Genomic DNA, 70,900 nt, shown 5'->3' on the forward strand with positions numbered 1-70,900 from the left:
TGGGGCAGGCTCTGGGGAAATTTCATCTTGAGGACCTTTAGTTCCTTAAAATTCAACTTTTATCCTTTTTTATTAGTAATAATTGATCCCCCCCCCCCCAGAATATGCTGGTTGTGAGGGCTGATTTTTTTTTTTTTTTTTATCTTTTGTCTTCTGAACTTGGACATACCAGAAAAAAAAAGTGAGAATCTCTGCGCTATGCTAACTATTTGAGAAACATATCTCACAACTTCATTTGAAAGCCTTCCTGCAACTGCGCAGGTATCTGTTAGCAAACAAGTCTGAATGTGCCTCTCCAGTGTGTCAGTGTTCATATCTTCCTGTGTCATGGCTTGAATTTTATAAGTAGTCACATTCCAGTGTGGGAAACCACAGGTACGAGATAAGCCGAAGAGAAAGGTAAGGAGAAATGAGATGAGAAAGACAGAGAGAGGTGAGGAAAGGAGAAGAGCGCCCCAATAAGGAGACGATGGGGGTCCAACACTGCTGTTTGCTGCTTTTGCTTGTCGGCTGCCATGAATGGATTACAGGTAGATTCTAAATACTGTCTGAATAAGAGGTCTTAGAACTGCACCTAAAATAAGCAGGGCTGTTTGTAGTCACATGTGCATATGTGAGCGTCAGTCTGCCTGAGTGTCTGTGTGTGTATGAAATGGCTGTGTTTTGGTGGACTGGTCTGTCCTGGGCGAGACATGTCTCGACCTGCCCCCTCAGGAATGCTGTACAGAAGTGTGCTCTTGCAAAGTGTTATCAGCAGTGGAGAAAAATGTTTTGCTCACTTAGTCTTGCTTATTGGAGTGCATTATAGTGTATTTATGCGGGAGTCACTCATGATGGGCAACTAGAAATGGCTGCAAGCTACAGGGAATTATAATTTTCTTCCCTCAAGGGTTTCTTCAGTTAGCCAGAAAACACTCAGTAGATGGCAGATTAGTTTTAGGCAGACAGACAGTTAAAATTGTTGTGATTATGCCAAGATGATATTGTCTGGAAAGATTATTTAGGATAAATTTGGGTTTATTGCTGGATTTATTTTTCCCCTTGGAGCATGAATGTGCTTAGCAAAGTTTGTGTCATTATAATCTTGATCTGAAGTCATGTTGAAGTCCAACAAGTTATGTATATTCAAAATGTTTAATATTTCTTTGCTTTAACAATGAAACTAATTAAAAAAAACTTCCAAAAAGAAGAAAGATATTTTTGAGAATTTAGAAGCAGCTACTTTTGATGCTCTCATTCAAGAGGGGTAGCCCCACATATCTGATTTGGCAAATTTTTACACCAGATGCTTCCTGGCACATCCTCCAAGGAATATGTATCTACGTGTCTTGGATTGGATCTTGTTTTGTCATTGAACTGTGGATGTTTTCCTTACTATGCCCATGTGTAAACCACTGCACTATAAAGCTACTAATAGAATGAATAGCAGACTTGGATTCATGTCTAATTTTAAAGTAACTTTTTACAAACCCAATGCTTACTGAGAGAGTGAATGTTGACACTTAGTGACAATCACATTTCTGGTTTAAGTTTACATTAATAAAGCACAGCAACATTTATTTCAAAACCTTAGCATCTTAGAATGGCCCTAGATAACAAGGCATCTAAAACCAAGGAAAACATCATGACAACTCCAAAACAACTCCCCTGCTGTTTAACCTCCTACAGCTGCAAAAACAACTTGCTGGAAAACAACACAGAGTTTAAAAAAACGAATATGTCTCCTGTAATAAACAAGGATTTTGTTAAAATAGGAATGTGTCATCTGCATCAGGATTGACTTTGTGGTGTAGCGTGCCAAATATAAATCACTCTGTAAAGGCTGCTTACAGTCATGACCAAGCTTTGGCAGTGGTGCAAATTTGGTACCTTCAGATTTTGTTCATCTGATCTTTTTGACCATGTTTCTATTATATTTCGAACCACAATGGGATATCAGCTTCTGGACTGTTATCTTTATTTATGGCATACTATTCCTGCCTTATCAGTGCTTGAAGCTGGTCAAGTGTTTCTGTTTGATCCCCTGCTTTATAAGGACCGACCAAAGGTTCTCAGTCGGATAAGGTTTAATGAGCTTCTCAGTTGGCTAGCATGGAGGCGTTGTGCTTCTAGCATTGGTGCCTCACAACAAGAAGGTTTGGGGTTCAAATACACCATCTGGGTAAGACTTTTCTGTGTGGATTCTCTCTGAGTACTCTGGCTTTTTCCCACAGTCCAAATGCATGCGGTTTAATTGGTTATCCTAAATTGCCTGTAGGTGCGAATGGTTGTCTGTCTCTGTGTTGGCCTTGCAACAGACTTGAGACCCCACTATGACCACTAATTAGATAAATTGAAACGGGTGACTGGAACTTCTCAGCAATAGGAACATAATGTTAATTTGATTTATTGTAAGCCTTTAGTTATCACTTTTGCTTTGTGAAATGGTGCTCTATCATTTTGAAAACGGTACAGATTATCACCAAATTGTTCCTGGATCACTAAAAGAAGTTGGTCTTTGTGTGTTCAGCCCTTAAAAACTGGGTGGTCAAGCAGATGCCCACAAACTGTAATCAACTACAAGTGCGGATAAGGCAGGAATAGATCACTATCAATCAGGATCTGGCTCAGATGCTGATATCCAGCATGCCATAGAGAATTGCAGTCATTATGAAAAAGAGGAGCCAGCAGTTCCAAAACATTTCGTCATGATTTTCTATCTATTTCAAAGAATAACACAAGCTGTTAAAATCAGAGTAACCTGAAAATTAGAAACAAAAATACTTTCAAAATGTTGCTTTTCCTCAGTAATAGGAACATCTTCCTTTCCAACAGGTGCTGTGGGTAGCATGAGTCCTTACATAAAGTATTACGAGGGCTTGTCTTACGACAGGGAAGATCTTCATAGGAAGCACTTGAGAGCCAAGAGAGCCACACAGTCTCAGGACTATACACTGCATTTGAATTTTACTGCTTTTCACAGGTAAATTCATATTTCTGTCTGGGCAACTGGTTGAAAATGTCTGTCTATATGCAACTCTTTGGTTAAACTAATAGGAAATACCTGGCTGTGCAAACTCTTTGTTGTTGCTCCTAAACCTGTAACACATGTCAGACATTAGTCACTCATTAGTCCATATATCTCAGGAGATTATAGATCTGCATACTTCCCACAACACTACAAAGCTTTGACCACATCTGTAAGCTGTTTGTGTTTTTCTTCCCTTCAGGATTTTCCACCTGCTTTTGAGGCAAAACAGTGCAGTATTTTCTAAAGACTTTACATTGGTCAGTGAAAATGATTCGACGTATGTTGATCTTTCCCACATCTACTCAGGAATATTAGAAGGTAGGTATCACAGAGATGTCTTGTCATCCTGCAGACTCCAAACAATTTGTCTACATTTGCAAAAAAAAGAAAAGAAAAAAAAAGCAAAGATCTATTTAACCAATTTCACTACAATCAAAATTTAACCTGGGCTATATCTGGAAAGTTCCACCTGAAGAAACATCTTTAGTAATAGCTCCACATTGATTAGGCCAAATTAAACCGTGCTGGGCACAAGGATAAAAGATCCTCTGCAGAATTTCAAAAGTCCTCATTCAAGTCTCAAGTTTCAAGGTTTATTTTCATATGCAATGGAAAGAAACAGGTTTCCCTGTACAATGAAATTCTTTCTTTGCTGTCCACAGATGGCAAACAGAATAGATAAATAAAGTGAATGATAATTTAGAAACCATTATGAAGAACTACGCAATGTACAACAAAAGACATACAACAGAATATGCAAAAATATAAAATTATTTAAAAATAATAATCTGAGCTGCAAAAGGCTGATTTCTCTCTTACCCCATACCTCACCTTGTGTGTGCAGTTGCTGCCCCCTGTATTCAGGTTTCTGTCAGTATCAAATATAATCTCACCTCTCTCTAATCCCCGTCTCTCCTGCCCTGGTCATGCAGGTGAACCTGCCTCCGCCTGCCATGGCTCTGTGTTACAGGGACAGTTTGAGGGAACTATCCATACAGAAAATGGGACTTATCACATAGAGCCATCTGACAGATACACCAGCAGTCCAACAGACCACCACTCGATAATCTACCGTGAGGACGACATGGGTAAGACTGCTTCGACTTCAATGAAAAGGTTGTCCTGCACTCAAACTTCTAGTGCCTCTGGAGTAAGGGTCCCAGTAATGCTCACTGTGCAGGATATTTGTGCATTTGCAATCCAAATGATACACCATGACCTGAATTTCCTGGCCTTTGGCATAAACATATCAATAGCTTGATTAACGGCCCTTTTGGCAGTTTTACAGCAACACATCTTTCCCACTATTTTTCATCCTCAGTGCTCCTCTCTTGTGTAGTATCTGCAGCCTGTAGTTCTCAAGCTAATGTTACTAGAGGTCAGTGTAGTACCCGGGGACCTTATAATGTAACAGAACAGCTCTTTAAGAGGGGGTGTAGGGGCCCTCACTGCCTGGGCACTGGCCAAAGAAAAGACAAACCGAAGATGGTGTGACTCTTGAAACAGGAGGGGTAGGTGAGGCTTGGGCCTAAATCAGAAGGAAGAGGAGTGAGAGAAGGAGGTAGGTTTCTAAAATAAGGAGAAGAAGAAAGAAAAGCAGTATGTGGTGACTTCTTCGGGGTTTGAGGGTTTTGGAGACAATTTCTACAACAACAGATTAAGATGAACTTGGGTTTGGCTTAGGATCATATGATCTATGGGGGGTACATCAGACAACTGTCAAAGAGTATATGAATCAATGTGGATGCCAAAATGTGATTCCCTTGCTGAAGGTGCACATTTGCAATAGTATCTGAATTTTTCCAAGAAAACTTTTTACTGGAAACATAATTCACATTATGCAAGAAACCCCGTCTCCCCCCACCGTTTCTCCAGAAGTCTGCACAGACTCCGCGGCTGCCTTTCCTCCCTAATCCTCCTGCCGTTTCTTCAGCGTCTTTCAAAGCTGTAGCCAAACTTTGCATGCGATAGCATCGCAGCTGTTAACATCCTGCTCTTTCATTCACAAGGCCAGCATATCTGCAGGAAGCTGTGAAAGATTTTGCAGATGATAAATAAACAATCAATGCTTCTAAACAAAGTGGTAAATTAGACCACGAGATGGGTGACATAATGCGTCTGCTCTTGTGTATATTTCCACTTCCCGTGGGTGTCGTGTGGAGGCAACAAGGGACACATGAGGAACTTTCAGTCCCCCATGGGATACTGGATGCCATAACATGTTTCAAATCTGGGGAACAGGTCAAGCCAAGAGCGGACATATTGCAGCAAATCATCATAGTGCAGTGTGGTAACATTAAGTAACATATGAACAATGTGCGAAGTCATTTTGTGTTCACTGTAGGAACCCTTCAGCTAATCTTCCGCCCGTAGATGATGGTCAGTATTGTCCTGGTCATTTAAAAATGTGAATAAAAACTCAAATTATAAGTATCTATTTTGGCTAATGCAATCATTCCGTTAAAGGTCATTAAACTACATGCAAAAATTTAAAATGCATAGACACACCTTAGGGACATACCCACGTACTAAACACTAAGTTATGCATGTAAAAAAGGCAATAATAAACAAATTTGTTTAATTTCAGGGCTGCATAAATAAAGATAGAGGAAACTGGTTGCCCCCTAGATGTTTAAAAAACAATTATGTTGCAAAAATGCAGTTTATAACTGTCAGTGTAACAAATTAACAATACCAAAAAGGAAGGAAAATTTTTAGTTTTACATTTTTATATTTAGATTTTTTTAAGTTTACCTAAACATATCATTGACTTTCCATTGTGAATATGAGAATTTACTTTTTAAAAAATTCTATTTATTATGAATCTTTTTAGCCATCTAAGCCATCTTAAGTACTCTGGAAGTACATACAGTGTTTCAGGGAATGTGTACTCATTGCCCCTGAGATCGTGCATAGGGAGTAACCTGCAGTTACTTCCTACTGCTAGGGAGTAGCCTAGGAATGATGGGTAATTATTAACCTCAAATTCCTTTTGGTTAAATGAAAAGTAATAAATATCCACATTTATTATAACTTTTAATGTTTAACTGCTGGGTCCTTAATTGCTCCTCCAAACTGAAAGTGCCTTTACAATCAGGAAGTAGTCGTTGCCCACAATATATGTCCTCTTCAGAACATCTACTGAGGATTTATTTTACATTTTGTAATCTTCCAATGACATAAATGGACCATCAAACATCTACTTTTTTGTATTTACTGATCTATTACATGCAAGTTTGGAGAATTTGAGAAATAACTCTCACCCCGGCTGAACTCCTGATATTCCAGCAATACAAGAAAGTCATTAAACATTTGAGTCGGTGCTAAAGTCGCTTCAGTTGTTGCATGTAGGTGATGCTCTGGATGGAAAATGCTGATGTAAGAGTTTTTAGCTCTTGAAAATGATAGTTGTCCTTTTTGGCATGTAGCACAAAAAGGGAGGTATTTTGTCTGAGCTTTGTTCTCACTGCTTAAAATCCTCTGTTTGGTTCAGGTGAGGGTGCTTCCTAATCCGAGCTTCCAGGAGGCAAGTCTCACATTGGGTAAATCTGCACAACAGGACCCCACACAGACTTTGCATTTTGCTGTTTTAATACAATTTAATCTGTTCCAACGTGGCTAGACACTTGAGTCTCTGCTGATTAATTCAGAAAGGTTCAGTACATTTGTGAAAATGGCTGAAGATGCATCAAAATGTTGTTACATTATTTCAAACAAATACTCAGCAAGTGTCATTCATAGTGGGAAGTACCTTTAGCTGTATTTAAGTTTCATAAATTGCATAAATAGAGAAGACGTGGGTTGATGAGAAATATCTGAAGTAGGATCGCCAAGCAACTTCCCAGTTAGTGTGCAAATGACATCATTGGGCAAACTGTGACTCCACTGAATAACTGTTAGATCAAAGATCTAATTTTGGCAACGACCATGTGTTCATGAGTAATGTACACCCGCTGGAAACAGTTTATCTGATACGACTGTATCACAGATGATGCTTGTGACACTTATACTTTTTTTAAATTAATATTTTGACAACAATAAAAGCGAGTACAATAAGAGACAGAGGCTATGGGATAAAAGAAAGAGAGGTCTAATGTCCAAAATGGGCCTGGGAAGGACAAACGACCTGCCCACTGTGTACAGCTGGGATAGGCTCCAGCCCCCCAGAAAATAGAAGGGGGGTCCAATAAGCTCATCTGGCCCCTAAAACAGTAACTTTAGGCCAAAAACAGAGCTCTCCTATGCACACATATTTTATTCATTTCCAACCTCAGTGCCTGTGTTGGACCTGCTCCCAAACAATCCAAATCTCTTCACCACAATGCAACAATTTATGCACAGGAAGAGCATCCATTAAAGATTTAACTGTTCTGTGATTGTGTGGCAGGATTGTAATTTTGGCTTTGTGTGTAAATAATGTAACTGTTACACTAAAAAGCTGGAATAAGACTTTGACTCTGGATTGGATTTTCTACATTTTTCTTCACGGTAGAAGTGGCTTCCAGCAGCTGTTGGAAATGAGGGTCTTGGCTGAAATGTGACACTGATTTTTTTTTTTCATCTGGGAAAATCCTTTTCTGTTTGCCCTGACTGTACAAGAGGCCATTCCAATTAAATCCATTTAGTTGCTGTCTTTGGTTTCCAGTTGAAAAAGGGTGTTTATTTCTTAACAAATATTATAAAGAAGAAACTATTTGCTTGCAAGTTTGACTACACAAAGATTTGTCTTCTGCTGTGAGACTCTTCAACAGACTAAGGAAGAGAACATGGACATGTGGTCTGGAAATAATTCAGTCTGTGGGTAGTCGACACCCAGCATTTAGGCCTCCGCATCTATATCCACCCCCACTCGTGCCATGTATAGGATGAATTACGGGTTTCTGATTGGCTGAAGGACTTTGGTATAATGGTGTGATCCAATCATGTGTTCTCTCACTGTAGGTTCATGCCTGAGTGTCTCTCACACACAAACTTTGCATTACCCCTTAAAGTCACTTATCATCATGTCATGTGACTCTACTGTAACTGTGGATTTCAATAATATTTGGTCAACATTAATGCAGAGTGGATTACATTACTTTCCATTTGCACTGGTTTCCTGACTATAAACCTTGTACTCTTTCAGTGTGAGCACCTTTTGACTTCTTGCACTTTTGTGAAATTCTGCAGCTTTTTCAATGCAACATGATGCGCCAAAACATGCAAAACCCATCATTATTGCATCAGATTGAATGAGACAGCCTTCCCAGAGGTGTTGCAAATCACAGACAATGTTTTAATGAAATCAGAGCAGCAGTTATAACATCATTTCCACATGTGGCTCCATTGCTCTCACTCCAGACCAGTGTGCTGGTTTCCAAATGCAGGTCTATTTATATATTGTGTGAGGGTGCTTCTGCCCGTGATTGCTGCACGAATGGTCGCTCACAAGGACCCAATCCCCAGCTTTTGTTATCGTTAGCAAATTCAAGAGTGGAACCGCATGACTGATCTGCATCATGTGATGTGATTTTCGTGCAAGTTTCCAGTTTGAGGGCCTTTCACTTGATATTTTAAATATTCTGTTGCTCTTTGTTCTAATTGCTGATATTAACTTCCATTTGGAAATGACTAAAAATAAATAAAATGAAGTACAGCAGGAACAGGTCTAAAAGAGAGAATTTCAAAATTTCCCAGCAAAATCCAGAAACAGCTGTAGATTTTTTCTTATTAGAGGAGTAAAGTCTTTATTGTGACCTCATGCAACTATTTAGTAGAGAATAAGGATCGCACAGGTACAGGGTTGGGGTTAGTTCTAGCAATCAGTACAGGCAGGATGTTTTTCTGTGCAGTCCAGTTCTTACATACCTATATTCAGTATTTGTTCACTGATCATTGCCCCTAGAGAAACAAACATGCAGAGCAAGTTATTTAACATTATCATGTCAGCACAAATATTTTCCAAAGATCACACTTTACATTACATCATGTGTTTATTTTGATCTTTCTCAATGTCTCTTTTGTTCCAATAAATTTGAATAGTTGCAGGTGGAGCAAGCCTTTGATCTCTGCTCAGTTATTTAGTATGGCTGAAGGGAAAGCAACGTGAATAAACGTGCTCAAGGACAAGCGTCACTCATTGGCTTGGCAATCTGCAACTTTCTGTGTATCTGGCTAAAGGCGAGGTAGAAGAACAGTGCAGATTCAGTATTTTTGTGACTGTAAATATCTGTGTTTGTTACTAGCTCTGTCATACATGACGTCTGCCCCCGATGGATTCTGTGCTGCAAAAACTCTAAACGTCCTCGCCCAAAACCTCAGATCCAGTCAGGTATGATCATCCAGACATAAACTGAATGAGGGATCTACTGTATCCACTTTCCTTCCGTTTCCTTCTTTGTAATCTTTATTTATAGCCAATCCTATAACTGTTTTTGGAAGAAATTCACTCATGTGTCTGATTCATCTTTTATAACTGACCATTCATTCACTTTTATTGGGCCTCGTGAGTCACCGAGTAAGTTACTGTTTATAACTCCAGAAGGCTGTTATCACACCGCCGGTAGCGCGGTGACCAGCAGGGAGCTGAGCGGCCGCCTCACAGGCGACCTTGGCTGTAAAATGATAAAAACAGCTGTTATAAACATCTGCTGTATCAATTAATCTAATATTCCCCATGGGCACGTGGAAAATTGTTAACCTATGACCAAGTGGGTGGTGCTCTCAAAGTCTATTGTCAACAGTGGATGTTGGGACATTGGTATGAATCCATTTTTAACAACATACCTCCTGTCAGAGATCACTTCCACTGTTTGGTCATGAGATGTTCCCAACAGATGTTTTTCCCATTTAAGCATCCAAGTTGTGTTCCTGCCACTACCTGTCCCCGCTCCCACTAGGTCATGAGTACGAGCTCTGTGTCAACATTTACTTTGAGAAAGTCTCACTTTCATCTGCTTTCACTTTCTTAAACTCGTGTATGTGCAGTTTTTGCCACTTCATGACATCTTTCTCCCTAAATCAGATCTGTAATTTCAGTACATTCTGTTGAATATTTGCTATGGAGAATAACAAATTCAAATCGGTCTCCCATCGGTTTTTCTTTTGCATCACGTCCTTGCATTTTTATCCACAGGAGGCACCAGTGAGCCGGGCGAGGAGAACTCTGGATGAGTCAAAGACCACCTGCCTCCTCCACGTTCGTGCAGACTACCTCTACTACAAAAGATTCAAGTCTGTCGAAGCGGTTGTGGCTCAGGTGAGAAGTTCAAAACTGCTTTATTTGCCACTTAAGAAGTTTGGCTTCAGATATTCAGGATTGCTGCAAAGGTTAGAAATATTCACAAAAAGCTAAATAGAAACATGTAACAAAAAAAAATAAACAGAGCTAAGAATAGTTAAGTTTCTTTGTGCTTTTTTGACATCACAAACAAAAGATCCCCTGCCTTTAGGGCCACAGGGCGCTCGTTTAAGAGCACAGTGTTTCTCTATTGGGACATCCTGCAGGAGCATCAAATCACAGCACATTTCCCCTCCTGTTGGCAGAACTCTCCACGCTTTGTTTACACACTCTTAACTGCATTCGGTGTCCTGGATTTTGGGTACACGGGTCACTTAGTGTCATTCGTCGATAGTAAAACCTTATCCTAATGAAACAAGTGCAATCATTAGTCAGACTTTAAATTATCATTCAAGCCTCTTGTTTTAAAATACAGGCAGACAAAAAAACTGTATACTAAATCTATGGTTGTTTACTGCTTATCATCCTTTTTGTAACTGTACCAGCTAGTAGTTCAGTACATGGTGTCAGGCTTTACCTGCTATCATATTATTTAAATATTAAAGCAGCATTATGCTGGGCTAAGGTTGGATTTTGGTCACGACTTAAACTTTTGTCTGATTTTGTATCAACCAACATCAAAGGATTGAGTGGACAACAATTTGTGCTGCATTATTTACCTTTGAGATAGTCAACAATAAAAGTGTTTGCTACCTTGATGCCGAACGAAGATGCAAATACCAGGCCCCGCTCTGACGCACACAGCAGCCGTGGCGCAATGCACTGCAGGGACATTATGTTGCACTGGCTGCAAACATGGCTAAATGAGGCTCTGTGTCAGGTGCAAAGACCTGCACCAGAATTGTTATCATTTTTCTAAATAGTTTCTTCAGTATGTTCTTTAAAACATATAACTGACAACTATAAAACTGCCATGCTGAGAACAAGGTGAAGTTTAGATGTTAAATGCATGGTAAATGGTGAACTGTCCATGCTTACCTTGCTTTATCTTGCCTTCCCTTTTTCACCAGCTCTTTGAAAACTGAAGCCAAGCAGATAATAACTATGGCTGGCTCTGCCTACCCAAACACGGTCTTTCACATCAGAATCAAAGTTTTAGAAAATCATTGATAAAAATTTGATGAATGGTAAACAGACTGGTTCTTCTATAGTGCTTTTCTGGTCTACCTGAGAACTCAAAGCGCTTTATGCTTTGACATAGGTGAATTTTCTCCAAGCACGACATCCCAGTACACTTCAGATCCAGCCACACCCTCAGACAAAACTGGTTTATCCCAAGGACAAGATTGTAAAACGCAAGCTAACTATGTAGTGCAGTGCGGCGAGGAGTGCTCAGACCTCTACACTGGAGAAACCAAACAGACACTCCATAAACCAGGGGTCCCCAATCTCAGTCCACGAGGGCCAGTGTCCCTGCAGGTATTAGATGTGTCCTTGATCCATCACAGCTGATTTAAATGGATAAATTACATGTCTTGAAGTTCTCCAGAGGCCTGGTAATGAACTAATCATGTGATTCAGGTGTGTTGACCCAGGGTGAGATCTAAAACCTGCAGGGACACCGGCCCTCGTGGACTGGGATTGGGGACCCCTGCCATAAACACAAGGCACAACATGGAAGAGCCACCTCGACAGGACAAGATTCAGCTGTGCATCTGCATCTAAAGGTCAAAGGTCACTCTTTGGAGGATGCCAAAGTTCACATTTTGGACAGAGAAGACAGATGGTTTGAAAGAGGAGTAAGAGAAGCCATCTATATCTGCTGTGAACCACCATCTTTGAACAGAGGCAGTGGCTTACAACTCCAACTGTCTGCCACCTACAGTGCAGTTTTGAGATCCCTTCCCAGGCACCTCAGCACCCACTTCACATCTTGCGTCAGATGATCTCAAAGGATCACTTGAAAGGGTGGGGCAAGGTCACACAATGGTTTTACCTGAAACCTCTGCTGATAATGACTCACACCCTTTTTCACACTTTGGCTCATGTGGTTAGGCACATGATCAATAGTGGGTCAATGACACACTGAAGGGACAACTCCCACTACGGATTAAATACCTGGCACTCTCCATTTGGTTTTAGAACTGAAGAAGCTTCTCTGACCAGAGGTGAAACAAGTCCAGTCACTTTCTTCCCAAGCTCCTTAGACTTCCATGACCTGGATGACTGAGAACCTGCACAGACATATTTATGTATCATTCATCCATTCACACCCATTTATACAAGCACTGCTTTCTATGCTTAAATGCTTTCTAGGCCAAGCTGGAGGTGGCAGAGCTGATGTTCGGATTTTCACTGGGAATGACCAAGGAGAGGATTAGTAATAAATATATCAGAGGTACAGCTCAGGTTGAGCAGTTTGGAGAAAGAGTTAAAGTGAAGGCTGAGATGGTTTGGATATGTGCCGAGGAGGGACTGTGGATATACTGGACAAAGAATGTTGAATATGGAGCTGCCAGTTAAGAGGAAAAGAGGAAGATCAGAAAGAAGATTCATGGATGTAGTGAAGGAGGAAGGTTGATGTGACAGAGGAGGATGCGATGGAGACAGATGATCTGCTGTGGTGTCTCCTAAAGAGAGCAGCTGAATGAAGAAGAAGAAGGCAACTAACTTCTGATTGGGTGGAGTTATCCACGGTGCATCCGCTCATTTCTTTATTTTTAAACAACACATAAAGCTTAAAGTATGAAAATCCCTCCATTGTAATGTTGTACAACTGTTGCAGCTGTAGTAAAAACCAACTCTGAGCTTACAGATGCAAACTAAAAACATTTTTAATACTTTCCAGTTGAACAGGCATTGAGTTTAAAGGACATGCCGGGCTAAAATTCAATATCAATTCAATTTTATTTATACAGCACCAAATCACAAAAACAGTCACTTCAAGGCTCTTTATATGGTAAGGTAGACCCTATAATAATAAAACATACAGCAAAAAAGCCAACAATCATGTGATCCTCTATGAGCAAGCACTTTGGCGACAGTGGGAAGGAAAAAATCCCTTTTAACAGGAAGAAACCTCCGACAGCAGCAGGCTCAGGGAGGAGCGGCCATCTGCCACGACATCAGCAGACAAGCAGCTAAAAGCTTACTTTCTGCTGATGTCCCCGCATTGCCTCAATGCAGTCAGAAACATAATCAGACCGGAGGTCACATGATGCGTTACATTTAATTGAGTTTAGTTACAAGATGATACGATAATGCAAAAACCCACTTCAGTATGATTATCTTTCTGATTCCTCCGAATTAAAAACCAATAAAGAGTCATTATTTTTGTGATAAAACAAGATAAGTGCACAGATGTGAGTTCATGCTCCCACGAATCTCTTTTTTGACTAATTAAATCTCTTATTAGTCAAAGTCAAGTCAGTTAATGAGTAAGTCAGTTTGTCCTTAGTTTCCTTGTTATTCTCTCTGGAGTTTCTTGTGCTGTCCACCCTTTCAGCACCTCTTTGACCCGCCTCAGATTCTTTCCACCTTAAACAAGCACATTTGTTGTCTCTGGTTCAGCGCCAGACCTTTGTTGCACAGAGTGAGAAAATATACTGTAACTGATGCCGTGATGGGATCGTTGAGTGTAAATAAGCAAAACGTTGTTGTCAGAGGCTCCTGACCCAGTTTGAATGTCTCCTACATCCAAGCTGTCAATATTTACATTCATGAGCATTTCCCCACAGGCGCTTTTGTACGTTTGTCTCCTGCTGTGCAGAATCAAACCTCCGCATGTGACCGGTGTGCACATGCTTTGCTGAAACTGTTACAATCTGTGCCAACCGCAACAAAAACACCCAGTGCTTTATAGATTACCTGACACGACACATTTACATATATAACAATCACATTGTTGTCAACAGATTTCTATTGTTCAATCTTTTCAAATCAGCAGGAGAAGGTTATCTTCAAGAAGAAAATATCAGTTATAGCACTGAAAGGATAAAATGCTAAACCTTCTAAAAATCCTGTTTTTATTTATAAATGAAATAGAATAAGTTATTATGATATATCAGTTAATGTTTTCATTTTTCCCTTTCCTTGTCTTATTGTGACTTGTTAAAGGCAAAAAAGCTAATTTTTTTTTAGCTTAACTCCAGAGAGATTCCTGTTGTTCTTGCATTAACTGTGGTTTCTCAGGTTGCCTCGTACATCCGGGCCGTGAATGACATCTACGACAAGGTGGACTTCAGTGGAATCCAGTTGATCAACTTTAAAGTCAAGTCCCTCAGAGTAAGCTTCAGAACAGTGCACAAACTCCACAAACCTTTGAGCAATGTTCTTCAGTTGCTGATCGCTGATAACACAGTGAAGCTTTTACACATTCAAGATCATGTCATGAACAAGCTTTTTATTGAGATACTTGAGTTCATGCATCAGTCCGTGATGGTGCCTATGTGTCTTCTTCTGGGAGTGGAAGTGAGTCACAGCAACAAAATAAGCTGAAATACAGGACCTCTCTCAGAACTGTGGTGTGTTTGATTGTTCCTGTGTTTGTCTGACTGTCTCCAGGTGATGACAGAAGAGGATAAAAATGACCCGCTGTCTCCTCTGTACATCGGCCCCGAGAAGCTGCTAAGTCTGTACTCGGAGAACAACTGGGGCAACTTCTGCCTGTCCTACCTGCTCACTGACAGAGACTACAGTGGAGTGCTGGGGCTTGCCTGGGAAGGCAAAGCCGGTGAGTCAGAAGCACTTTGGCACTTTTACAAAAATCATAAACACATGACTTCTTCATGTAACTAATGCATATGCAGCATGGTGGAAACACTGGTTTCCACAGGTACCATAAATGTAATATTGTGTTTGGTTTCCTCACAAAAGAAGCACAAAAAGAATTTGGAACACTTGTTAGGCTACGAATGAACCTTTACTCATTCACTAGATAATGCACAGAGCGAGTCAGGCTCCTGGAAATACGTCCACTGTTTAATAGACTACAAAATCATCATGTAGCTCTCCCTACAGACGTTTTACGAACCATCTATTGACTGAGACCATCATGCATTGGACCAGTCAGCGTTAGCATTGCAACTTTGCCACCCCAGTACAATGATTTAATTAACAGCTATTAAAACATCAGTATAAGCTGTGTTTTGGCTCCTGAATACGAGTATGAACTAAACTCTGGACTTGGAGGAACAACTAAACATTTTTCAAGAATTGGACAAAATAAACTCATTGTTGTTCCACGACACAGAGAAATCGGTTCTCTTTCTCACAGGTAGCAGACATCATGATGCTATCTTCATCTTGTGCACTATCACTACTGATAACATGCTGCTGCTGGTAACTACGCAATGTGTAGCACAGGCAGGACACAAGCAACACTCACTCGCTATGAACAAAATAAATAAAATGAAGTTTAAAAAAGGTGTTAGACAGAGCAGGTGTCCAACTATTACTTTGAGTTTAATCTGATATGAATCTAACTTTAACTGAAAACAGTTTTACAAAGACCAAATAATTTCATTATTTATTAAAAATCCAAACTTTTAGCATTGGTAAGCATTTTTCAGCAGTTAATAGAGATTAAAATATTTGCTGGAGCATTGCTGTACTGAAAAATTAAAAAGGATGCATTGAGAACATAAGCCAGGCTCAGCGTTATGCAAATACATTATACAGAATTATACAGAATGTGTGGATATGAGACAGTCAGTGTTAAAAAGTTTGTAACCTGGAAAAGGAATATTTAAATAAGAATGTGCATTAAATGAGGTATCGAAGTGGGTGTAAGAACTATATATATAGAAACACATATGTTTTATTATGTGCTGGTTGCCCTAAAATGCATCCGAGCATAGTTTTCCTTGTTCAAATGACAATGTTGCACAGTTACAGGAATTAGACAGCTCCCATTTCAATGCTTTCATACATGCAGTGTTCGGGTCATTGAAGTAATAATCCTCAGTTATTCACATACAAACCTGCATGTTACACAAAGCATTTCTTTTGAAAACATGATGAATTTATTATTTGCATGTAAAATAATAATAAATAAACTCCCATCCCACTTTGCCACAGTATACCTGGATTAGTTCGTACTGTTCAAGCATTAGTCAGCTCCCGTAGATGTGCAGTATCATTGGTGTGCTAGAAGGACTTGACCACATGTATGAGAACTGTTGCGGTAGGAGGTTCTTGCTTGTTTCTATGTCTCACATGCAGCATTTGATTGGTTAAACTCAGGGGCGTGAGAGCAGACCACCAGAAAGACATACGATTAGGGTGCGCTGAACCTTTGACACACAGACACACACACACACACACAGCCGCTCCTAGACGACTTAGAGAGGATTGGAGCTGCATTCCACCACATGATTGCCATGGTGACATCTCACATAAGTAATACACACACACACACACACACACACACACACACTTTGTAGACTCATAGCAGCAGTTACACTGTTAGGACCTTTCCGGCTCATGTGACGTCCCACAGAAACAGCAGAGAGGTTTGACCTCCACAGACTGATACACTCGACCTCCGTATGACCAGTTTCTTAGTGTTTTCACCACTGGCCCTTAAACTCAAAGGCCCTGTTTCCATCTGCAGCCTCAGCAAAGTGCTGCATTCACACACATGCGGACACACACAACCCCCATCCACCACACCAAACTCCTCCTCTAACCCCTCCAAGTTGTGTTTTTCTATGTTAGTGGAAGATGGGGGGTTGGGCTCAGCTCGGGGTTTCGAACCACACCAAGACAGTAAGTTTCCAGACATTACGTTTAGCGTTAATGAATCTTTACAATGGCCTCGAACATACGTATACAGACACAAAGGAGGGGATATTCACCAGCTATGTTAGACATGGAGAAACTTTAAAGGAAATGCTGCAAAGAAAACTTGAGAAAGCACGGGGTTTTTTTTCATTACCATGGTTTGCTTTGAAAATGTAGCTTGTATCTGTAAAAAAATTGCTGTATGAAAAGCTAGACAGAGCACAGCTGCTATCCTTTAGATCCGACTCTTATTTGTGGTTAATCACCTTTCAGCCTGTGCCGGTGCCGGAGCATTCAGTGTAGTACGTTTAGATCTTTGTCACATGTCACCCACCCCCACCCACTCCCTTTGCCTGTATGCCTCTCTGTCAGCTTTCAAACAAGGACAAAATGTCAAAACGCAGTAAAATACAATGCAATGCATGGCATGCAGTTTGGAAAGCAGCAAAAGTATCTAATTACTATTAGGCCAGTTATTTGCTCTGTAACTGTAAGTAGACCAATTAAAGGCTTTATGTGTGTTGTACCAAAAAAAGTCTTATTCCGATCAGGTGCATAAAATCTCAGCTATAACAAGCTGTTTAATAACCTTATTCTGTAATGGTGGCATGCAGGGCTCATAACTTGTGACTGAACTTCAAATTAGTCGTCATTCCGTCAGTGATTTTTCACACTGTAATCTGGAGAAATATGTGTGTAGTGAGTGGACAGAACTAATAATATATAATATATCCACATATATATGTCCATATAGCCATATATATCCATAATATATATATAATAACTACAATAATATCATTTCTATGGTTTCTTTACTTTAATTATTAAAGTCCTCAAACTTTAATCATTTAGGGTCTCTCCTGACACAATTAACTAGAAAAAAAAGTACTTTCTTAAGATTCAATGATTTTTTTTTTTTGTTATTGTCAATTTCCTGCATGTCCAGTACATGCAGGAGAATCAAAATACTGTTGCTCTCTCTCCTTATTATAAAGAAGAATTAAGAAAGATGAAGGACACGTAAAAATCAAACCTATGTACAACGGTGACAGCAGTAATAAAATGAATGTGTGCAAATAACCAGCAGTGGCAGCCTTTTCAATGAAATAGTTTCATTTTGTTATACTGACATTATTGGAGCAGAAAAACATACAAAGTGTAAGACCCCGGCTGATTAAGAGCTGTGCTACACACCCGTCAGATTAAGTCTTTAGTCTCTGACCAATAAAATGCTCGAAACAGCCTCATAACACAGCAAATAAACACACACAACTGCAAGGTCATTGAACTCTGGAGACAAAGACAGCCTTGAGCGGAAGCCTGTATAGACGTACGTTATTTACAGTACTTTTGGTTGCCTTCCTGAGTAGTACCAGCGTATTATCTGGGAACTAGTTGTTGTTTTTGGCACTCAAAATGTTCACTGCATCTGCTTTTGCTGTTAAAGGTCTTATTTGGGTACTCCGACTCCCCCAGATATGTTCAGGTCTAAGGAAAGACCCTTTCCGTCTTTGTAGCGTTTGCTCATTTACATTAAAACCATGTGTGTTTGCTTGTGTGTGTGTGTGCTGTGTAAGCATCTCAGTGTTTGTGTGTGCTATGATGTTAACTGATGCTGTGTCACCATATAAACTTTTTTTCTACCGTTAGTGTATGTATACAATATATACACGCATGTTTCCTGCTGATGGTGAGTGCGTGTGTGTGTGTGTCGGTGTGTACATTAGATTTAAGCGAGCCAGATGATTGTTTGCTCATGCAGACTGTGTTTATCCAGCAGGCTAATAATAGGAGTCTTTCAGTACGCTTCCTTTGTGTGTCAGAGACGAGAAGGAGAAAAGGAGAGGAACAGAGTGCAGGCCGACTCTGCGATCGCTTGCACGCTCGCTGCCAAAACCCACAGTGGGGACCTCTAAAGTAACACTCTTTCTAGGAAATGCAGCCCCTTGAATTAGGGGGACCATTTCAGGTCAAAAGGAGGGAATGGAGGAAAGAAGCAGCCAGCATTCTTCATCAATGTGACTGGAAAAGCCGTGCTCGGCAGTTTGACTTTTAACTATGCGGAGGATTTATAGTAATGGCAGTCTATCAAAATTCTTTTTGTGTTTTTATCTAAAGCTTAAAAGCCTCAAAGTCTCAATTCCCAAAAGATAAAATAGCCTCAAACCTCCTTCGCTTATCTAGAAGACATTTTATTTGCTACCGCTTCCAGCCTGGTGTCATAGGGTACGCTTCTGTTTTTGTTTTCTGACCTCTGATTGTCCCTGACCCTTCCTGTCACACTTACACCCACTGCGTAACAAAGACATGCAGGTGGGAGATCCAGATGCCAGCGACATTTTCCCACAGTCCGCGATGACACCTGGTGAACTCGGTTTTCTCCGAAACGGACACGTACCTTGCAAGCTTTTCCCGCCAAAATGGTGGCGCTGATAACATTATGCAAGAGGATGTTACATAAAAGTCACGAGACTGCCAAGACCTGCAACCTAAACCGACACACGAGTGCACGGGAACCAATGAAAAGATGGGGAAGTAACTCCCCAGCTGGATGATGTTGTGATCACTTATATTTCTGTGCTTTGAAAACGCGGGTTAGACTCCTCCAAGGTTCGGTGTGTTGTTGACAATGAGAAGAACTGACCCTATAAGACTGAAAATTTAGTTAGATAACTATGTCAAACTACTGGTATTCACATCATACTTTATCCAATGAACAGTCTTTCTGACCTATAGGTGTGCAGCCTGACCAATCAGACTGGCTTCTGTAGAGCTAGCTCTGTGGCTGGCCAGCTGCAACGTGACATCACTTCCCAGATATCCCTCCATGTGAATGTGGACAGCTGTTTATAATTGTAAGAATGGCTTTCAACGGATATTATGTAAACTGAAAAGCAATGAAGACCACCACAGGCTTTGGTGTAAAAAAAAAAGGAGAGCTCAGCAGGTTCACCTGACTCTAGCCACACCTCAAACTGGAGCCACAGTAGCAGAGCACTGTTGGTTTTAAAGTATTTCCAGTAGCACAAGGTCACTTATGCAACCTTATCACCCTGTAAAGTAACAGGTGCCACGCTTTAATTAGATCTGCAGCTCGTTTCTGCTATGATTGTAAGATCTTCCTTATCAACTCAGGAGGCATTCATGAGGTTACAGCTTTGCAGTGACCTGTATTTCTACCTTCCTCAGCTGCTTCAGTGGTTTTTAAAATCCTATGTGGATCATTTGGTTGCAGCACTCAGACAGCTCGCCTCACTCACAACAGGTCGCAGCAGATGGTCGCCCCTCCCACAGCCTGGTTCTGCCACAGGTTTCTTCCTGTTAAAAGGGAGTTTTTCCTTCCCACTGTCACCAAAGTGCTTGCTCATAGAAGGTTGTTTGATTGTTGGGGTTTTTTGGATTATTGTAAATTATTTACCTTACACTATTAAGCATCTTGAAGGCATTAGTGTTGTGATTTGCTGCTATATAAATAAACAGAAATGTATTGAATTGACAGCTATACAAAGATAAGAAGTAATTACAGTCGCATATAACATAACAAAATGAACCCTATAATGCCCTTTGTATCATATTTGATACATGAGTTTCTGAGACCTCTATCTCATCAACATGATCAATACCTGCCATCATTTCAAAATGTTATGGACAAAACTCTTTTTTTGTATAAAATTAACATTGTTGTTAACAAAAAGTTGCCAAAAACACCCAATGCATCAAATGCAATACAAAAAATAATAAGATATATCATCAAAATATATCATACAAAAAATGATATAGCAAAAAAAAAAATGTGGATTTTGTTATAAGGGTTAATAAACATCTGAGTTCCAAAAAAATCTGAATTCTCTGGCTATTTTTGATGGGTTGGGTCTTACAGGATTGAGATGAATTCATAAATATATGTAAAAGTTTTTCAGGAGAACGCTGAGATAAATCAGAATGTTCAGAAGTTTCAGCTTTTAAACTATATTTACAAATAGTATTAACTTTAAGTGTCATATACTCAGTGAACCTCACAATCTCAGATATTGTCTTTTATTTTCTTTATCTAAGGAAACTGGGGAGGAGTGTGTTCAAAGCCTGCGGCCCTCAAAAACGGTGTTACCTGCACCCTGAACACAGGTCTGGTCACAATTCAGAACTACGGACAGTTTCTGCCTCCTCGACAAGTCCAGCTGACTTTGGCACACGAGCTCGGCCACAGCCTTGGATCTCCGGTCAGTCACCACGAAAAACACCAGCAAAAAAAACAAAACAAAACATGATTACAATTCAACCATACAATTTATATAAAGATTTTTTCATATATGTCGGAACTTGTTGACATCAGTTGTGGTTTAAATTATATCTAGAAGGTCGAACAGGAGGCCTTTTGTAGATATTGCAAAGGCAGCTGCAGACAGAGCAAGTTGTATTCAGTTGTATTTATGTATTTATTAAGTTGTATTTATCTGGGTGTTCTGATAGCATTTCAACATCTTACCTTTAAAAAGTACATCTCAGTCTTGTGTCCTGCTATATCTCCATGGTGCAGCTAGCGTATGTTGCAATTTCCAGAACTACTGCAAGGCTCCACGACCACAATTTCATGTTCATGTAAATCAAATTGTGGGTTATTAGACGGACAGTGTTTTTGTTGAGAGACAGTAATGACTTAGCATTAGCCTAGCTTTAGTGACAACAGTGCTCCTTGCACCAAAATAAGGCCAGGTGATTTATGACTGAAGGATTACCTGTATTGGAAGCAGTCATGGTTAATAACTCTATTGAAATGAAAGCCAGATTGCTCAGCACCAAGAAAACAAAATTAAATGTATCATGCCTTTTCTTTTCTTTTCTTTTTTTTTTTTAGTGCAGCCATATCTGCTGCTGTTTCTGTTTGTTGTACTAATGAGTGACGGTAAAACGTGAGGAGACTTTTCATTCGATTTGCACGTTTCATGGGTTCAGTGAATCCTGGATGTCTGTTTGCTAGTTTCAACCTGAATCATTTCCATCTTTTATTTAAACATAAAACGACGTCGGCTGTTTGCCGAACGTGACGAGTCCCAGAGATTCAAAGTGTTATGTCACATATTCTCACACGGCTGTTTGCGCTGGAACAAATTGTATGTGAATGATTCACTTCTGTGGGCGTTGGAGACCTTGTCCTTTATTGACTGGTTTGTTTTTATAGGGACCCCTGTCTCAGTCTCACTGGTACATCTCAAAAAAGGGAACGGGAGGAGCTCTGATGTCAGTCACTTGTGTCCTATGGTTACTCTCTGTTTGTGTCCATAAGCAGAGCCTGGCAGCCTCCTCCACCACCTCAATAACAGCACACACATCATATAAGCACACAAATGCCTGCACCTCAGTATGTGTGACAGCTGCTAACACCTTCAACCTTTCTCCTGCTGCCCAAAACGCCAGCAGCACTCCACACTCTCTTTTCACCCTGCCCTCTATTATTCATATTACCACACACCAAAGAGCCCTCTGAGGCATTCCTGAGCAGATTAGCTCTGCTATGTCAGACCCTGCTGGCTTTTTATAAATTAAACTACTGTAAGCACACCCGGCCCCTCTAATATCTTTGCTCCTGTGACAGCCATGTTTCCAGGCTGCATAGGATTGAGGAAGACATAAGGACATGTGACTGAAGGTCTCCCCTGCAACTTCATAGTGGAAAAAGCACAGGGGTGGACTGTGATGGGGAGGAAATTTTGATTAAAAAGACGCTTTGGCTTTCAGAATATTTCTCTTCCAAATTGTGTATCTCTACACTGATTTTTAAAAACGAATTCATCAGTTGAAAGATATAAAAATATAAAGAGGACATCATTGATGGGTTGGAAACAAGACCAAAGTTTGCAAAGGCAACCTTCACTATCTAAACCATTACACCTTGCAACTGTAAGTCAGCAACAACAAAATGAATTTTTGAAGGTCATTTCTTTCCCATTAATTATCAGAAGTTATCAGACTGGCTTCCAGGTTAATATCTGAAAAGTTATATCTTTTCTTTGCTTTACCTCTAATATGAATGGATAAAAAGAAAATAACTATCAAAACCATCAAAGCAGATTTAGGCAGCAAGTCTTAATTTACATTAAGTTGGAACGTCTTTTTTCAGGTGTAAAATGTAAATAAAAACAAAATGCAATGATTGGCAAATAAACTGATCAGCAAGGCCAGTAATGTTGTGGGGATGGAGCTGGACTCCCTTAAGGTGGTGTCGTAGAGGCGGATGTTGTCCAAGATAAGGACAATGTTGGATAATACCTTCCACCCACTCTATGACATGCTGGCTAGTCACAGGAGCACGTTCAGTGAGAGACTGAGATTACCAAAAAGCACCACTGAACGACACAGGAAATCATTCCTGCCGGTGGCCATCTCCCTGTACAACTGTAAACACTGCAGCAGTTACACCCTTTTTGCACACGCTCTTTTCTACTCAGTAATGTTGCTGTCAATATTCTAGATATATATTTATAATCACCTCTGTCAATCCTTGATATTTATTATTGAGTGATTTGTATTGTTGTATTTGTACTGTGCTATTTCTTAAATCTGTAACATATTGTATTGTTAAATAGTCTAGTCTGTTTCTGTTATTCAAACTGGAGCAACTGTAACCCACATAATTTCCTTAGGGATTAACAAAGATTCTAATTCTGAAATCTCATGAACACATATTTCATCCCCACTCGAACACATAAAACGCACCAAAACTTTAAATTGATGATGTACCTTTTTTTAAAAAAAAATGCTCATTTTGAATGCTGTGTTACTCGACTGTTGCTAAAGTAACCTGTTTCCACCTGTTTCTTTTTAGGAACACTTTATTTTCCCCCTGTCCCCATATTTGTTTACATGTGTTGCTGCTCCATAAATCATACTTACTTAAACTGTATAGTCATTGATTGCTTTATCCTTTGTTCTGAATATTTTGTTGTCCCGCTCCTTATTTTCTCATTGTATTCTGGGGGGTGTACTGTATAGAGCTCATGTATATTTATATAAGAAGAAACATTCAGTACCTCATAAAATACAAGGAAATAGCACACCAGGTTTTTCCTGAATTGGAAAAGCTTTCTAGTATAAACATTTATCTTTGTTTTGGTTATGTTTAACCTAAAATTACATCGTGTCTGTGAAAACAGCATCTGTAGACTGCTACAGGTGCTCAAAAAGTAAACAGGAAGTGCTGTTACATACATTTCTGCAGAGGTATTGAACACAGCTTTGCTTTTCTTCCTGTTTTTCAGCTTTAAAGAAAGCGTAGTTCTGGTATACACTAGAAGTAAATACAAGGTTTGGTGTAAAGTCTGAAGCCCCCACAAAAGAAACTGAGGCATGAGAGTGGAAACACAATTCAAGTTAGTTTTATGCATGCTGAAAGAAAGCGTTCCAACATCTGCTGTGTTGCAGTGCCCTGGCAAACCCAGAGCTGCAGATAGTGACAGATAAAGTGACGACTGTATTATCACAAGTATCTTTCAACCTAATCTTAGACATATGCAAAAATATCCACATCAATGCCGTTTCCCTCAGCATGTTTGCATGTTCACTTCAAGTCTCTGCATTAGACTAATAATTCATCAGAGACTTTGACATCCTAAGAGTATGAGCTCCAGAAAAAGAGGAAGCTCTAGTTTTATTGCACATGTGGAACACAGCGGACCTCATTGGATGGACATGGGATTCAAGATTTGTCTTTTTGCTCTTAAAAGTAAAACTGCCCTTTCAGCTGAGGCCTGCTGATGGACATGACTGGAAAAGCTCCTGTGATCAGTGAAGGAAGTTGATTCCCCAATCTATATTTAAGAGGTGGAAGCAAATATCTTCAGCTTGGGTTGATCATCCGTTTCCGCCTGCTGCTTCTGTTTGCAGTCGAGTGAAGATGCTTGCCGTTTTGTCTGTGTTTCAGCACGATGAGGACGCTAACTGTGGGAACCTCGGCTCCGATGTCGGTAAAGGCAGGCACCTGATGTTTCCTTACGCCACAGACGGGGCGCATGAAAACAATGATAAATTCTCACCCTGCAGCATCAAACACATTAGCAACATCCTGAAGCTGAAGAAAGATGACTGCTTCATGGGTGAGGAAGAAATATCAGTGTCCTGCATGCTGTTTATATTGTGCACTAGTTGCTGCAGCCTTCAGGCTATATCTGTATGTGTGTATCTGCTCATGTGTTTATCTGCTTGTCTGTTCATTTTGGGCAGTCAGTGATCAGCCCATCTGTGGAAACCAGATCATAGAGGAAGGTGAGGAGTGTGATGTCGGTAACAAAGATACAGATCTCTGCTGCTACAGTGCTAAAGAGCCTGTAGGAATCCAGTGTCGCCTCAAGCCTGGTAAAGTCTGCAGGTACTCCACATGTACACAACATCAAAGTGTGCAAAAATGATTTCCAAAACTGTAATTAGCTGTTCACGTCTTTCTGAATATTTTTAGTTCAATCATGTATGGGTTTGAGGTTAATAAATTAAAATATTCATCATCAGTCTTTCATCTAAACTATTTATATTCTTATATAGTTATATAGTTTCAAGATGCGGCTTTGTTTAGTTTAGATGTAGCTCTCATGTGCAGCCATGTTTGTGGTGTTTTTTCTCTTCTATTCATCAGTCCAAGTCAGGGCCTGTGTTGTGATCAGAAGTGCGAGTTTAAGCCAGAGGGTCAGAGGTGCAACGAGGAGACAGACTGCCAGAAAGTGAGCGTGTGCTCAGGACTCTCCCCGCTCTGCCCCAAGCCAGCTGCCAAGGAAAACCTCACTGTGTGCAGTCAGGCCACGCGTGTCTGCCTGAATGGGGTGAGGCGGGCACATCCACCACACCAGAGCGTTACTTAACACACTCCGTTACCCAATGAGGGAAAGTGTGCAAGTGTGCAGCAATGTTGCAAAGCATGTGAATCTTGACCTTGAAAGCAGCACATGGCAATAGACTTTCAGTATAAGGTTCATTTAGTAGCTTTTCCAGAGATTTCTTTTTCATCGTGTCCACTCGCAAGACACCTTATTAGGTGAAGATGGGCACACTGTGGTCATAAGGACATGGTCATAGTTGGCAAAAGTACTCAGGTAGGCTGTGGAATTTGTCAAAGCCAAATTCTGACTCTACCATTAGAATGTCGCAGAACTTCAAAGAGACTCATCAGACCAGACAACAGTTTTCCAATCTTCTAAGGTCCAATTTTAGCAATCCCGTACACACGGTTTCTTGTTATGAGCTAATAAGAGTGCCACCTGGAGTGGTCTTTTGCTACTCTGGTTCATCTTTCAGAGATATGAAAAAGAGTTCTTCATATGTTGACACAACCTCTGACATCAACAAGGCATTTTCATCTATGAGAACTGCCACTGAGTGGATATTTCTTCTTTATTAAGACCAGTCTCTGTAAACCCTCAGCATGGTTGTGTGGTAAAATCCCAGCAGATCAGCAATTTCGGATATACTCAGACCAGCCTGTCTGGCACCAACAACTCTGCCACATGATTGGTTCATTAGATATTTACATTGTTCAGTTGAGCAGGGGTTCCTAACAAAGTGTTCAGTGAGTGCAGTTTGTTGTGTTGTGTGTCAGCTCTGTCTACACCTAATATCGTGATCATACAAAAATATCAGTGTCAATGATATTTGTTGTATTTGGCACAACAAGCAAGTTTCGCATCACTAAAACAGAAGACAATGTCAGTCTGCAATCAGTTTGGTCAAGTTGGCAATTACTTTGACCTTTTTTTGATAAAACTGTGTCGTCTGCATACACAGAAATTCACATTACATTCCAGCCAGAGTCTCACTTATTTTAAATAAAAGTTAAGAAATTTCTTCACTTGAAATCGTTGCTGCAGAAAGGTGATTTAACTGCAAACTGGCCTTGCTTTTATATAGTAGTTTTACCAGAATGCAACCAGCAGAATCAAGTTCTCTATTGCAAAGAGACATGTTACAGATGAGTTGCACTCATCATTGCAGACTAACTCAGACTGATTGCATATTGCAGACAGAATGCTAACACATAAGCAGTCTGTCTACTTTTATAGAAGAGAACACAATTATTTGCAAACACTCACCAGTGTGTCTGAGAGTGCAGAGAGTGCAAGTTGCCTCCCATCAGCTGACCTGTGCAATTGCCTTGTGATTAAAAGTGATTGAGGGCGTTGCACACAAATAAGTTCGGCTGTTTCCAGTTTCTCATTTAAAATACAATCAAGTGCTTCCTGTTTTTGTTTTAGGTAGCACGAAATGAAAATTATCTTGAAATAATCAGAACATTTAAAACCCACTGTCTGTGCTTACTGGCAGGTATTACAGGTGTAAACAAAGGTGCCATTTTAACACAGCATTTCTGAAAAAAGAAGAGAAAAATCCTTTTTAACCAGCAGGATAACAACAGGATCTCCCTCCAAAATTAAATACAGATGTTACTCTGTCCTCTCAGCAGGAGAGCATTTATTCTAGCTGTGACTGTGGTTTTCTGGATATATTATTCTCCAGATGTTCTAACCTCATCTAACCTTGATGACCTGATCCGGGAACATAAAATATATAATCCCAAATGTAAAACATGATAAAAGGCTTTTTAGAAGATGTGAGTAATAGTGTAAACCAAGAAAGGGAAAACTTATCTTTAGTTAAAATTCTCAAATTCATCTTTTTATTTTTCACTGACACTGATATATTATTTCCAACGAAACACAAAAGAGAAAAAAAAACTTCAAACAAACATATTCAGTTCATCAAAACATGTCAAACATAAATTTACTTCAGGCTTAAAAAACAACAACAGTAAAACACATCTGTGATGCAGATCCCCACATTACAAAGCCTCAGAAAGTAAGAGGCAGTTTCTCAAATCTGTCGAACACTATATAAGTGTCTGTAAGTGTTATATACACTGAAAAAGTTAATGCAACACAAGCGTCCCAGTACATCTTGCCTGTCATTGTTTCCCCAGTTTTCTTATGAGACATTAACCAGGAATGGTTATGAATGGCTAAATCTGATGTATTAACATGAAATGAAAAACACTCCCTAAACTAGCTCATGTCTTTTTGTGTGTGTAGGTATTTGAGTATTTGAACTAGTGTTGTTTGAATTGAACCTGGTATACTTTTCTGTATTTTTTCTTGATTTCAGATCGTTCTTTAATGCCCTAGGCTCTGTATGACATCAAAGAGAGCACATATGTCTAATATGGTGCACAGGCACATGGCTGGGCTGTGAGGAAAGAAGCCCCGCCCACCTATGTTCAAATCTCCTGTTTGTGAGAGGTAGCCAATGAGATATAAGATGGCTTAAATCGAGGGTCCAGTGTACGATAAATAAGGACCTTTATGAGCTCTGGTAGAGTCCAGTAATAAAAACATGGATCTGGAAATTAACATAATAGGTCCTCTTTAAAACATAAATATAGATATATAAATTTTAATTCTCTGCTAATTCGCATGACTGACATAAACTTTAAGGTAGTGAAATAATCCAATTACCTACCAATCGAGTCAATATTTTGATCATCAACAATAGACGTACTGATATTGATGAACTTGAACTGGCTCTTATTTGTCTTAATTTCTTACATCATAGTTCTCTCCCAGCTTCTTCTGACTCTACATCCTAACGGTAGTGTCTGTTTGTCTCTGAAGGTCTGCACTGGGTCGGTTTGTGTGAAGCACCACCTGGAGAAGTGCGACTGTCCAGGAGACTCCATGAGGGAGAAATGCCACATGTGCTGCCAGAAGCCCGGTAACCACGGGAACATGTGTCCTCTGCTACAGAGGAATGTGTTTACACGCTGTGTCTCAACAACTCAGGCTGTGTTAATTAGTGCTGAGGTTACTAAATGATTGTGTTCTTTTAGACCAATCTGTGTTCACATATCGTAGTTATTAAAGGTCAACTGTTTCTCAAACTCTGGTTTCCATTTCATATTGTCAAGTTTTGAGTGAGTGGCATATCTCCTTTATGATATACACACACAGGCTGGTATGCGACTCAAGAAACTTGCTTTTATAAAGTATAAACAGTATTTATACTCTCTCTCTCTATGTGTGTGTGTGTTTCTGTAATCTGATTTGATTTCCTTTGTTTGTATTTCTTGCAGATCAGCCTGAGACTTGTGCGAGCACCACATCGTCTGTTCTGTCCGATCACTTCCAGAAAAAAGTGTTGCCCCTGGTGGGTGGTGCGCCGTGCTCTGGAAACCGTGGATACTGCGACAAATTTCACGTATGCCGTATCCTCGATGCAGACGGCCCCATCGCGAGACTGAAGAACTCCTTTCTTCATTTGGATGACTTCGACGACATGGGAGAGTGGATGAAGGTGGAATCTACATTAGTGTGATAACATCAGAATAAGATAAATACAATGATTGTCAGGTTTCGCTGCGTGGCAGGCACAGTTGGACCCAAGCTCAGGACCCAAAAAATGGCTTTATTTCTGAACGTAATAGGGCAGAGTGGACACACCTGAGGAACACAGCTGAACAGAATCAGACTGACGAGACGGGGGAAGCAAAACTGAACATGACACATAGGAGACCTTAGACTATTAAAATAAAACAGAAAGAAACACTGAGACTAAGAGATGAGGGATTGTAGCTGGGTCTAAAAAAATACAAAACTGCCTACACCTCAAAAATGTATTCAATCTACACATGGCTATGAAACATGCCTAAGCTGAACCTTAGAGTAAAAGCTGTGCCTTACCACAAGCAGTGGCTTAGGAGGGAGAGCAGCTTGTCTACTAGAAGCTCCTCTACTCTACTTGTTGAAGTATACTTGTTCATCTGTATGAGTCTGTGAACTTTAGGTTAAAAGCTCTTAGGTATAAGAAAAGGTGCTTGTGAGAAAGATGGTTGTAGTAAGAAAGTACCTTTTGTGCTCAAATACAGAAGAAAAGTCCTCTTTCCTTCAGATTAGGTATGATCCAAAAAAAGAGGTTTACGACTGACGACCTGTAGATCCACGTGATGAGCCCGTCCCATTATTTGGCTGATATGCATTTGGCAGCTGGAGAACATTTGTTTTCTGTATCGGGGCCATATGTTGTTCATATCTGGGTGTTCAGTGTTCAGTCTTAAAACAAAGTACAGTCTTTTCTACAGTTTCTGGGTTGAAATGGTGTGGAAAGCATGTGCAGCATGTTTTCTTTCAGCCGGTGGGTGCGTCAGAAGTGTTACTCAATCGGTAGAGTTACCCAAAAGATCAGCTACCATATGTGCTCCCTGTGTAACAAAACAGGATGTTTAGCCATTGTGTTCATTTGAATAAAACAAGTAATTAAAAATAATATAGACCTTTTTTTTTAATCCCTCTTGGTATCCTATTGGTCACTGGGAGAAACTGTGCATTTCCCAACCAGTAGGTGAGTAGTTGCAGGAGGTTGTTAGCTGTCACTGTGTGAAATCAGCCACAAAAGTCACAACCAGTGGAATACTCCCTTTTCCCTAGCAACTGGTGGTTGCTAGGCAGTCATCAGCCAGTGTATTTAGGTTATTGTGACTGGGACCTAACCAGTATGAAACCACAAAACATTATAGACTGAAACTTTTGAAAAAAGAAACTGTTCTGATGCTTCAAGTGGTGGAAAAAGTCGCACATGTAGTGTTTTAGTATCTGCTTCATAAACAAAAAGACACGATTGCAAAAGAAAAGGTAGATTAATACTCAGTGATAACATGGTAATAGCGGAGTGATAACATTATAATAGCCTGTAATGCTATTTAATTATAACATTATTACTAAATAATAGCTTTGTATCAGTGATGGGTTCTAGCTGAGTAATATTAGACTGATTTATGTAATGGGGGTAATAACTGAGGCAATAATATGAAAGTGAACAATAATGAACAATAAGGCAAAATCAGTGAGGTAATATTTTTGGTAAAGATATGAAAACCTTTGAACAATAAAATTATTGTTTCTGCTCAACATTTTAAATTAAAGATTAAATTAAAGATTTTTATTCTAGTGATCTTAATCTTAAACCAAACTACACCAATGCTTCCAGCTTATTCGAAATCATGTTTTTGTTTATTCTCCTCAGGCTCACTGGTGGGCCATCCTGCTGGCTATCCTGACGCTGTCTGGAGTGATGGGCTGCACCGTCTGCCTCTGCAGCATTAAACTGGACACACGTAACTTAGAGTGACTTTTTATCCCTGAAGACTTGAATAAACGTCCTTTACCTGAGATCTTCAGGTGCCACGTCGAGGAGGATTCATCAGCTTTGTTCAACTGCCCAAAAACTCAGTCATGTTCACCGATGTCTTTGTGTAACTCTTCACATTTAGGAAAGCCGCAAGAGTCTCCTGTGATGTATGTGTTGTGGAAAATGTTGCTTCTTCTGCTGCCAAATGTGGGTCAGTCAGCTGCCCCTCAGAGAGCTGAAGCACCGCTGCAATGTAAAGCCATCTGTCACTACAAAGCCTTAAATGCACGGAGCATGTTTAAGTCACTAATTTCAGCTATGAGGAGCATCCAGCTTTCCATCTCAACCATAACACCTGCAACTGAAGGGTACATAGAGTTTGACGGTACTTTCTTTCAGTAGATACTATTTTGCAAATCTTTGGGGAAATACTGTACGTTTTACTCCGCTACATTTATCTTCAATCTTCTTAACAGTTTAGAATAAGATATAAAACAAACTTATCTACAAGGTCAAACCAGCAAGTTCCAACCTTTGTGGTCCTGTAAAGAACCAAAGTGTGGTTAAACTAAAGCTGACACTGCAGTTTATGGTGTCCTTACTCAGCATATCTTTGGGGTCACCTTGACACATGTAGCCAAACACGTGTCACGACACCACAATTACAAGGACTTGCAGAAATAACACAGCTCACTGGGCTGAATCCAGGACTGCTTGCACTTTTATATCAGAAACAGTTGTGAGTGTTAAAATTGTTAAAACTGTTTAGATCAAACACACTTTGATAATATTTTTTAATGGAACAAACAGCCGGGAGATGGTAAATAGGACAGATAATTATGATATTTTTTATACTGAGCGAGCAAGGAAGAAAAGTTGAGCATTTCTCTCGACCTTTAAAAAAAATGCAAGCTCAAGATGACCTCTCAGGCGACACACTGGTTTTATTAAAGAATTTATACAATACAGAGACGTATTTACAGCTATGTACATACCGTGATTACATAAACACACTTTTTATAGATCAAATTCACAGAGAGGTGAAAATATATAACTAGCAGCGCTCCATATAAGAAACTCCAGTATCTATATTATAGTATTTACATTTATTGTACAAGTGAATTGTTTTCTCTTTCCCTGTTTTAAGTGCAAAATACCTTTTTTTAAAAGTCACAATCATTACAGTACAATACCTCTGAAGAACCGAGGTTTAAGTATTGCTTACAAACTGGAAATGCATAATTGAATGAGCATTAGCCAAAAAATAAAATCTTATCCACAGCAGACATTGCACTTTACAAAGACCACACATCACAAACATTAATATAAGCTTTGCTTTCTAGCTCACACTGAGTATTACATACTCAGCCATTGTTAGAAGAGTATCCAGCACTTCTTTGAGGTGACGGTTTCAAAGTAATGTCTTCTTGCAGGAGTGAAGCAGTAAAACATGCAAAAGCATTTAAAATAACACCTTTTTCAGCTTTGAGTACGTCAGTATAAGTTCATACAATAAGAACAACGGACGCCGAGTTGGAAGGCAACAATAAAAAGCCGAAAGTTCAGCTTGCTAGAGCTTGCTTCTGCTGCTTGTTTACAGTAAGGCACACTAATACAGGTCCCACAGTCACATACAGCGCTGAGAGTCACAGTGGTGAATGCTCGGTGACTTAGGTAACTTAGTACTTACTTAGGTAACACATAAAAAGGTAACTAAACTGTAACCTACTGCTTAAAACACACAAAAAATACACCTTTAATATTATTTTTCCTCATTTTCAGAGGTGTCACTCTATTATATTTCACAGTGGTTCCTTTATATGAAATATTATTGTACTACACACCAGGGCATTAGTACCTCTACAACCAAACTTCGTTGATCTGGCCTGTCAGTAAGATTTACTAGTAGTACAACAATCAAGCAAAAGTCATTAAATGACTTTTATTTTTATTTTTTTTTACAAAGTATGACATAGTATTCACATACATATTGTTTTAAACATTATACCTATTTGGATATATACAAGGTGATAAAGCCTTTCAGATATTTACTGGTGTATAAAAGTTACTAGTGTATAAATTATCTGCTAAGTGCTGAAATGGACAAAGGAGATGCTGGAGAGTGTCTTTTCTTCACGATCAGTGGTTCTCCAGAGTTACTCTTCAGACAGAAGCAGCAAATGTATTGTTATTTATCAGCGTCAGCAGTAATGCAATGGTAAAGAGTAGAGTTAACACAGAGGCAAGCTCACCTTCTTAGAGTTTGTTTTCTGTTCGTCCTCCACGGATCCTTACATTTAACAAACGTGAGCTCCTGTGTCAGCTTCTGAGCATCAGGATCTTTTATGCAGAACACCATCCTGTGGGAGAAATAAATGAAATACTGCTTAACTGTGCGTGTTCAAGTAGCTCCGTGAGATTCTGCTTAAGCCTGTGCTTTAAGCTTGATAATAAGAGTCAACACGGTGACTGTAAGGATATTTATTTTAGCCATAAATCCCAGTAATAGACACATTTCTGTGAAGTCCATCATGGAAACTCCAACACTGGCATTTCAGGAAAACTCGAGGGAAGCCTCGAGTTTTTTTCTTCTGGCAGACAGACATTATTTGGTAACTACACCTTAAATGTTCTGCAACTCACTTTTGTTGCGTCTCGCCCGCTCTAATGCGGATTTTGTGAACCGCCACGTTAGCGCTATCTGAGCTGCCAGACCACCAAGAGGAAACCATCTTCAGCATGCTTGATGCAGACCAGCCGTTTGTCTCCTCCCATTTAAACTTCAGCATCAGCAGGTCACCGATGTCTTTCTCCGTCACCAGCAGGAACGAATGTGTCTTATTTGTGACAATTTTCTCCTTTCTGCCAGACACAGACGGAAAGAAATGTTAAAGCTCCACGCATACACATAGCCAGCATGTTTTATTTAGCTGAGGCTTGTAAAGTATGTGCCATAAAAGATGACAGAATGGCGATGAAAGCACGCTGTAAAGGCCCAGCAGTGAAATGTGTTTGTGTGTGGTTGCCTCTTTCTGTTTATGGTTTCTGTCTCGTGCTGTTTTCTTTGATTACTGTGCAAGTGTTAAAAACAACTCATAACTTGAAAAATGCAAGTCACTGTGCAGTAATTCTTCTTTATAAGGGTTCAAACCCTCTCACTCACAGTTTAAGCTGCAGGTTTTCAGCCTCTCCTTTGGTTCCATACAGCGAGACAGTAAGCGAGGGCTCCATATCCGAGCTATTCACCTTACTGGAGAAGTGGATCTTCAGTTGATAGTGGTAAACTGCAAAACAAAGCAACAATTTGCACCATTTAAGGACCTGAAAGCATGCGTGTAAATTAACGTAATAAAACTGCTCCAGATTTAATGGGTTTAAGTTTCACGTGATCGGACTTTTGCAGCCAAAGCAACTAGAGTCTCAAAAGTCACTAAACCCAGAAAGTATGAGATGTTTTTTTGGATTGTTCTTTGGTTTTTGTTTCTGCAAATATATCAGCTTCCATGTGATAACAGCGATGAGATTAAAGAGCATGCCGCTGACCTCTGAAAGGCATGGAGGATCGTGTCTTGGTGTACATCTGAACGTTGCGAGGCTTGCGGACCTTGCTGATGTCGTAGCCCACCGTGTTGCAGCGGCTTTTCCGGCAGCTCAGGCACATCCCGCGGTCGAACATGTCGTTGCTTCCACATCTGTACGCCTTGGCCGCTTCCTGCTCGTTCAGCAGGGAGTCGATGAAGAGGTGAACCGAACGCTCATGTTCACACTTGACTGCGTCCGAGACAGCTGAGGAGGAAAGAAAAAGGATGTAATTTAATATCTGCTGTAATTCTTTACATTGCATACATATTATTTTCCCATTCAGTAGCTGACCGTGCTCCGGGTAAATTTACTTATTTTTAATCTGACCTTTCCTCAGCCATGTTTGGGACCCTCTGTTTATTTTCACACTGGTGTGAATGACGTCATTGTGCAGCTGTCATTAACAGTGTCCACTGCTAAGATATTAATGACAGCAGCAAACAGTTACAAGCTTCTAAGCGGCACACTCTGTGTATAGGCGCTTATGTGTTTCTAAAAACTGTGCTTAATTTTGTTTTACTCTGGCTGAACCTCTGATCTGATCGCTTCATAATAAAGTTGTCCTAAGAAGGTAAGGTATCATTAACGCTTTAACTAACTTCACCTGTTTCTCACTCTCTTCATAAAAGAGTACAACAAGCACTGTGCAGATACAGTAAAATCAGAGCTGCAGTGATTTTAGTTATTTTTACCAAATATTCCAAAGTTGGCGATCTTCTCCAGCGCTCCCCTGAGGTTGCAGCCCGGCTGGAAGCTGCCTCCGTTGGGGTAAATGTCCACGTGGCCGACAGGCTGCTGGATTCCGATGCTGAGACCCAAAGAGCCGCGTGTGAAGGTGTGAAGGACATCCACGAAGTGAGCGTCATCTGGGGAGAGGCGCCTGTGGGCGTGCTCGCCCTCGAAGTCGGGACCAGCGGGATCCAAACCTTCAGACAGAGACGAGGAGGACCAACATTACACTACTTTATTGTTGTGGTAATAGCTTTAAAGCAAACATCTGAAATGTTCTGTCTTGTTTACCGGTGATTCTTCCAACTTTATTGGTTGCATGGCTGCCAGCAAATCCGGCCACGTGGGCCCCGAGGCTGTAGCCAATCAGGTGAATGTTCTCAAGAGGCATGTTGGTGGTCTCCTTGAAAATCAAAAGTAATTCCAAGTTAAGGAGAGTGTAAGAAATACTCCACATTACCTTTGGGTTTAATTTCATTTGCTTTTTATTGTTACTCATATAAACACATTGTTTAAATACTTGAGGTTAAATAACACTAACTCATCTATATTTTAATGAACGGGCATTTAATGAGACCTGTGAAATCATGAGCCCAACTAACCTCGATCCAATCAATGAACTGAGCGATCTCCTGCCCCACTGCTTTGGTTTTCTGAGCTGCGACCACATAGTGATTCTGAGCCGAGTTGAGCCAGTCCACCACGATGACGTTGGCCGTCTGCTCTCTCTCATACAGTGCCGATACCAGTTTAGGCATCCAGCTTTCAAACATACCACTCAGCTGTTGAAAAGACAAACAAACATCAATCCTGACAGGTGAAACTAGTGTACGCGTGTAATTTAAGCCACCTCCAGATCAACATGTCAGGGAATACTTTGGCTGGTTGTCAGTTAATATGATTGTTATTTTGGTGAGATGCTACCTCGCCAGAATTTGGTGAAAGGTATTCCCGGTCTTTTATTCTCCTTTCGATTCCAAAGAAAACAAAAGCTCTGGGTATTTTGGAAAATAGGGGCAGGTTAAAACAAGCTGATGCGTTTCTGCTTACCGTCCAGCCATGGATTATGAGAAAAGTTTTGGAAGTGCTGCTGAAGCTGCAGGTTGCCAGGGAGTCGGGTTTTCCAGGAATGATGTAGCAGAGGTCATCATCGGGATGGGATGGCTTGCGGAGCGAGAATTTGGCAACAGTGGCATTGCTCTCAGCCTTGTGGTCAAAAAAGTCTTTCACAGGATCGAGGAAGTTACCTGACAGAGAAGATTATCCAGTTAGCTGGATGGTTTAAGAGGACACTATACTCTTAAAAAAATAAAGCAGAGAAAACAAATCCTCTGGCTTCCTGGTGTTTCGATCAGATATACAAATCTTATCTAATAGTCTGGCTGGAAAGTCTGAGAAGTCTGACCATCTAGCTGCGTTGCTGGTGGCAATAAGGTCCGCCCCCAGGGCCCCTCAGAAAATGAGCTTCCACCTTAGAGGAGATCAAAGCTCAGGGGTTAAAGGGGTTCACTTGGTCAGGACTGAGCTCCACAGAGGCTCCTAAGGGTTTCCCAGCTTTGTTCCTGCCATCTCACCGAATATAATCTGCCCAAGTTTCTGTGGTCCTGCTGGCACAGTCAGCTGACTGGGCCTTGTACTGATTTTCAAAGTGTGGGGAGGTGGACACCAGACCCTTGCAAACAATTACCGAATGAAAGGCTCCAATAGTTTTAGGACCATATTGTGAAAATAAATAGACATGATGGCACCCGGATAAATCAGTTTGTTGGGATAATTTAACAGTCTGAAACATTTCAGTTTATTTCTCTAATTTCCAGCGTTAGCTTCAATTTCAGAGCGTCTCTTCCAGGTAATAGTAAGTGAGGAGAGTATCAGAGAGCACAGAGATGAGTTTAGTCATAGACACGTGACCTAAAGTACGTCCTATAGCGCGTTGATATCATTGGCAAGGTAGAAACTACTGTACACACACGCAAATCGTACACAAGCACTGCGCTTGGTTTTCACCACATGTTACAGTTACACGGGAATTTTCACCCACGTACCTGCAGAACTACAAACCTACAGACCTAAATGTCGATGAAGTAACTGACAACTCACCAAAAATAGAATCGGCGAGCTCTTCCTCCAAGGACGTCACATTTTGCACAGCTGCATTCAACACCACGAAGCACAGAAACTGCACTTTCCACGCTCTCATTTCTTTTTCACTTTATTCCTTTTGGAGAAAATATCTTTAAGGACGAAATCAGTCAATGAAACGCCGCAGCCCGGGAGTGTACGCAGCCCTGTAGTAAGGAATAAGACCGCGCGTCCTGTTGCGCGCAGTGCGCTGATATCTGAACCACCTTGAACTGTCTGCGTCTTAAATAGCGCTTCTGAAGTTCTGACAAGCCATTGGCTGCTGACCTCGGGCGGGGAATGGAAAGTAAATGTGTAAACTAAACCATTAAGCCAGCTTTATGAGGAGCGATAGCAACAGTGTTTGGCAGTGTAGCGAGTTGTTGAACCCCGAGAAAGCGCTATTTATTTTTTAAATGCATTCAATGTATGTTTCTGCCACACGACCACGGCCAGATCAGCAGGAGACACTGATTAGCATGAATGTATGCATTGTTGCAGTGCTTCCTGTGTGATTAACTAAATCTGTAAAGAAATGCACTTTGATATTTAAATAGTATAATTAGGCTAAATTGTATACATACATGGCATTAAACCGATTTTTATAAGTCAAAGGTTCCACATCATTCAGATGTTTGCAGGGCTCCACTATTCAGAAACAGTTCTTATTCAATATATATATATTTTTTTTAAACTGGAAAGATAAGACTGAAACTTAACTTAACTGAGCAATCAGTGAGGTTCTTGCAGTAAAATTGGCCACCATTGCTTTAAACCTCTGACCTTTGACCTATTACATGTCATAGGTCAATACCTAGCCTATTTACTTACCAAATAGGCTAGGTATTGCTGATACAAGTTTAAGATTATGAACACATATTCATGCAAGAGTAGCTGGCACGCTGGCTTTACAGCTGCTGAGTTGTTGCCCAAAACGTCAGGACAAGACACTAAGAAAAACTGGGAAGGAGGCCGATGAGGTGATGGTTGAAGAGTCAGAAGCTTGTTAAAGTCAGCTGCACCATTTGCAAGATATAAAAAAAATTACTTGTGCAGTGACTGATATATATTATGTATGTGCAATAAATACAGCACATACCAAATTAATATAAGTTCTAAATAAATCCATTTATTTTCTAAATAAATCCAAGTTCTTGATTCTGACTGCTAAACTGCTACTATTTCACACTTTATTCACAAATCACTTATGATCTGACTCAGACATGAGCACATATGAAATGATAATTTGTGAAATGGGACCCCCTGAAAGCTATTCAGATCTTTTATACAGAGCACAAACATCAGACAATATGCACAAAAGACATATATAATACCAACATACATTACTAACCTATTATTGAAAATACCTTCTACACAGTGGCACATAAAAATAGCATTATGAATTTATTAAAGTATTGACTTAAAATGTGAAGCGCTTGCAGATTTGGAAAAATCCTCACCGTACAGTGTTTAGAATCAAATATATTTTAGCAGCAGCTGTTGTGTTAAACTCTTTCAAAACAGAGAACAATTTTAACATTTTTGTTGCGATTTTTATTCCAGATCTGTGGAACTCTCCAGGTCACACTAAAACATGTATATTTACATTAAAACTGCAAAAAAACAAAAAATTATATTCAGTTCATTTAAGGTGATTATAGCCATAAAAATGAGCGTTTGATGGAGCATCTAACTTGGACCATGAGTAAAATCAATAATAATACCCACTTTAAGCCTCACCTGGACTGAGATGGGTGCCTTACAACACCAACAGTACAGTCTTGAGATTCCTGCCCAAGGGCTTCAACTCCCAGCGCACCTTGAGTCAGGTGATCTCAAGGCCTCAGAGTGGTTTCATCCAAAACCTGTAGTGCTAATGACACCCGCCTTTTTTCACACCTTGGTTCATGTGATGATGCATATGATTAATAGTGGGTCAACAACGACCACCTAAGGAACAACCCCGACTAGGGTTTAAAAACCTGGGACTCTCCACCCTTTGGTTTTAGAGAAGAAGCATTTTCAAAGAGAGGTGAAATGTCTCCAAAACAAGCCTTCTATTCAGCTCTTAAGACTACTGTGACCTGGATGACCGAGAACCTACACAGAAATATTTTACACAATATCTTCATTTTTGCTCTGTTACATGAGGTACAGGCCATACTGTGTAATAAAAGCTCCACTCCTCTTCTTCCTTTTGCACACACTCTCCAGATGTTGGTATTGCAACAAAACAGCTGGCTTCATTACTTTTTATTCTTCTTTGAATATGATTGGATTTTCCTTGAAAAACAGTGACTGCATTTGTTTTTCCACTCCTGCCTCTGCAGCCTTTTCAGGGGAAGCACTCATCCCCTGGTGACTAAAGGGCAGTGAAGAACATGCCAGACCACAGCCAAGATTTGTTGGTTCCAGCTGAGATGAAAAATGGGCAAACAGTAATTCCTTCTTAAAGTTTGGAGACAACAGAATGTCTTTAATTTTATGTACTTCCAAGATTATTTCCTAAGCTGATTTCTAGGAATGGCACATGTTGCATATGAAAAAAATCACAAAAAAGACAAACAGAGTAAAACTTTGTATTTTTTAGGCTTATAGAAGACAGCAACAGCTTTAAACCAAGCAAAAATATTAATAGTTAATTTGTTACCATTTATACATGTAGTGTTTTTCCTGAGCACTAGTTTCAGATTGGAGAGGGCAGCAGGAAAAATGGAAAATTCATCTTTGTGGCTTCAACAACACTTGTTCACCAGCAACAGAAAGTCATCAGGGAAAGTTTCCACAGTAACCACAAGGACAAAAATGTTTTCCTGTACCTTGACCTTACACTTACTTACACCAAGTTCAGATCACCAAATTCTGTTACAACTCTTTAATACCTTCTTTGTGTCCCAGAAAAGTAAATGAGCAATGATGTCAGTGATACTTTATGAATAATGGGAAATGGACTCTAAGAAACTCTTTGGCTCAAGGTTAGAAATCCTGTTATTCCCCAGTGACACTGCTAAAAGAAGAAAATACTGATTTCTACAGTCCCCTCACATTGGATCAAGCATTTTCAGAGTGTCAGAATTATAGAAAATGAAACATCACAAACAAAGTCGGGTGATTTTTTGTTGTTTTGTTTGGAAGATTAAATCACTCCATGACCTGATCAACTTTAAAACTAAAACAGCTGTCAGCTGACATTCAGACTGTGCTTTGAGAGTTTAAACAACTAGAATATATAAAAAAAAAAAAACAGTATTGCGTAATGAATTAACATCCACATCTCATTTCATTAGCTCGGTCCAGACTCCAAATGTTGCACAACAGCTTTCCTCTTTTTAGGAAAGTGAATGTGTCTACACAGGGCATACAGCATTTTGGGCCTTTGGGACTACTACATGGTCCACAGTGTACTTACCCATAGAAAACCCACGTGGAGCCTCAAAGGGGAAAAAACTGCTGTGGGCCCTGCTTGGGCACACCCATTTGAGGGCCATGTGGGATAAGTGTGGGGCTGCCTGTGCACACAGCCCTACAATCTACCCATAGCTACTCACTGTTGGTCAACATGGGCATGTTTGCTGGCACATTATTTATAATGAGGAAACACCGTACATGTGAATGTGAGTATTGTGGAAAAGATGAAACCAACAGAATATGTTGTTTTCATATTCTGTGAGAGTTCCCCAGATTGAGCCTGGGAGGAGACACATGTGAGACCCCAGCAGCGAAGTCCACACTGTGGAGTGGGGCTGAGGTGTGCGTTACAGGTGTGCCCGCTGTGGACCCCTGCGGGAAAGCTGTTACTTTTAAGTGATATTACAGTCTTTATACACAAGGGTAGTAAAAAAGAGTGTTTACATAAACAATTCTTCTTTAGGGTAAATCATCATCTGTTGCCAGGCAACATCATCTGTTGCCTGGCACTTTATCCTTAATTTTACAGTACTATGGTGAGCACTGATTTATGCACCTATATGGCTTGAGTCCCCCTAGCTATGGAGTGTACTTTTAATGAAAAGAGCAAAAGCAGTTTTAAGAACTGGATCAGCGGTCGAAACCTTTCAGCTGCTGCCATTTTAGCGGCGGCTCAGGAAATAGTGACATGTGGGAAGCTATTCACAGATGGTGAACACCTGAAAGTATCATTTATTAAAATATCCGAGCACGCATTCTCAGTCAAACTAAACTGAAATTGTTTGAAAATGTACAAGCATGGCTCTCTCCACAAATACTTGCTGACTTGCAGTTTTATGGCCTGGTATTTGATTGTATTTGTGGAGAGAGCCATGCTCTTTTCATTAAAAGTACACTCCATAGCTTTTTCCTTGTTTTCACTAACATTCACGATTTCATTTTTATCATTTCATGAATGCCACACATGCAGAAGCTTTACCGGAATGAAAATGTAACGTTAGCTTCTTCTTCTGCCTCAGTTTCACCATCCTCTGTAATGCCATTCCCCTCTCACTACATCCACAAATCTTCTCTGGAGTCTTCCTCATTTCCTCCTGCCTGACAGCGCCATATTCAACATCCTTGTCTTCACACTGCCCAACCTGAGTGGTCACTCTGATATACTTATTTCTCAACCTGTCCATCAGCACTGCAAACAAGAAGGCACTCAGAGTCGATCCTCGATATAATCCCACCAAGATCTGGAACTCATCTTGGTCTTGGCGCCCTATCTAACCTTCTCTGCGCTGTTCTTTCTCAGCATTAAACCACACTGCTCCTCTCTAATCATCACCCTTCGTCTTAACCTAGCTTCAAGAGCTCTTCCCCATATCTTCATGATGTGGCTCATCGGCATCGCCACAGATCTGCATCTTCATGAGAACTGGTACCAGAACACATTTGCTGCATTATTTATATGTATGAGTGATGCTGATACATGTAACCTTCATTATAAGGCTATGTTCTTTTGATAGCAAGGGCTGTTGACCCCTACCTAACCAGCATCTGCACATACTCATACAAAGTAGTGGTTCCATCTAAATGGTTGATTCCATAATATTAATTAAAAGTTGTGCATGTGTTCTTAATTAAAAAAAACCATGACTGTATGGTTAGTTTTTCTCATCCATAAAATTAGTGAGAAATGTAACTCCAACACATCTCCGGTAATCACAGTATAGTTATTTTAATCATTTTAAAAGCAGCTTTGAGCAGTAAGGAATATTGCAGCGTGGCTTATCTCTTTGCCAGGTTATTTCTGCAAACAATACCTTGCATTTCAGTTCGTAAATGCACTCAACAGCTAGAACTGAGACCAATTTGAACGATCCTTCCAAGGTCTCGCCCACAAAAACACAAACCGCTTGAATTGTAAAAAATAGAGATGACAACGGGAGCCTGCCAAAATATATTACAGCTTTATATACAAATATATAAATGTACAATCAATAAATACAAGGTGAAGTAATCTTGAGATGTATTATGGCTGTCGTTTATGTCAGTCCATCACAAATCATAAAGGCTTGGGTGATTTTTTTGTAATGTTTGCCCTTTTAGTATATGGGTATAATTTAGTGAAATGAGGTCAACTGTTTCAGGTGAGATGCTGTTGACCGAGAGGCGCACTTATCCTTTAAAATTTGATCAGTTTACCAAAACTAAAACAATGCATATCCTTATTGGAGTGCAATCTCGATGATCTTAACATCTGAACTGCTTCGAGGGGCGGAGAGCCTTTTAAAGTGACCAGTGACACAATAACCAACAAAATCAAAGATCAAGCAAGACTTCAAAAGATCAGATATTACCATGTAGCTCATATTTGAAAAGATACTGATTAAGGTATTTACAAAGACCACTGTGATTCTCCATTCAGTAGATTGTAAATGCTTCTTTGGTCCCTGTTGATTGTTGGCAATTAGTGGTTAAGTAAAGACAAATGTTGGGCACAAAATAATCACTTTGGACATTTAAAAAACATAAAAACGAACAAAGATGTGCTTAAATTATGCCTATCACTCTGGATTATTCAGACATCACTGATAATCCAAGTTCACAAAGGCTCAGAAAACACATCGCTTCTGTCATTGCAAGTATATCAAAGTCGGTATAAACAGTACATATAGGATACAAAAAGCAAAAATAATGATTACAAAGCAGTTCAAGCTACTTAAAAATGTCAGCACATCATCAATAAGAAACCTGCCTCAGCAGCGTGATTTCTAGCACTGTGGATGAGGTTAAGTTGGTTGCACGGGAAGTTCAGTAAATACAAGAAGAGCAGGAGAAGAAGAGAAAAACACAGCAAATCTCATATGTGTCCAGTTATTTGCGAAGGCTTTCCCAGCGTTGCTGTGTGTTGCCCATCTTTGGCTACGTGTGAAGGGACAGATGATACGCGCGGTGGGTGTTTGAGCGCAACTTCAAGCGTCCTGCTCCCCAAAAAGGCTGCCCTTCGTTTTAAGCTTGTGCGCCCTGGAAAGAAGAAGAGTAAAATGAGACATCTTGCCTTTGATAATACGAAAACAAAGCTCACAGGACCCAAAGAATGCTATCTATAGGATTCAAATGTGATAAATGTTTTATTCTTGTTGCTCTTGTTTTCAGATTTCATCTCCTCCTGGCCTCCACAGTTTCCTCTGTCACGCCAACCACCTGCTCGCCCTCTCTCACCACATCCACAAACATCTTTGGGCCGTCCTCCTTTCATCTTGCCTGGCAACTCCTTCTTCAATATCCTCCCCTCTTAATACATCCAGTAATTCTCCTCTTTGCATTTCTAAACCTGCTCAATCTCCCCTGAACTGCCTAATGTCTCTGCCTAAAACTCTTTCTAATACATTTGTAACTGTTAATTCAAGTTTAATTATGTATTTCTGTGGTTCAGGTTTGATTTACTCATTTTTCCACTCATCTTCCTCCAATTTATCAGCTCAGGGAAAATTGAGTTCTCTGCATCTCTCTAACAAGATAAATGTACTTTTTAAATTTAGGCAAACCCTTAAAGATTTTATTTAAAGTAGAAAATGTTTCACTGTCTTTAACTTACAGCTTTTCTTTACGGCTCTGTTTGTCTTCCTTTGACTTGACAAAGACGGCGTTCTCTCCTCCCCGGGTGAGGTCAACAAACTCTCCGTCCTTTGCATTAAAGATCACCCTGAATACACACAGAGAAAAAAAAACATTATTATCATCTTAAACTATTATTTTTCCGTCACAAGACTGCAGTGCATAAATGTCAGCAGGTCTGAACTTACTTGGACTGAGTCTCTCCACACTTGATGCGAAGTTTTCGGATGTTGAACTTGGTGCTGCCCCACCAGTTTGACCAGCTGATGTACGCATCCCGCTCCCAGCGCAGCTTCACGATCATCAGGTCTCCGATATCCGTGTCGGTGGTGATGAGGAAGGACTGAGTGGTGTTACTGTTCAGGGCTGGTCTGCAAGGTTAAGAGAAGAGAAGCTGCTCAGATTTGAAGGTTCTCTACACGGATTGTTAGATTTGTCTACCTTTTCTTGTAATCTACATGTGCACGTCTTTGCAAACTTGGTTTTAAAGTTATAAATGTAAATATGTATGCTGTTTAATGTACTCACAGAACAAAAGAAATATCTTCCTTCTCTCCATTTGTTCCATACAGGGAAATCTTCATTGGCTGCTCCGTGAAGCTCTCCTCGTTCTGGCTGAAGAAATGTGCCTTCACCTGGTAGTGGAAAACTGTAAGAGGGGGAATCCGGTTGTTAGAGATTAGCCCACTTCTCTTATTTGACTGCTCCAAGTTTGTTTATCACTAGAAAAGCTTATGTAACCTGGACCTTTATCTCAGCGTGACCTTTACAGACTGGCATTTAAAACACGGATTTGCACTAAATCCTGGCTGGTTTCACTTGCAAAGCCACATATATGACTAACAGCCAGATTCCCAGACACGGCTCAAGACGTGCACCAGATTAGAGGAAAAATTCAATAAAGATCTTTGTTGGAAAAAGTCACTGAGTGGCGAATGAGGCTTGATCCATTTTGGAGACCCTATATATCTACAAAACATGCTAAGCTGTCCACACAAAGTTTCTAACAATAACACTGTTGGCTTGTGTCAATAAACTTTTCCACTGCTGGTGTCCACTGGTCTCACTTTTCCTTAACATCCCCTCCAGCAAACGAAACACCCATGACACCTTCTCGTAACCTTCTGAGTGCGTGATACTTTTTGTACACGTGTCGTTGCAGTAAGTGTCACCTTTCCTGGTCCACAAATTGTGCACAGCAACACTACCAGTACTACCAGTAATTCCAGCTTCAGGAAACCACATGCACACTAAGAACACCACAGAACAGTAGCTCATAGACTGAGGATTACTTTAATAAAGTATGTGAATGGCTTAAATCATTGTAATCCTCCATAAAGTACATAAAACCAGCTGGAATTTTCTTCAGCTGTTAAATTTAATCTCTTTTGCACTGCAGGGAGCATCCATTCATTCTACTTTAATATCACTGACAGATATTCAAATCTTTTCTTTTTACCTTTGAAAGGCATCGTTCCACGAGTCTTGAGGTACATCGCTGTGCTGCGGGCCGTGCGGACCTTTTTCACATTGTAGCCGATCTTGTTGCAGCGGTTCTTCCTGCAGCTGAGGCACATTCCCTTGTTGAAGGTGTCTTTGGAGTTGCATCGGAAGGCCACGCTCTGCTGCTCGATGTTCAGCAGAGAGTCGATGAACAGGTGGATGGAGCGCTCGTGGGAGCATTTGACAAGCTGGTCCATATCTGCGAAACAGAGAGCAAAGAACATGTAAGGTTTCTGCACGTCGCCCAGAAAACATCATGCAAACATGGAAAATTACTTCCTCATGTTGGACTTTTACTGTTTTTTTAACACACGCTGACCCACAAGCCATTTCCCACTTAGTTCTGCTCTGCTCTGTTAAAATACAACAGCTGGGGAGGCAGAACATCAAGAGGCACTTTAATCTCTGTCACAGTGCAAGTCTGTTATGACTGGAGGCAAACACGCTTTAACTGCGGCCCTGAAAGCTTTTATACAGTCAGTGTCTGTTGATGCCACGTAAACTTACAAGAACTTATTATGTTTCACAACTCTGTTAGACATTTGTTAAACCGATCGTTTATACAATTTAACCGATCACACTTATCTTCTGTTTTTGCTCATTATACTGAACATAAACACTCATTCTTGGTGTTGAAGAACAACAATTATGTGACGCTGCATATTCTGATATGAATCCAGGTTATATTTGTATTTCGCTGTGTGTTATCATCAGTAATCAAATCAAACCTAAAAAAAGTACTTTAATTTGACTATTTGTAAAAGTGCAGTCAAGAGCAAAAAGCAGGGAGGGTTTGTATGTCATACTCTGGAGGCCTTTGATTCCTCCTAATGCAATTCCCATCAAAGTGTTCTGGATGTCGCAGCCTGGCTGGAAGGTGCCTCCGTTGGGGTAAATATCTATGTGACCCACTGGTCTCTGGATGCCAATACTGCGGTCCGGGGAGCCCCTGGTGTTGGTGTGCAGGACGTCCACAAACTGGGCATCACCTCGGGACAGTGTGCTCTGTTCATCCGCATGCTCGAACGTGGGGCCGGCGGGATCCAGTCCTGGAGAAAAAGAGGGATTTGCGTTTATTTACTGTGTCACAACAAAGAAAATATGGAGAGATTTGGATGTACTAGAAGAAAGCGGTCACTTTTATGGATAGATTTACTAACAGAGCTGCACATTAAAGTATTTTGGCCTTTTACTGCACCTATGCAGAACCGCTGAAGCTCAAAACAATGTGAGGCAGTGAGTGCGGGCTCTTAATGGGGCGCAGTTCTTAGATCACAGTAAACACACCATTATTCTTGGCAGGTCAGACAGATTTCAAAGCTGGAGCAACGTCATAGTGGCAAAAAAAAACCTGGAGCCACTAGCTGGCAGGAGCTCAGTAGATGTAGATACACATGCATGCCCAGATTATGTTTCACTGGCATGCTGAGGTGCTTTTGAGAGCGGCACTGGAAAAAAATACTCATACATATGGTATGGTATGTTTACACACACAGGCACTTACACTAAATTTAGTATTTAATGGTATCTGACAACAGGTCACAGTGCTTACAGCTAAAAAACCTTACACAATCTTAACTCTACTGATGCAGTTGTGTGAGACTGTGCTGTCAGTCAGAACAGAGGGCGACAATGACCCATTGTGCTAATAAATCTATAATGTGAGCAGATAATAATCCATTTGATATCTTAATGCTCTTACCTGTGATCCGGCTGATTTTGTGGTTGGTAAGGTCTCCGGCAATTCCAGCAACATGCGCTCCCAGACTATAACCCAGCAGATGAACTCTGTCCCAGGGCAACTGCAGCTCGTTCTGAAAGGTAAGAAATGCGTCAGAAGAACATATTACACTCCCTTAAAACAGTTTGCAGAGAATCCTGCAGACTTGCAAGAGGGATCAAAACTATCTGTAGGTTATAGCTTTTCCAAATGTTCATAGAATTTTGGAAATCCTCCAAAAAAGGGGATCATTTTATGTAATTTGGGGTTTGTCAAATCTTTGCAAGCTTCATGTAAACAAATGAGAACATTCTTCACGCCAGTTCCCCTTTTAGCCTTGTTCAAACCAAAGCCACGCTCCACTAAGCCTTGTTAGGAGACGCTGCTGTGAGCCACAAACGCGGTCATAAAATGCTTTTATTGGCATTTAAAATCATAACCAGTAGGAAAACATATCCGCAGCAGCACCACGGGGTACAAAACATTACATCATGTAAAGCAACTTTCTCTGGCAGCACACTGACGACAAGTCAGCGCTGTGGTAATATGGCCATCCGAAAAGAAAAAAAAAATGTGTTAAGTTAGCTGTCAACCACTGCTTTTCTGTGAGAGCACTTACTTGTATCCAGGTAACAAACTTGGCGACGTCACGACCCACTAGTTTGGTGTAGGCGGCAGAGGTCGGGTAGTGCTGGTTGGCTCGGGTCAGCCAGTCCACCACAATCACATTAGCAGTGGGTACACGGTCATACAGAGCAGACACCAGCTTGGGCACCCAGCTCTCAAACATCCCTGTTACCTACAGGAACACACACAAAGCTAGTGTGAGGTCAACTGCAGCATGGCATGATTTATTCTTGCCTTAGCCCTCGCTCTGTGTCCTGTTGCTGGAGAACAGCCAAAGCATCATCAGGTTCAAATTTTGCTGCCTGACTGGCCATAAATCACATTAAAACAGAAAATGCATGGACTTCCTATCATTCCTTTCCCAGCCTGTTTTCTCTTACAAGTGTAGCTTTGTATTAAGTTTACAATTCTGCCCCAAAAATAATAGTACAATTGGTAGGTTTGGTTTTTTAACATCAGAACAAAGTATTTTTCTGCCATTTGCAAAGAGCAAAACATGCCGACATACCGTCCAGCCATGTATCACAATGAAGGTCTGTGTTTCTGGATTAAAGTTGCACTCCTTGATGGTTTCCGGCCTCCCAGGTACTATGTAACACATGTCATCATCCGGGGTGTCTGCGGTGCGCAGGGAGAACTTGGACACGATGTCGGTGTAGTCGGTGAGCCATTCAGTGGTATTCAGCAGTTGATCAATGGTGACTGTAGTGTTTGCTGTTACAACACACACAAACAAGCAGTGATAGATTGTTATGACATGGCAGAAAAGCGGGTGAGCAGGTGAGACAAAGACACACTTTTTAACGCTGTTATTAAGTTCCAGTTAAATGCAGTTTTTCAATAATGACGGAAAACTCTTCATTGTGTTTAAAGACAAAACAATACGGTTACATTGTTTTTTAATTAAGTGAATCAGCATCATTTTACGCTTTGGACTGCTGATGCATAAAGCATTGTGAGCGGTGGAGCAGTAGGAGTGTAAAGCGTGACGGTGTCGCCCCCTTTTGTCTCCTGAATTCCCACCAGCACAAGTTTTGAAAGTTTCGTGACGGCTGAAAAAATGAAGAATGTGGATTTTCCGGAAATAAAACTGGATCTTGTAAAGTAAATAATAATAACTTTCTCCCTATGAGACAGACTATGAAATTGAATTTGCGTTGTAACCTAATTAAATATGAGCATCGTGTTTTTCTACTCTAATATTTTTCATGTTTTATAATAAAACTGGGAAAATAAATGTGCGAATATTTTTTGCTTTTAGTTTTTCCTGTGTTAATGCCTTCTGCTTTACTCCTCTTTCCTCGGACAAAAGCCTCTTGGCCGTATTCACACATGGAGCTAAAGACCTAAATTCCGTCCGCTTATTACGGGGTTATTACCGGTCAACACGGTGCAGCGCGCATTAATTAACCTGCATCCATTTACTTAAACAGAGCAGCATTGGGGTAATATGATAATAATAATTTAAAATAAATAAAAAGTATCTCAGCCACATAAGTCGATCTTACCAAAAGCGGTGGTGTTGGATTCAAGGTCTGAAGAAAAAGTTGCAAAGATTTTTCCCAAAATTATCCAAGCAGTTAAAAAGCAGATATTTTGTTTTCCCATCTTATTGATGTGTTTCTTCGAAATGCTGCTGGATGCTGGTGGAGCAGTCGTAGATCCAGTTGTTGTTGGACCGGTCAGAAAGTGGTGTGAAGCTGGAGCTGAGGACTGAAGTTGCTTATGGTCTGTCACAGTTGCCGCTACAGGTCATCTTTATTGGTGGCTTATTTGAATATTCAAGTACGATTGGCTGGAGGTTCGAAGGCGGAGACTAATGTTTATCCCAGCTCTGAGTGAGCGAGGAGAAGGAGAACAGATCATCCACATCCTTCTTTCTAGAAGAGCTGGCTGCACGGCAGAGTGTTTTATTTACGCGGTGATAATAGGGTTAGGTATGAACTACCATTCAAGACAATGGATTTTTAAGAAAACACCAAAGAGTTTCCTCACACTTCAGCCAAACAGTGACATTTAAAACAGCATATTAGTCTCATTAACTGGTGTATGGATTTGGATGCATGTGTTATTATTTTATGCAACATATGATCATACTGCTCTCCGTCTTGGCCAGGACATTCTTGTAAGAGACTTTTAATCTCAAGAGGTTTTTTCATGAAATCATGAAAAAATACTCAGAGTCTTTACAATTTGCAGCTAAACGTCTTGCTGTAAGTTTGTGCTTCAAATAAAAATGAACAAAAATGAGGGCAGGGGAAAACCAGCCCATTGAGTCATGACTTTACATTAGTTGGGCAATGAACAATCACGCAGTGCGGATCGAGGCAGGGGAATGAATCCAATGAAAACATGTTGTGTCAGCGTGGAAGTGAGTGTTGGTAATTTGGGTGGACTTAACCTTTTAAATATCCAGATGGAGAGATACCCCTGTGTGCTTGTGGGGAAACATCACTTCTGTGAAGCCTTGAGCCTTGCGTGACACAATAATACTTTTTTAATCATAGGCTACCTGTTGCCATGTTTTGTTAGTTACTATATAGAGGTCGCTCCGTCTTTATGGTAAACACTACAAATACTGGCTTTGAATACTGGAGTACACATTTCATAAGTTAAATATACATTTTCTAGGTTTTTCCTCCTGTGAATTTATGGTTCAGTTACCTAGATTACGTTTCCTTTTTAATGACTAATTAATGACACTGGTCACAAGCCAGTGTACTCCTAATGCCAGGCCTATCCAGCACTAGGAGGCAGGAAAGGCATGCAGATTGTCACTAAGAAGAAAAATCATTTGTAAAACACAGAATAAAATATACAATTCACAATAAATGTATACTTATAAATGTATTATGAGCTTAAAAATACATTAACCTACTTGATGTTTCCTATTTCAAGATCAATAAATCGTCTACATCAATAAATCAAATCACTTTAAATTCTAAATATTACTGCTTGTATCACTGATCTTTCCTTTTTTATTTCATATTCACATTTTAGACTACTTTGGCAGTGGTACTGGTATAAGTCTGATCTCAGCCAGGTGTTTTCTGCTTGTGGCATCATTACCCCAGCGTATATCGTTGTGGAGGTGACAAAGCAGAGCTTTTTGCGAACGGGAGAAGTGTTCCTTCTAACACATCTTGTATAAAAAGGGGCATTTTAACCCTAACAGTGACGTTTTCCAAAACCAAACCAAACAACTACTGAAAACAAAGTGTAAAAAATGAAAATACAACACGAGCCCTATGCAGGAACACAAACTTGTGTCTTCTTGATCATAAATCTTGTGATTTATTCACTGCAGACATGCCAACAAAGATGCTGCGCTGCAAGTTGAGAAATCACACTAGAGGGGGGACCCAATGCATTAAAACATGACAATGCTTCTTATCAAACATGATGAAGTGGGAGTGAAAGTGTGTTGACACAAAACAGATCCGAAGAAGCGCATCGACAAAGTCTTTCGAAATGCGAAATGAATCTGGAGATCTTTCTTCTGTGTGAGTTGAAGGCTTTTGCATCTTTGTGCCCCTGGGGCCCAACCTCTGATAATCTGTCCACGCCTTCAGCATACCTCCAGCAGATCAGAACAGCGTGGGTGTGCTACAGAGCCCCCTCTCTTATTGGTGGACCTCCGGTGAGCCATCAACTGTGTAGCAACGTCAAAAGCACGACGTGGTGTCTAATGTTACCACAGTGTCTTTGTTCTCTTTGGGTTTAGAAGAAGAATTTAGTACCATTTCCCACCCCTATACCATATATAAATAAAACAAGATGCTTAGATGCATGTGCATACTTAAAATCCTTTAGTGACGGACTCGGGGGAACCAAAGCAGCAGTGAAATCAAAAGCATGTGGATGTTACGAGAAATGCATTTCACTTTTACGATTATTTTCATGCCAAAACACCTGTGTGAGAATATTTTGTGCCTCTCTTCTTCAGACAGAGGCCAACAAACACAGACTTTTAACCTAGATTACCCACAATGTAATTGAATAGTGTGTTCTCTGTTGTAAGCAAAGTTTATCTATGTTTGATGTGAAAGATGAAAATATGTGGAGACTGAAAAGGATTGTGCACATTCTGCACACCATTTCCCCAACACTAAGTTGTTTAATTGACAAAAAACATTGCTCTTCTAAACGAGTATAAACAAATTAAATTTTAACTAATAAACCTTCCTCTCTGTGAATCTCTGACACAATATCTCATCAAATAAAAGAGAATAAGCGAGAATAAAAGCCAGCAAATGGGTAAAGTGGACCACAGAGACACCCAATCTGCTTCACTGACAGCAGAAATATCTTTACTTCAGTCTAAATGGGAAAAAAAAAGTTTAATAAGTGTAAAAAAAATATTGTAAATAAATAAAAACACAATAGCCTTTTAAAATTTGTACTTTTTACTGCCATGAAAGTTTGCAAAGAAAGTGAGAAACTATGTGCTCAGTGTGTTCATGACTTTCATCCTGTGTCCGTTAATAGATTTCTTCTTCTTCTTCTACTTCTTCTTTGGGTTGCTCCCTTTAGAGGTCACCACAGCAGATCTTCTGCCTTCACCTCACTCGCCTCTGTCACACCAACCATCTGCGTGTCGTCTCTCATTACATCCCTGTACCTTCTCTGTGATCGTCTTCCTCTTTGCTTCCGGCCTGGCAGCTCAATCTTTACCATCCTTTGTCCAATATATCCACTATCCCTTCCTCTGCACATGTGTTTACAAGGAATAAAAAATAAATCACCCCTGCTCTGTTTTTCTTTATCTAAATATAATCCTTTTGTTTGTGTATGTGTGTGAAAACTCGCGTGTGTCAGTGAATGCCAGGAAGGTGATGCTTGTGGCCTGACCAACAAGCCCAGCCCAGTGATTAGACAGAAGAGCGACGCCTATCCCTCAGCCTTTGATCAGCCTCGATCTCTGCTTCTAGTGTGGTTACAGTACCTTGCCCCAAGGGGAGACACATGCAGATAAATGACAGGGCCAAAAAGAAATAAGTATCCTAGATGAGATAATCCAGAACAAACCTCAGTGAAATGATGTTTAAGATCCTGGAAACAAGATTTTATTTTTCCCAGCTTGGAGATTGATAAAAGTCAGAAGAGAAAGTGCTGTAGATGGACCGAGAGAGAGGAAGGAGAACAAAAAGTCAATGATAATTACTTATAAAAAGCAGAGGAAACAGATTACCAGTGGGGTTTTTTTTAGTTTGTATACAGATCATCAGCCTCTCTAAGCTCCAATTAGTCTGGTTTTGACTGCTGAGGAAATTAAAAGATCACTGCTGAGAGAACATAGATTTCCTGCCGGTGAGGAATTTCTTCACTTTGCTCTTGCTGCTTTTTCATCTGAAGCCTTGCAGATCTAACGGCTGCACATTTGTTTCACATTCCTCAGCTCTGTTTGCACGTCTGAAAGATTATGCAGGCTGTAGCATTTGAAAGTACACAAGAGTGCAGAAACTGCAGTACTTAATCCACAAATCATGCCTGGGCTCTGTGTGGTGTTTCAGGACTAATTGCAAATATTTAAATTAGTGGCTTCATTAGTTGCCTTATTTGTCTTGTTTTCCTTCCCGCAGTATTTACATGTGTTTACAGGGTTTAAAAAAGCGTTGTAGAGACACCGCCGCTCTGCAGGTGTATTTACACGTACAGCTCAAGCCTTTATTATACCAACATACAGCATGTCACAGATTTTAAAGTCAGTGGAAGTAAAGCATAAACCTCATAAACATATGTTTAACCAGCAGTCTAACACGCACAGACCCTGAATTAAGCCCGAGTATAAACGATCACTTTGATGACTCACTGAGAAGGCAGATTCTAGGAAAAAACAGGGATGTGGTTTCATGAGACCATGCAGCGTGAATATTCTTGGTGAGGAAATTTGTGGGGGGGTCCTGTGTTTCAGAGAGGTTACACTATGTGTGTACAGTAGATGGCTGCTCCTCACTACAAGGGGTGTTTCCTTAACAGCAAACTGCATACGTTTTCCTTTTTATTGTCCAGCTCTTATCTGTTAAAGGGTCGAGAGCAGATGCTCATGCCTACGTGTCACAGTGTGAGTGAATATTTGATGTTAAACTTCCTTCCTGGATGCAGAGCACATTTGCAATAAGCCCAAGGCCATCCTCTAATTGTTTTCAGCGCATCTTCGCATCGTGTTCTCCTCTTATCCAAATGTTTCCGCTTGCTTTCATTGCCATATCTTTTTAGACACAACAGGAGATTGAAACACCCACAGTCTCAACAATGCCACCAGTTTTATTTACAGTGTACTTTAAAACTTTAAAACATAGGAGGAAGCGGTATTCGGTTAATACCACAGTTCATTTGAACCGTAATTGCCCTAAACCGTAAATCCATTAGAAAAGCCAGATTTTCTGTGCAGCACTGAAAAGTAAGAAAGCCCTCTCAGTAGGAGTCGAGCCTTTTACGAGTCTCTCGCTAAAGACACATTAAGGTCATAAAAGAGCCACAGAAAGAGTTGAGGGAGAGAAATGTTTATGTGAGGAAGGCTGTTTTTTACTCTTCTGTGAAGGGTGACATGAAAAGGCTGCATCGAGCGCTCGTGCTGGCAGTTTAATGAGGAAAACTGCTTGATGTGTGAAATGTGGGTGTTTGGCCACATGTATAAGCGCATGGTCATTGCATAGGATAAACATTTTTTGTGTGGTGTATATGTGTGCGTGCCCTTTTTCTGAAGCTAGTCCACTTCCTAGTGTCACGTGAAGGCTGTGTGCAGGCAGGAGTGGTGGTATGCAGAGGCAAACGTGAACTCAAACTCAGCTTTATTGCTGGATGGCAAGGGAGAACAGAAAACTAAACAAACGGAGAATGCAGACAACTAACTGGCAGGCAGATGGACAGAACACACAGTGGACGATGATGGCAATCACAACACAGACAAAACAAAACACAGGACTTAAATACACAGAGGGAGCAATCAGGGAATGGGAAACAGGAGGGAAACACAACTGGGGCAAATCAGGGCAAACGAGACAAGGGAAGCAATCCCAGATACATTAACATGAGACAGGGACTTTCAAAGTAAAACAGGAAACATAACACAGAGACGCGGACTTGACAAGGGGACACGGCAGACAGGTGAGACAGAGCAACTATGGAACACAGACAGAAACCAGGAGGCTGAACTCCAACAAAGAAACCAAAAGACTAGAAACAAAAAGTTCAATAATAATGAAAACTGAAAACTCTGGGTCGATAACCCAGGTCTCCTAACACCTAGCAGGTGAACCACCATTGATAAAATTAATCTACCATTTCTGTGCAAGCAGCTTCTGCCTAAATGGTACTAATGCTTATTTTAAAGAATATATCGTTCAAAAAACAGACAGACATTTTTTGTCCAGGTGTAACCTTTTTTTTTCATTTGCAGAGAGTTTTTTGCTCTATCAAACCCAGTGACGGTGAAGTCCTGCAATGGTGGAGCAAAAGTATCAGCAGTAAACCGGAAACATCAACTTTCTCTTTTAGCTTTACTGATTTATATTTAAGGTAAACATACCACTCCACTAACTTGTTACTTACTGATATTAGTCACATTTTTTTCTCTTTTTTGGTCATAAAACATTCATGAATGCCTGATTCCAAAAGAAAGCATATTTTAAAACACCTGGGCCATTCACTAAGAATTTTCCCTCAATAACCTCTCAACTAATGCTTATTAGGAGGTGATACAGTCAGTCTCTCTGAGTGACCCATTGGCTTATTCTTATATTAACAAATCACAAAAGAGTAACTGGTAATAATTTCCAAAGTATGATAGATCTTAGAGATCTGTGCATGACCAGTAAAGTGAACAACTACAGTGATGATCATACTTTAAGCTAGCAAACTCTACATCTGCAGCTGATAAACATCTGAAGCCTACATTTTAGCCATGAATGTATGCACATGATGCAGATGCACATGTACAGTGCTGCGCGCTCACTAAAAGGCCCAATTCCATGCGTATGGATTGCTTAATTTTGCTCCTGTGAGTGGTTCATCCATATTATATGAGTGGAATGCAGCAGATGAGAATCCTGAATGGGACGTGTGTTTCATCTATGATGACAGCTGCTCATGCTGCTGTTCATTCGGTTTAAAGGACATGTGAGGAACTGTGAGTACAGCCTGGTCTGACTGAGGTTTCTCAAGTCGCAGATGTCCCAACTCAGGAGGGAGAATATGTTTCATAATTATTGGATTTCATCTCCTCCAGAGGATACCACCGTCTGGGAGGCAGAGGTGAGACAAGGCTGCATGAACAAACAGGCATATAGTTGTTGGTCTTCAGACTTCTCATTGTGTTGTGTTGAAATTTATACCAACTAAGTTTAAAGGTTTTTTTTCTCTAAAAGCATTTAATCACCTGATCTACTGGGCTGTTATTACTGGCTGATTTTCTTCACGGTGTTCCTCTTCTGCAGCTTCATCAGGGAACAAATCAGGCTTAGGTCTTCACTTGGTTTCTTCTAAATGTGGTTACAGAGTTTCAGAGTTTGGGAGCCGGGAGACTGCATGTCTGTGCATGTGCGAATTTTATGTTGTTTCAACATCATGCAGAGCTGACCTCACGCAGGATTTGCATTCTGAAGGTGCTGAGTTAGAAAGAAGTGAGGTCACACCTTTTCTACCTCATCTGTGCAAACAGCTCAAGGCTACAAATGCTACTAAAATCTGAATATTGGATTAAAATCAGGGCTGTACTTGCACTGTGAATAAAACAAGGCACCAGGTTTGGCAGGTAAAAGAAAGGAATGAAATAACACAACTGGTTCTTCTGCAGTAATTTTGGTCCTTATTTAAAGATCTCTGATCAAGCTTTGATACCATGTGTCCTTCATAGTTTTAGCTACTTTATTTTGGTTTTAATCGGTTATATTCATAAAGCACCAGCATCTTGTAGGAAGGCAGTCGTCAGAATAGGGCAAAGAAAAGTGATGAAAGAAAAACATAAAGAAAAAACAACCAGGACAAAGCAAAAACTGTGAGAGAGGAGACAAAACTAATGGGATAGTGGCAACCAAGGCAAGGTTCAGAATCATCTGACTGAGCCGTAAATAAGATTCAACATCAAAAAGAACATTTTAAACTTCAGTAGAGAGGAAGTCTAATCGTCTAATTTTCCAGCTTACGCTCTTGCTTTGAGTTTTACGTTTGTTAAAACATAACAAGGATGTTTTCTCAGCTTTGTTTTCCCTCAACTGTACAAAGAAGCTCCCAGTGGATCTCCCTGTGATGATCTTGGGTCTGGCCTTTCAGACCAACATATAGGGGAGCACTGCATTACATTACAACCCCTCCCATCGTGTTATCACACATGTAACACTTCAGAGTCAAGAACCTATCAGAGCAAATGCTGCATATGAGCTCACTGGAAGCCTGCTGTGTAATGTGATGTGAATTCCACAGTGTTTTTCTCTCTTGTGGGTTTGTCTCTCTCCAACGTGCAATGAGATCCATTGGTTTTTGAACAATGATGCTTATTTCTGTCTGCACAGTGGATTTTAAATCAAGCTTTAATTCAAAGGGTTTATCAAAAGTATTTCGGTTTAGGAATTAAAGCCGTTTTTATGCAAAGTCTCCTATTTTTAGAGGCTTATAACATCATTGTAGATGTAAGGATTTTAAAAATCCTTTGCATTCACTGACCGCCTGAAGTCTAGAAACCATGGACATCACCAAATTCTGCGTTTCCTCCTTTGAGATGTTCTGCTAGGTTTTTACTGCATTCAGTATCTGAAAAGCTGCTCTACCTGAGATCAGGTGAAACACTTGGTTATTAAAGAACATGACATTTTGTTTTTTTGAGACACTCTTGGATTGCAGTGTGACACACTGACCAGAGAGTTTTGCAGCATTTGGCTGAATCTAAGCAGACTCTAGCCCTGTACACCTCAGCAGTTCATCCCGATACTTCTATCAGCAGCCACATCACCAATAAACACTAGTGGCTACGTTCCACTGGCAGACTAACATGCTATAAGAGTGAATACCACATCATCTGTCAAACATGACAGATGATGTGGTATTCTTCATGTCATAAGGTCTTTTCTCTCACTATCATTTTGGTTCAAGTTAATCTTCATTCCATCTCACCAAAGAATTGTTTTCAGAACTGTGCAGGTTGTTTTAGGTGTTTTCTGGCTAAGTCTAGTCTGACCTTGCTGTTATTGAGGGTACTCAGTGGTCTCCTTGAGAGACGCGTGAAATTATTTTTCTTAACTACTGAAATAATTCTGTCATCATGCATTTTTTGTCTTCTGTGGTCTTTCAGGCATTTTGGTATCGATGAGTCAATGCATCCATTGTTTTTAAGAATGTGCCAGCTTGTAGATTCAACCCTCCCTAAAAGTTTTTACTATCTTTGTTATAACAGTAGTCACCAAATACAAGTGGAATTAGCTGCAAATATTTTATCTGTTTAATTTGTAATGGAGTACCAAGGGTACAGGACACATCTGGGCATGACAGCTAAAAAAGCTGAAAGTCTGCACTTCAGTCACATTTATTGATTTAAAATCTTCTGAGATGGTGCACAGAGGCACAATTAGACAAAAAAAACCGTCTTTGTGCAAAGAAACTGTATGATCAAGGAAGGAGAGACAACTATGTCTGTAAAATCAAAGATGCAGAGTAAAGATCAAGACCCAAACATTATACACATCAATCAGTCTTCAGCTCCGAAGCTCATAGAGCCTCTCTGAAGACGTAAGCAACACACGTTGCATTCAACTAGCCCGACCTTCTGTTTCAAAAAATAAAAAAGTAATTCCTGTTTTGAATCCCTTTAAACTTTAAAACTCTCTCCGCTAAATCAACACTACAATTTTCAGATAGGCGAAAGATAAAACTCAATAGATAAAAATCATCCGAAACAGATGAAAGGCAGCTTGTTTCTGTTTGATGATTCTCTAAAAAACGTGAGTCCCATATTTGTAGCTACCTGCTATGAACTGTCTATTACTGTAAAATAGATCTAGCGTTTTTTTCAAAGAAATACAAAAGCGAGACGCCGCAGAGACACAAAGGACAGCCCAGACATTAGAAAAAATGTAATTTTCCAAAGGCCAAGAATCTGCGTAAATGATGTTTCACAGCATGGGGGTCGATGTTGAGCATCAGTGGGTGTCTGAGTGCATTCCTCGTGTAGTGACCTCTGTGTGAGTGTGTGCACTGGTGCTTGCAAACCATATTTCTGCCTTGTGTGTGTGAGGTGTCTGCAGCTACGTCCAGGCGCTCACGTTGTTTTCCACCTCTCAGCAGTCAGTGATGTTGATTTAAGCGGGACATTCAACATCTGGTGGACTGTTTGTTCTTAAGGAGTGGCCAGTCAGGGTGTCAGAGAGCCGTTATGTATGTCCTGATTTTAACCTCGCTCACACAACCTCTGTGCCCCAGTCGTCTGTCCTTTTTTTTCTTACCCCTGTCATTTGGGGATTTTTTCTGTTTGCTTGTTTGTTTGTTTTGCTTTTGCACATAGAACATAAATTAAACAATCATTAAAAATATATATATATATACTATTAATTTTTACACTTGCAATGACTGCCACGCATAACAAACTGACGTAAAAGCTAGATATTACCAGTCTGTTTCTATTTACGACTATAGGATGCCCTCTAGTGGAGAAAAAGGAAAAGAAAGAGGAAAATCTGGAAGATTTGGGGGCTTTTTTATGATTGAAATAGTCTTAATGACATTGTAATTAAGAAGTAGCCCTCAATAATCTCCCCCCCCCCCCCCCCCCCCCCCCCCAAGTTTATTTGCTAATTCTAACATAGTTTCTGCATTTTAAGAGTAAGATATCTAGGCTTACTGTCAATGGTCACTTTATTAGGTACACATCACTAATACTGTGTTGGACCCACTTTGTGCCTTGTTAACTGTCGTATTTACAGATTCAATAAGTTCCCGAGACCTTCCCAAGAGATTTTGATCCATATTGAGATGCTAATGTCACACAGTTGCTACAGATTAGTTGGCTGCACATCTGTGATATGAAGCACTCATTCCACTGCACCCCCAAGGTGCTCTAGTGGGTTGAGATCTGGTGACTCTGGAGGCCGTTTGAGTACAGTGAACCAAGAAATCAGCTTGAGATGATTTCAGCTTCATGGCATGACGTGTTTTGTTACTTGAAGCAGCCATCAGACGATGGGTACACTTTATGTGGTTGTAAAGGGATGAACATAATGAATAGCAATACTTGGGTAGGCTATGAGCCCTGCGACAGACTGGTGACCTGTCCAGGGTGTCCCCTACCTCTCGTCCTAAGGCTCCAGCGCCCCCTGCGACCCTGAAAAAGGATAAGCGGAAGCGAGAGGATGGATGGATGAATGGATGGGGAGGCTGTGCCATCCATGCTTTCATGTTGTTTACATCAGATTCTGAGCCTACCTTTCAAAATGCCAAGTCCTATCAGACAGGGCAACATTTTAATTTTGGCAAACCCAAATTCTGGCCTCAGTTTCCGGTTCTTAGCTGACAGGAGTGGCACCCAGTGTTGTCTTCTTCTGCTTCGAGGTTCAATGTGTTGTGTGTTCAGAGATGCTCTTCTGCATACCTTGTGGCCTTTCCTATCAGCTTAAGCAGTCTGGCAATTCTCCCCTGACCCCTGGTATCAAGAGGCCAACTTTCCCCCAGAGAACTACGCTCACTGGCTCTTTTCTCTTTTTCAGACCATTCTCTGAGATGATTGTAGTGGGAAAATCCCAGTAGATCAGCATCTTTTATTTCTTTTTTACTTTTCTGAATCACTGTATGTGTCACCCTTAACACTTAACAGGATCCTAGGACTCATATTTAACATTGTTATATTTACATCAATAAATAAATGACCACGCTTAATATTTTTCTCCAATTTGTTTGTTTTTATCTTTTTGCTAGTCCAGAAATATCAACATGTTAAAGGGTTTGCAAACATACAACAGGAAAGGATCACTGTGAGACATCATTTTGAACTCTGTTCATAACACCCACAGAGATGAGCACACACAGCTGTCACAGCTCCACGTATAGCTCCTTCCTTTTTTCCTTTTTATTTTACATTTCAACAAAATAAAGCTACTTGCAACCTATCTATGTTAGTTCTTTATTCCTGAAATTGAGTTCCTGTATTTTAACTTTTACTTCACTCCACCAAGACTCAGCAGATCATGTGTCATGTAGTATGATACAAACTGGTGTTTAAGGTCGTCCCAGCGTGTTCGTTCTTTTAAAGTGAACAAGTTCCAAAACGAGTCATACACTCTTAGTTTACAGCTTTATATTATTACTTTAAACAACTTGTGAGTACTTAACATTTCAAACTAAATATGCAAAGCCCTTGTTTTTATTTTGCGCTCATGAAACTCCCATCACCCCTGTATTTAGTCACCTGTGTAATCACAAATTAGTGTTTAAAAAAAGTGCAGATCTGAAAAGACAACGCAACATATAAATGTTTACTGAACTTACTGCAATGTCTGCAGAGCCTGGCTGGAGTGCAAACATACAGAATGCAACACTAGATCTGACTATACACTTGTGATACACTTTAACAGACCTCTCTGCATTGAATCGTACCTGTTATTAATCTCTGGCTCTCTTCCACAGCATGTCTTTATCCTGTTTTCCTTCTCTCACCCCAACCGGTTGCAGCAGACGGCCACGCCCCTCCCTGAGCCTGGTTCTGCCGGAGGTTTCTTCCTGTTAAAAGGGAGTTTTTCCTTCCCACTGTCACCAAAGTGCTTGCTCATAGGGGGTCATATGATTGTTGGGTTATTCTCTGTATCTATTATTGTACGATCTACTGTGCAATATAAAGCGCCTTGAGGCGACTGTTGTTGTGATTTGGCGCTATTTAAATAAAATTGAATTGAATTGATAGTTTAGGATTTATACCACTATCCATTTAGGTTATATGGATGAATCCAGTTAGTAATAAAACAGCCAAAAACTTGTATTTCCTCGTGTAAAAATAATTAATTTCAACAGTAAAACTGTTCTGTTCTCTTTGGTCACTCAGACCTAGAGACCAGAGTGTCCTCCTAGTTGGTGGTTGCGAAAATGATTGCAAAGTGTACAATGCTGCTCTGCAAACTTCTGATTGCTCAGGTCGACAGGTTTCACCCAACAACAAGTTGGGAAATGCACATTTTAGCCAGGCGTCAGAGTTTGTACTGCTTTGTTTTATGACATAATTTTTCTGATCACGTATCTGTATTAATTTTCCATTCATAAACTTCTTTAATAATAATCAGGCCTCATACCGCTTCATTTCTGAGAGCCACAAGGACCGTTTCATAAACTAGGACAGGACATTTTCACTGCCATGTCCAGTAACTGTTGGTGCAATTTTATTTGCAAAAGCTAAATAAGCGAGTACCACTGATGCCACAATACCTTTAAAAATAATGCGCATGTGCATTATGCAGTTTTATACCCGTGGCCCGAGCTTCTGTGCCACCGAGCGACGCATAAAATGTTTTAAAAACATCCACAAAACTAGAAAGACATTTGAATCACGACCACACATTTAATTCTAGAATTTATCACGTCTAAAAGGAAAACTAGAAAAACAAAAAAGTTACAAGCAAGGAGAATCAAAGTGTGACATTTAATTTTAAAACGCTTTCATCTGCAACAAACTTTCACCGAGCATCTTTTTAAAAATGACGAGAACCTGAAACTCTCAAATTATTTTCAATAAAGTTTCATCAAAAATCAAAACAACAACAAGAAAAAAAAAACTTCTAAGGGACTTGGATACAGAAAGGAGGCTTGTGAGGTTAGGTCCATGAACTCAGGCGTCTAAAGCCTCTTTCAGACATGCGCTCTTCTTCATTAAACTGACAGCAACAACATATCAGCATCCTGATCACTCTTCCTTAAAAGACAAAAAATAAAAAAAATGTGGAAATCTGTCTAGGTCAAACCTAGAAACATCCATGTATTATTGAAGCCAGCAATATTACATATCACATGTCTGAAAAGGGTTTAATAAACATCTGAATTTATTTTACACGCACGCACACTCACGCCAACTTGCGAATGCATAACAGCTGTGATGTAAAAACAAGGTAGGGCTGTATGATAAATACACTATCACTGTATCACAAAAGGATAAACACACTTCCATCAAAAATGGATGGGAATTGTGCCAAAAAAGGAAAACAAATAATCCTGATTTTTAAAAAATGATTTTTTCTTTTCTTTTTTTTTTTACAAAAACAACATAACCACATCATTACACAACCGTCTCCAGACAGGCATCAGTAACGACGACCGAAAGCGCCGCCCTGCAGCCCGCTGCCCTGCATCAGCTGGTTCTGTCTGTTAAGCGCTCCGGAGAGAGACTGAGATGTTCCCGTGTTCATGTAGCCGCCACGGCCTCTGAAATCAAAGACGCACCGACATCAGCCAGGTGTGAAACCAGCGAGGCTAGCTGCAAACAAAAGACTGAATGCAGAAGCTACTCACCCAGCCATTCCTCCCCGTGCCATGTGGCTCTGTCCTGGGATGGCTCCATCCCGACCTGGAATTAAAAAAAAAGAAAAAAAGAAAAAGATCCAAGTTAAGACAGCAGTGCTTTTAGCTATTTTTTGTAGCTATTACCTTAAAGTGCAGGTTGACCTACCTTGCCAGGGTCTGTCTCCATCCATCTTACGGTTAGAATCCCAGTCACGACCGCCCTCCCTAATAAAAGACAGGAAAACAGCATTAGTGGACTATAACAGTTGCTTATTACGCTTGAAAAGAAGCCAGCATAGAGTGATATTCACCTGGGATTCATGCGCTTGTCATAGCCTCCACCCCAGGAGTCTCTTCCGTCTCTGCCGTGTCTTTCTGAGAAGTGCTGCAAAAGGACACAAGACAGCTGAAATTTTCATATTCTCACATCTCACATGCAGACGCTACATATTCTACACACTAAATGTTCACGTTTAGTGGCTTTTGCTGTTGGTTAAAGCTCTGAACCACAACAAAATATCAATACTGTGGGTGTTCACTTTAAAGAGCACTCGTGTTTGATATCCACGCACCAAGCCTGTGAAACTGCAGTGCTCAGCTCAACTGTGTTTTATTTAACTTAAGTGGCTTTGCCAGTGTGCATGTTCCACATCTAGACTTCAACATGCAGAATTTAGGAGTCAGGGTGGTGCCAACAATAAATATTTGTGGGTTTTTTTAACTCACAGTGTTTCTTTTTCTAACAGAATAATATCTGGGGGGGAGGATGCAGGGTTCTTACCTGACCATCTCTGTCAGCACCCATATTACGGGTGTTGTCCCGCCTGTCCATCATCATGTCGTCTTGGTAACGTCCCCTTTCTCTGTGATCAAAATCCTGATAGCGACCGAAGTCTGAGCGGCCGTAACGGTCATCCATGGCCATACGCTTATCAGGCCAGTCATCTTTCCTAAAAAGGAACCACAACAACCACGAGGACCGACCAGTGAGCAGAGCTGTATCCAGCAGATAAACGCAGCATGCATCAGTGTCACACACTATGTCACTGTACCTGCCGTCCATGTCGTAAGGCCTCTTAACGGGGCGCCGCTCCTGTTCATAGCGCAGCTGCTCCTGCTGCCGTCTCAGCTCCTCGCGCTCCCTGAGGATCCTTTCCTGCTCTCGCCGCCTTTCGTACTCAATGCGTAGCCTTTCACGCTCCAGGAACTGACGCTCCATGCGATCTGCGTCGAGGCGCTGCTTCTCAGCCTGCAAATGAAATTATTTGATTACAGTTAATTCATACATTTTTAGAACTAACAGGGATTAAGGTGAAAAGTGTTTATATGGGATGAATGAAAGCAAATGTAGTGATTATGTGCAGAGTGCATCGGATTGAGAGTTGTACCAAAGGACGCATATTTGGAGGCAGAGAGGAGTCATGTGACGGTACCTCCAACCAGTGTCTCTTCCTCATCAAGTGGTTTCGCTCCTCCCTCTCCCGGAAGAGACGGATGCGCTCACGCTCTCGGTCAGGTCGGAATTCCCGATTGCGGTCACTGAATGAAAAAAGCAAAGATCAGCTGCTATTTATTATCCGATCAAAACCTCAGCTAACTGCTAATATATATAAGTGTCTTTATGAATACATTCTGTATTGTTAAGCTCCATGATGGGCTGTTATTTCTGTATTCATGATCCTTACGTGAATCTGCGTCTCTCGACCTCTCTGATCTCCCTCTCCCTCTGCCTTTGCCTCTCCCTCTCCCTTTGCTCCTTAATCTGATCAAATGACAAGATGTCTTTCCTCTCCTTACTCGAAGAAGTTCGGTCCCGACTCTTGGTGCTCTGAAGAAAGAGCAGAAGAGTGTGAAGACGGGCATGATCTAACCACTTCATGCATCAACAAAACAACACTGATTAAGAGGGCGATGGCAGTTACAGGGTCATTAATCATTACTTACCCTCTCCTTGCTTTTGCTTTTGGTTTTGACACTGATAACAGGCTCTCCCTTGGACTTGTCCATAACTACAGTCCTCTCATTTCGTCCTGTCAAACAATCACAATTATTAATGTCGAGTATGTAATAAAGTTTTTTTTTAATCATGTCCAGGTGGAAATTCTAACATATCTCACACCTTTGCCATCTTTTCCTTCTCCCTCAGACTTCTCATCCTTTCCATCAGACCTGCAGAAACATCCATATTGTCAGAAATCATTGAACAGTTAAGCTGATCCTTATCTTGGTTTATACAAAGGGCTAAATATCTGACAAACTACCCAGACACACGGCATGCTAAAAATATAAATACACCTATGATATTTAAAAGCTCACTGGGCCAAACTTTCCCAGCAGAAGAGGCACTTTTAGCAATATTACTCAAACAAGTCAACGGTCTGGCAGTCTTACTTGGAGTCAGTGGAGTGTCTCCTGTCACTGCTAGACCTCTTGGGGTCGTTCTTGTCAGCTGGCTTCTTCCCTGCGGGTTCATTTTTAGCCTGCAATGTTTAAACGGGAACATGTTTATTCACAAGACCAAGCTCAACATCAGTGTGTTTAAAGAAACAAATATCTCTGCCTTCTCTACAGCTTTCTAATTACTTCAGATCATTTCTAATCTTTGCCATTTCTAACCATTTTATTTACTGCATGTTTTTTTATTTAGAGCTAACACTTTAGTCTGATTACATCCATCAGTTTAACAAAGTTTTAGGCATTGCAATACAACTAAACAGAAAATAGACTGCTGCGTCCAAATGATCAGACTGTCAGATGAAATGTTAGTTACTGTAGAATAAATACTAAAATCAGCCGTCCTTCTCCCCACACTCACCCGCTCCACAGAGATCATCCTGCCATGCAACTCAGTCCTGTGAAGGTGGCTGATACACTTGGTTGCTTCCTCTGTGGATGACATGGTGACAAACCCGTAGCAGCGAGCCCCGGGACTCTTGGCATTGGTCACCACCTTAGCTCCGACAACCTGCAGGACATTTATAAAGCCCATAAATATTTCCTGTTGCGTCCATGCAAAAAGTAACTGTCTGGCGACACTGGTGAGAGACTGTTTTCAATCGACTAACCTTGCCATATTTGCTGAAAAGCGTCTTCAGATCAGTCGCTCTGGTAGTGGAAGAGAGGCCACTGACCCACAGATTCCTGCTGCTGCTTGCTGCGGCCCCAGCTCCAGCACCTACACATGTGCACCATAAAATTAATGAGCGGACAGCTACTGAAAACAAGACCACCAAGACAAAGAAGCCATTTGATTTACTCACCCTTTTCATCCTTCGACTCGGTCTTGCCATCTTTCTCCTCAGAGCTAGAGAAGAAGGGGAAAAAAGCCATCAACCTACAACGGTGAGGATGTTGGCGAGGACATCCACGATCTTCTGGCACACATGTTTGCATTTCTGTTATATAGCATTTCTCATTGCCTACAGCGATCAACCCAACAAGTACCATAGTGCAGTGATGTATTGGCGAATAAATGGAGTTATATCCTCTGGCAATCCGAATAGTTAGGTTTTTAATGGATAATAAAGTGGGACAGGTGAATGCAAGGAATGAAAAATGGGGGAAACAAAACAAAACAAATGTACAAAACGTTTTTACCTCCAAAAGAGCATCCAAATTTTGCTAGCACAAAGGGGCCAAAGCAACAGAGATAACCATTTTTGGTTTCTAGTATACAGAAAGCAACAAACCTCTTTTTCTGATCATCGCCCTCTACAGAAGAGGACTCTTTCAGTGTCGAGGCTGAATCCGCAGCAGCTTTCTCTTCTGTCTTCTCATCCTCCTCAACCTTCTTAGCCCCCGTTTCTGAATCAACAGTATCACCCTCGCCGCCCTGTTTGCTTACACTAACAGCCTGCGACATTTTGTTTTCACCGTCAAGTGTCTCTTCTGGGGCGTTCTGTTCCTCCCCAACCTCTTTGGGATCAGTCCCCACAACATCCCCGCTGCCCTCCGCATCTCCAGCGGCAGTCACGTTGGACTGGGCACCTGTGTCGGACACACTTTCTTCCCCTCCGGCGGTGGCTCCTTGGTCTTCTTCAGGGCTCGTCTCGTGGCTCTGGTGTTGATCTTCGTTATGCGGCTCAGATAAACAAGACCCGGCTACTTTGTCATTTTCTACGGATTTAACAGGAATAGAATGGCACATAGTTTAATCACTTCTGAAACACATCAATGGTTAACGAGGAACTGGCAAGGCCTGGATTAGGAACGTCATGACCACTGGCCTGTGCTCTTAGAACTATGTATTAAAACGATGACCCTAAAGAGAGACTGGAAAAGGGCCCAAAGGCTGTCGGGACAACCAAGCAACTAAAGGGGCTAAAACTCATTTCTCAAGCTCAACCACTTCACTCTTTTCACCTGATCCAAGACAGACAAAGAGTAGAGTGCTGAAGAGAGCCACAACATCAGCAGTACACCGGAGGCTCGCTGAACTCCATCTTCTCTCAGCCTTTGAGACTTTTCCAGCGTCCATTGGTAGTGAGCAGACCTTCAGCTCAAGTCCAGCAGTTTCTTATCCAGCTGATTTATGATTCACCGTGTTTAAAAAGTCGTAAGAGTTGACAAATCTTGATGCATCTTCTTTGCCTTGACCTTCACGTGGCAACCTAGAAACACTACAATCACCTGCACAGCTTAAACCTCCCTCACCTTGAAACTGAATTGCTGGCAGTGTGAATCAACTTGTTAACCACAGTCACGTGAGCGTGTGAGAAGATATATGGTAACTTGACCGATATTTACAAATGAACAAAGAAAAGATCATATGTGGCTAAACAAATTTCAACACCAAGTCAGCAATTCCCTTTGGGCTTCCAGTCTCTCTTGTTGGTTGAAACTAAACAAAGTGTTTGCATTTTCAAGCTTAACACTGCACATCTACACCTCAACCTTATGATGAGCCAACTTTTTTACAGTACCTGTTTCTTCTTTTGTGTCGTCAGCCTCTGGATCCTGAGCCTTTAACACAGAAAATTATGTCTCGTTCAAAACGCTATCGTGTTTTAACAGGCTCTGCAGGTGTAAGAAATACTTGTCAGTAAACCTACCACACTGGCTGCTGAAAATGTTGCATCTTCATCCTTATCCAGCATCTCAAATTCATCCATCTGTTAAAATATATTCAAACAAACTAACATTAAAACAGAGTTACAAGTAAAGATTTAGCAGACAGGTTTCTAGTATTATCTCACACCTCTGGACCTCTCGTGTCTTCTTCTGACTCGAGTGCCCTATAGTCATTTTCTTCATTCATCCCCGAGTCTTCCTCTCTGTAAAAGTTCTCGCTTCCATACTCGTCATCTTCAGCCGGTATTCCGTTGTCATTGTCAGTCTCATCCAGAATGTTCATGTCAAGGATGTCCATGTCCTGCATGTTCTCATGTTCATGCTCATCCTCCTGATTATCCTCCTGATGAGACAAAGAAGTTTTTAATACATCAGCCGTAGCATCCAAACTGGAGGAAAAGCAATATAATCCTATCAATAAACTTACATGGCCATCGCGGGAATCCTCCTCCATAGTGCCATCCTCCGGTTCATCGTTCTCCTGCTTGGTATCTAAAGAAAATACACTTTAGTTTAGTCTTCAAAATCTCTCCCACGCATATTCTGTTATCCTTGCTCTTGCTATACTCTTCTTTTAAACCCAAAACACGGCCTAAAAGTTTTATTGACAGTATTAAAACTCGTTGTCCATAAAGATGTGGGAATTATAAAGGCAAGGAAGTTTGCATCATTTGACTAACAACGAAATGTGCACAGTAATGTGAAGTGAACAGAAAGCGACATATAATGAAATACCGTAATTGTTCACGAATGCTGCACAAGCACGAAATACAACGACATGACATATTACGTGTCACCTGCCTTGCAGAAGCCTCTCGGGCACAGAAACAAACGGAAAACGTTGACATGCTGTTTTAAGAGCTTGCTGCAAATCTTACCTCTGGCAGCGCGTTTAGGTGTAACGTTAGCCTTTTTGGTGGTCAACTCCGGAGCGACGATAATCTCGTCGGGATTCCCACCCTCCTCCTCGATTGCCTGTTTGTCAAGAGTACGGCAAAAACGCTTTACAGATTGTACATTTAAGCAACAGTTGAAATAAAAACATGTCAAATAGGTGAATGCACGCAAATTAGCGGCATTAGCGAGTTATTTGGTACAAGTGTATGCTAGCACTTAGCATACATTTAGGGTCAACGGCCTCGTAGCGTAGTACGCTCGAAATTTTGCGGCTGTGTGAGCGTCAAACTAAACTTCTATAATGCAGGCCTTTCTGTGCATTTTAAGCATTGTTATTCAGCGACTGGCTGTTTAAGGGACTGTAAAATTCAGACCTTTTTAAGACGCTCTGATAGCACGCTCTTCACGCCCGTCGTGTCCAGGTTTCGTTTCTTCAGCTCGGCCTTCAGGTCTATGACCCGCAGCTCCGACAGTTTGCGCACTTCTGCACCCTCCGGCACCTCCACATCTGCTGATGGGTCAGCCATCGCAAGACACGGGAAAATATCTCTTCAGCTTGCAACAGTAATAATAATATTCCTTCAAAGAGCCGTGTTTACTGGCGCCGCACAACGAATGGAAGCAGCGGGATTACTAAATTACTGCAAAATGGCTGCAAGCAAAGGTGGTGACGACACAGCGCAGGCGCAGTGCAGCGATAGTGCGGAGACTGGCACCAACCAGCGACAAGGATCTGATGGCCGGGAGAGCGCAGAGTATAGTAAAGTAAACAGCTGCTGTTATTTATGCAAGCTTTAAAACACGATACAAGCACACAGACAGCATGCTGTCAAGGAACTACTTTAGTTAGGAGTTCTTCTTTTCTGCTCCCATCATCTTCATCCTTCTTACCCTACCTCTAACATCCTCCTCTGCTACACCAACCGTATCCACTCGCTCCACCCACTCCACCTTACCTGCACTCTTTTTCACGTCTTGTGCACTGTCCGCTGCTTTGGATGGTTGA

At 40.7% G+C, this 70,900-nt stretch overlaps 4 protein-coding genes across 5 annotated transcripts; 1 reads left to right on the forward strand and 3 right to left on the reverse strand.

The window, feature by feature from the left end:
• Positions 1–469: 469 nt before the first annotated feature.
• On the forward strand, positions 470–31,163 carry si:ch1073-396h14.1 (disintegrin and metalloproteinase domain-containing protein 10). The gene is made up of 15 exons (XM_063467712.1): positions 470–530; positions 2,815–2,962; positions 3,210–3,328; positions 3,943–4,098; positions 9,235–9,320; positions 10,128–10,247; positions 14,421–14,513; positions 14,793–14,961; positions 21,069–21,232; positions 24,931–25,102; positions 25,230–25,374; positions 25,636–25,819; positions 28,655–28,754; positions 29,113–29,333; positions 31,059–31,163. Exons 1-15 carry the CDS (start codon positions 470–472, stop codon positions 31,161–31,163), a joined length of 2,043 nt encoding a protein of 680 aa, XP_063323782.1.
• A 934-nt stretch (positions 31,164–32,097) lies between these two features.
• LOC134620655 (lipoprotein lipase) lies at positions 32,098–37,784 on the reverse strand. The gene is made up of 10 exons (XM_063466910.1): positions 37,575–37,784; positions 36,525–36,721; positions 36,077–36,256; positions 35,766–35,877; positions 35,438–35,671; positions 34,707–34,949; positions 34,327–34,447; positions 33,807–34,025; positions 33,416–33,523; positions 32,098–33,324 (listed from the first exon to the last, which is right to left on the reverse strand). Exons 1-10 carry the CDS (start codon positions 37,672–37,674, stop codon positions 33,303–33,305), a joined length of 1,536 nt encoding a protein of 511 aa, XP_063322980.1. The 5' UTR covers positions 37,675–37,784; the 3' UTR covers positions 32,098–33,302.
• A 4,927-nt stretch (positions 37,785–42,711) lies between these two features.
• Positions 42,712–50,183, reverse strand: lpla (lipoprotein lipase a). The gene is made up of 10 exons (XM_063466629.1): positions 49,971–50,183; positions 48,971–49,176; positions 48,455–48,634; positions 47,818–47,929; positions 46,922–47,164; positions 46,072–46,314; positions 45,141–45,261; positions 44,801–44,983; positions 44,593–44,700; positions 42,712–44,018 (listed from the first exon to the last, which is right to left on the reverse strand). The coding sequence occupies exons 1-10, from the start codon at positions 50,068–50,070 to the stop codon at positions 43,967–43,969; spliced, it is 1,548 nt and encodes a 515-aa protein (XP_063322699.1). The 5' UTR covers positions 50,071–50,183; the 3' UTR covers positions 42,712–43,966.
• Positions 50,184–62,969: 12,786 nt separating this feature from the next.
• On the reverse strand, positions 62,970–70,552 carry safb (scaffold attachment factor B). Of its 2 annotated transcripts, none has more exons than XM_063466242.1 (21): positions 70,269–70,552; positions 69,876–69,972; positions 69,425–69,489; positions 69,125–69,340; positions 68,979–69,038; positions 68,850–68,889; positions 67,617–68,043; positions 67,188–67,231; positions 66,993–67,102; positions 66,743–66,892; positions 66,319–66,407; positions 66,047–66,096; positions 65,872–65,957; positions 65,613–65,755; positions 65,361–65,466; positions 64,980–65,176; positions 64,709–64,877; positions 64,239–64,312; positions 64,094–64,152; positions 63,937–63,991; positions 62,970–63,849 (listed from the first exon to the last, which is right to left on the reverse strand). In XM_063466242.1, the coding sequence occupies exons 1-21, from the start codon at positions 70,419–70,421 to the stop codon at positions 63,729–63,731; spliced, it is 2,511 nt and encodes an 836-aa protein (XP_063322312.1). In that variant the 5' UTR covers positions 70,422–70,552; the 3' UTR covers positions 62,970–63,728. The 2 variants fall into 2 exon arrangements, with proteins under 2 accessions (XP_063322312.1, XP_063322311.1); XM_063466241.1 differs by having other exon boundaries at positions 65,316–65,466.
• Positions 70,553–70,900: the final 348 nt, after the last annotated feature.

Source organism: Pelmatolapia mariae, linkage group LG23, assembly GCF_036321145.2.
Source record: "Pelmatolapia mariae isolate MD_Pm_ZW linkage group LG23, Pm_UMD_F_2, whole genome shotgun sequence".
Taxonomy (NCBI): Eukaryota; Metazoa; Chordata; class Actinopteri; order Cichliformes; family Cichlidae; genus Pelmatolapia; species Pelmatolapia mariae.

Excerpts from the sequence above, each read along its gene's own strand:
- safb (XM_063466241.1), bottom strand. The coding sequence starts at position 70,421 with ATGGCTGACCCATCAGCAGATGTGGAGGTGCCGGAGGGTGCAGAAGTG. Across the intron at positions 69,039-69,124 it reads AAGACACGAGAGGTCCAGAG|ATGGATGAATTTGAGATGCT; the intron begins GTGTGAGATAAT and ends ATATTTTAACAG. Across the intron at positions 68,044-68,849 it reads CGACACAAAAGAAGAAACAG|AAAATGACAAAGTAGCCGGG; the intron begins GTACTGTAAAAA and ends TTAAATCCGTAG.
- LOC134620655 (XM_063466910.1), bottom strand. The coding sequence starts at position 37,674 with ATGAGAGCGTGGAAAGTGCAGTTTCTGTGCTTCGTGGTGTTGAATGCA. Across the intron at positions 35,878-36,076 it reads AGTTCATTGATTGGATCGAG|GAGACCACCAACATGCCTCT; the intron begins GTTAGTTGGGCT and ends TTGATTTTCAAG. Across the intron at positions 35,672-35,765 it reads TAAAGTTGGAAGAATCACCG|GTTTGGATCCCGCTGGTCCC; the intron begins GTAAACAAGACA and ends CTCTGTCTGAAG.
- lpla (XM_063466629.1), bottom strand. The coding sequence starts at position 50,070 with ATGGGAAAACAAAATATCTGCTTTTTAACTGCTTGGATAATTTTGGGA. Across the intron at positions 49,177-49,970 it reads ATCCAACACCACCGCTTTTG|CAAACACTACAGTCACCATT; the intron begins GTAAGATCGACT and ends GTGTTGTAACAG. Across the intron at positions 47,165-47,817 it reads CAAAATCAGCCGGATCACAG|GACTGGATCCCGCCGGCCCC; the intron begins GTAAGAGCATTA and ends CTTTTTCTCCAG.
- si:ch1073-396h14.1 (XM_063467712.1), top strand. The coding sequence starts at position 470 with ATGGGGGTCCAACACTGCTGTTTGCTGCTTTTGCTTGTCGGCTGCCAT. Across the intron at positions 3,329-3,942 it reads CTACTCAGGAATATTAGAAG|GTGAACCTGCCTCCGCCTGC; the intron begins GTAGGTATCACA and ends CTGGTCATGCAG. Across the intron at positions 14,962-21,068 it reads TGCCTGGGAAGGCAAAGCCG|GAAACTGGGGAGGAGTGTGT; the intron begins GTGAGTCAGAAG and ends TCTTTATCTAAG.